The 53199-nt window shown below is 53.0% G+C and overlaps 2 protein-coding genes across 5 annotated transcripts; both read left to right on the top strand.

The window, feature by feature from the left end:
* The first annotated feature begins 2323 nt into the window (after positions 1-2323).
* RAPGEF3 (Rap guanine nucleotide exchange factor 3) lies at positions 2324-25026 on the top strand. 3 transcript variants are annotated; one of them, XM_033117232.1, is made up of 28 exons: positions 2324-2847; positions 3299-3511; positions 9449-9502; positions 9588-9694; positions 9894-10015; positions 10123-10336; positions 10957-11041; positions 11374-11434; positions 11546-11622; positions 11806-11952; positions 12485-12597; positions 12872-12960; positions 13261-13339; positions 13545-13695; positions 13771-13853; positions 14852-14891; positions 17564-17645; positions 17925-18071; positions 20013-20110; positions 20584-20709; positions 20797-20978; positions 21222-21312; positions 21453-21503; positions 22572-22659; positions 23032-23096; positions 23545-23599; positions 23721-23773; positions 24600-25026. In XM_033117232.1, exons 1-28 carry the CDS (start codon positions 2842-2844, stop codon positions 24615-24617), a joined length of 2697 nt encoding a protein of 898 aa, XP_032973123.1. In that variant the 5' UTR covers positions 2324-2841; the 3' UTR covers positions 24618-25026. The 3 variants fall into 3 exon arrangements, with proteins under 3 accessions (XP_032973123.1, XP_032973121.1, XP_032973122.1); XM_033117230.1 differs by having other exon boundaries at positions 2331-2847; positions 23702-23773; XM_033117231.1 differs by having other exon boundaries at positions 2333-2847; positions 10168-10336; positions 23702-23773.
* Positions 25027-35643: 10617 nt separating this feature from the next.
* On the top strand, positions 35644-51924 carry ENDOU (endonuclease, poly(U) specific). Of its 2 annotated transcripts, XM_033118665.1 has the most exons (11): positions 35677-35798; positions 39507-39851; positions 40065-40187; positions 42406-42477; positions 42997-43131; positions 43598-43769; positions 44155-44354; positions 47273-47386; positions 47997-48103; positions 48880-49022; positions 49681-51924. In XM_033118665.1, exons 2-11 carry the CDS (start codon positions 39833-39835, stop codon positions 49799-49801), a joined length of 1206 nt encoding a protein of 401 aa, XP_032974556.1. In that variant the 5' UTR covers positions 35677-35798; positions 39507-39832; the 3' UTR covers positions 49802-51924. The 2 variants fall into 2 exon arrangements, with proteins under 2 accessions (XP_032974555.1, XP_032974556.1); XM_033118664.1 differs by lacking the exon at positions 39507-39851 and having other exon boundaries at positions 35644-35798.
* Positions 51925-53199: the final 1275 nt, after the last annotated feature.

Here is a 53199-nt window from a genome sequence, read left to right as displayed (position 1 = left end):
ATTATTGTTTATCTGTCTAACACACCTACCAGGCATCTAATGACAGTCGGGGGGCGGGGGTGGGGTGGGGTGGAGGCTGCACCAGGACACGGCAGGATTGTCTCCAAGATGACTCATCACCTGGCTTGGACTGTCTTCCTCAGACACACTCTCCTAGTCCCCTGCCCCCTCCAGGCCTCAGCCTCAATCAAATATCTACTGAGCAGTCATTCCACTGCCTCGCCCCCACCTAGGAATCCCGAGGCCTAGAAACCTGCCCCATCATCTGCCTTGACAGGAGGCAGGGGGCTTTGCCTGTCAGTTACAAGAATGAGGCAAGTGGAAGGTACAACCCCGATGGTCTGCCCTGGCTACCAGGGAACAGGTAATCACCCCAGGCCATCTTCTCAGTCTCTCAGGAGAGAGAAATGAGAAAGAGATGTGAAAAAAGAAAGGCAAAGAAAGGGTAGTGTTAAGGGGAAACATAGATGGGGGGGAAGTAGGTATGGGACACTTTCATTTTCACAGATTTAAATGTCTTTCTTTAGATCCTTGCACCCACCCCTCAATTTCTCTTTCCTTAGCTTCCTCTCTTAGACATATAGTTCAGATTAGAAGAATGAATGTGATGTATACACGATACAGTATGGCATGCGGTTAAGTGCAGCCATGCAACCCGGGTTCAAGCTCCAGCTCCATCATTTACTAGCTGTTTGATCTGGGCAAGTTACTTAATACCTCTGAGACTCAGTTTCACTATCCGTAAAGTGGGAATAACAGTAGTACTACTTCATAGGCAGAGATTACATATACATGAAGCACTTGCAACTGTGCCAGGCACTTCCAGGCTACTGTGGCCCGCTGAGAGGTCTCTGGAAGCAGAAGTCCTGCCTCATTCCCCGGTTCCTTTTCCACCTGCCAAAAGTAGGGGCCAGTATGAACAGGAAATGGGGGACCCTACTGATAGTCTTTGGAAACTCTCCTGCAAGAGCTTCTAGACCAGGTTACTGGCCACAGCAACTTGAAACTTCCAACTCACTCCCCCACCCCACCCCACACTCCCCCTGAACACTCTTCCCCAAGCACACCTGTGACCCCAGCCAGTTATCCCTTCTTGCCAATATCCAAGCTGGTCTTTCTTCTTCCAGATTCCCAGAACTTGGGTGGGTGGGTTTGGGCTTGGGGCCAGATTCCTTCTCAGGTCCCTTGCCTTTTCTGGAGGGGCGTTTAAGACTCCACCATTGTTTCTTAAAGTGTGTACACAGCAGATAACTTGGGGGTGTTTATTTGAAATCTAGATTTTTACATTTCATACCACTAGGACTAACTCTGAATTTGGGGAAATGGAACTTGGATTTGATAAGCTCCTGGGAAAAATTTTTAAAAATACACATTAAAACTGAGATTTTCATCACAATTGAACCTCTCCCCAGCCCAGCTCCATGAAAATAATAGTCGGTGGAAGATGGGGGCTCGGCGTCCCCCACCAAGGGGATGGATTGTTAGAGATGTGTTTTCTCCAGTCCAGGGAGGCTCAGCAGCAAAGGGAAAGCGACAGACATGGGGCCAAAAGGGAACAAGTCCTAGAAAGCGGGGGGCGGGGCTTATGCCTCTTTTCAAAACCCTGGTTAACTTGCTGAGCAATTACCCGGCGCCGCGGGAGTCGCTGTCGCGGAGCCACTGTCTCTCCGCCCTCTCAGAGGCAGGAGTGGTGTGAAAAGGGCGGCGCTGGGCCACCTGCGCGGTGGTGGAAACTGAGGCCTGAGGAGGCGACAAGCTTTGGTACAGAGTCTACACCGGACTGCAGTCCCAGGGCTGCACCTCCACCCTCCAGGCAGCCAGGGGGAGCGCGGTGTGGGGCGTGGCCCCCTAAATCCCGCTCTTTCCTTGAAGCTCACCCACAGCTGTGGCCTCCATCCACCCCGGGACGCAGTCCTTCTTCAGCCTCAATTTCCCCAACCACGCCCCCCTGTGTGTGTGTGTGTGTGTGTGTGTGTGTGTGTGTGTAGGGCAGGGGGTAGGGGGATGGGATGTGTGTACGAGAGCGCAGCGGTGGGAGGCTGGGCAGTGGGATTCCCCACGGGAAAGCAGCCCAAACCCTCCCCCGGACTATTCGAGACCCTGAACCGAAACAAGAGGGAGACGCCCCCGGCCGGGAAGCGGCCCCAGCCCGGATTTCCCTCCCGGGTGGGGTCACAATGACTCACCCCCCTCCCCCTTCCCGCGTTTCCTTGTTTGCATTTCTCCTCCTGGCCACGTGGCGGCGGGTGCAGCCACTCACTGCCCCTACCCGGACACCCCGGTCCTGCAGCCCCGCCACACATCCCAGGGCTGCTCCTGGGCCCTGGATTTTCTCAGGGCTCCAGCTCGTGCCCGCTCTGTTTACTCTAGAGTCCCGACTCTACCCCTGCAAGTTCCCTGCCCTACGCGCTCCCGGACCGCGAACGCAGAGCGCCTCCTCTCCGCCCCCTCAGCGGGTCCGGGAAGGGGAAGGGGGCGGGCAGCTCAGGGGGTGTGACAGCTCCCGCTCGGACCAGTGCCAGCTGTAGCCTCGCTTCAGTGCCCCGTGCCAGCTGGCTCTTTCGTCTGGGACGGAGGCGAAGGATCGGGGCTCCTGGTCGCTGTTGGGGGGGACTCCCCCCCCCCCCAGCCCTCTGTCCACCCAAGAGGAGCCTCTCCGCCCAGCCCTGCTTCTGGCTGCTCTAACAGCCGGGCCAGCTAGGAATTGGCCTTGGTCACTGCGCTTGGGACTTAGAGCCCGCACCCCTCCAGGATCCCTTTATTGGAGCTGACCGGGGCTCGCTGGGGGTCCCCCCAGCCTTTTGCTAGAGCCTGAACGGCTAGGCGAGCTTGAGAAGGAACATGAAGGTGAGTAAGGGGGGCAGGGGCGAGGAGGGGCAGGAGAGGAAGCTGACACGGTGGGGAGTTTGGGTGAGAGAGAGAGGGTTGGTCGGGGTGAGGGAGGAGGGGAGAAAGGTTTGAGCTGAAGCTGCATTTCTGGGGGATCCAGAGAGTCCATAGCCTCAGACTGGGAGATGGTGGAGATCCTCGCAGGGACTTGGGCTGCGGGGTGGGACATAAGTCCAAAGAAGACCGGGAAGGAGGGCCCGATCTCTCGCCAGCTGGAGACCCCTAAGTGCGCCAGACCGGCAGGCCCCAGTGAAGGTCTTCCTGTCCCTCCCCCTGCTCCTGGCGGGGTTGCAGCACCTCCGCCAGACCAGTCCAGAGGACTCTGAGGAAGCGGTGCTGCCTGGGGTAGTTGTGCCCTGGTCCAGCTGCCCCAGCCCCATGGTTGTCCGCCTTCCTTCGCGCGTCACAGGTGGGCTGGCCAGGTGAGAACCGCTGGCAGGTGGGCCTGACTGTGGAAGACAGCCCAGCTCTGGAAGCACCACAGGTGGGAGGCCTTCCGGACGTGGTACCGGAGGGGACACTGCTCAACATGGTGCTGAGGAGGATGTACCGGCCCCGAAGCTGCTCCTACCAGCTGCTGCTTGAGCACCAGCGCCCCAGCCGCATCCAGGGGCTTCGCTGGGTGAGTGCCCATCGCTTGCCCAGGCCAAGGACCAGGGCTGGAGGGGGGCCTGGATTAGGAGTATGGGCATGCTGCTGGTGGCCCAGCTTGCTCTGGGGGTGTACTGCCTGGTGGACCTGGTGGACAATGGGTCAGGCAGCTTGGCTGCAGTGTGTGTGGGTGGCTCACACAGCTGCACTATGTGTCTGTGTGCATGTGGTGCCCAAGTGCCCCCATTCAGGCACTGGGGAAGAGGCAAGGGATTTGTCATTTATCCATCACCTCTGTGTGCCTTGAGTTAGGTGCTTGTGTGTTCTCCAGGGTGGTAGGAGGCATGCATGAAATACTGGGAGCCAGGTCAAGTGGGGGGTGAGATAAGCTTTGTTATTGTTCCCGATACATCACCGTGGCAACATTCTTATTTAACTGCATGGATTCTGCTTTTTGATCTTGGGGTGAGGTGGTCATGTGAACACTGCTTGGCATCTGGCTTTGCGGGGGGGCTCAGGGAAGGATTCTGGGAAGTTTGGAGAATCTAAGATGACCAGAGCACCCCTTGCCGGTGAAGAACACCTCTGGAGCTACAAGGATGAAGGAGAGAGCAGGAGAGGGGGGAAATGGTGGAGTGGGGTACAGGATAATGGTTGCAGGATCCAAATCAGCAGAGAAGCTTTCTCCAAGCACCCAGACTTACAGAGTGACTGCACCTGAGGTTCAGTGTGTGTCTTATGTGTGCCCATCTGTGTGTGTGTGGGCTACTCGGGTAAAGGGGTGGAGGGATGGAGGGAAAGCAGGACAGACTTGGGAGAGCTCACTCACGGAGTAGAATGACCACCACTGTCTGCCTCCTTCCTCCTACCTCTCCCAACCATCATTTATATTTACCAAAACATGAGGCTGAGAGAACTGAGCCCAGCCAACATGAGGGGGTCCTCCTAGCAATCAGAATTGAGAGGATAACCTAGGTGGCAGTCCCCCAACCCTTCCCTGCCAGAGTCTTCCTGATAAGAGGCCTTTTGGGCCTAGGTCATGCTCAAGATGAGGCTCTGGAGGGGGCAGGGGAGCCGGTCACTTCTGGGCTGTCCCCACCGTCACCCTCCAAATCATTGGCAGTAGCTACTGCTTGGAGCCAGTGGGCTGGAACACTCCCTCCCTCCTTCCCTGTCAGGCTATAATTACTTGTGCATTTCCTGTCCCCTTCCCAGCTTGTAGAGGCAAGGTGGGGAGTGGGGGGAAGGTCAGGTGCCAGGACAGTGAGGTCACTAGAGGATCCTCTGGGACCAAGTCTTGGGGGGGGGGTGATGGATGAGGCCGCCAGGCTGTCTCCTGACTCCCCAGACCTCCCAGAATGGAAGTGCTGGTGTGCTTGGGGAGGCCGGAAGGGTGGGGGTGAGGGTTGCTGGAGTGTAAATGGGGTCAAAGGCACAGAAACAAGGCCCCTCCCCTGCCAAGTAGGGGGGCAAGTGGAGATTAGTGATTAGAAGGAACTTAGATATTTAGGGCTAGGGGCAGGGCCCGCACCCTCTCCTAATGACCAGCTCTGGGGAGTGAGGGTGGGGTGGCTTCAGCCCATTGCTTCTGTGTTTAAGAGGTTCTGGGTACCTGTAAAGCTGTAGGCCTATGAAGAGCTCACATGAGGGACAAGTGCCAGGCCGGGAATATGCATAAGTAGGGTGAAGGGTGGATGTTGAGAGGGGGTGGAGCCCAGCGTCCTGGGAGGACAGTGCTGGGAGTTATGCAGGTCAAGCCTGCCTCTTAGAAAATCAAGGGGGAAACCCATCAACCTCCTGAGGCCTGAAGAGAGCACTTTCTGTTCCTACTGGACCAGGACAAGTGAAAATGAAAGCAGGTTACAGCAAGAGGGCCTGAGGTTAGATATAGGAAGGACTTACCAACTCTGGCAAAGGTGACACTGGAATGGGATGGAAGAACATCTCCTCTGGAAAACATGACGGGGAGAGGAGATTGCCTGGTGTCTGGGGGTGAACAGAGGGATCAATCTGTCTAGAGGTAGGGGCAAGATCAGGATGACATCTGGTGGGTCTCACGAACTCAGAGAAGCGTGGATGCTTCTCTTTGAGTGATTGTTTTGGGGGTGGTGTCTCTATGCTCTGACTCAGAAAACATGCTTTCATCTAACTTGTCCAAATAATGGTAGTAGCTAAGTTATCTAGTACTTATGTCCCAGGCACTATTATAAGAGCTTTACCTTTGTCCTATCGAATGCTCTCACAACAGCTCTGTGAGGCAGGTGTTAGTGTCATCATCTCATTGTAGAGATGAGAAAACAGAGGCACAGAGAGGCTAAGTGACAGGTCCAGGGTTACGTAGCTGTTAAGTAAGGGACAAAGCTGGACTTTGGTCCCGGGTAATCTGGCTGCAGAGTCCAAGCCCATGGATACTTTCTCATGCTGTACATTGTAACACTGACACCCCAAAGCATCACCCCACCCCTGCATCCTTCCCTGTCCCACCATGCACAGCACATTCTGGGCCTGAGACCCTAACCATGGGCTAAAGGAACTGGTCTGACAGGTCCCCACGCGGCTGCCTGGCTCTGTGCCTACCTGCCAGTGGGGCTCTGACACTCAGTGACGGGGAGGGAGGGTGCGGCAGGCCATGGCACCGGTGCCAGGGGAGCTAGCTAGCACCTTCTCTTCCAACTTGAGTCCTTCCTGTCCAGGCATGAGAGGAGAAAGTGGGTGAGGGCCTCCAGCCCGACCCGTCCCAGCTACTTCTTTCCCACTGAGAACCCCTTAACGGACACTCAGGGTCATCAGATCAGGGACAGGGTCAGCCAAGGAACATTTCTTTAACATTTACAAAGCAGTTACAACAAGCCAGGCACTTGCTAGTATTAACTCATTTGATCTTCCTAATAACTCTATGGGTCGGTACTGTTATCACCACCCCATTTTACAGGTGAGGAATCTGAAGCACAGAGACGTTGATAAGTGGCCCAAGGTCACACAACCAACTGGTAATGGGAGAACAAGGATTTAAACCCAGGCCTCCAGCTCCAGAGCCCACACACTTGGCCACTGGCCCTGAATAGTACCCCAACCCTGATCCTAGGGGGTTCCTAGTACACAGGACGGGGTAGGGGCCCAGAGGGGCTATGATAATAAACCTATCGAACTTCGTTTAACCCAGTGTTTTCCAAGCTGACTTGCCCATGCCGCATTCCTGAGGGCAGGATACCTCTATCATCTCAGCTTCCATGGCACAGTGAGGGAGACATGAGGTACGTGTCATGGAGATGGCCGGGCAGAGTGGCTAAGAATGTGGGCTTTCGAATCAGACGGGCATGGAGTGAATCCTGGTGCTCTTACTTACCGCCTCTCAGGGCAGGTTATTTAACCTCTGAACCTCCTCTCCACTGCGAAATAGGAGACAAACACCGACTTACAGGGTCAGCCTTGGTAGCAGTTATTTGGTAGGATCTTCCATTTCTAGCAGTGTGTGACTTTGGGTAAGTGGCTTTATCTCTGGCACCTGCTTTCCTTGGCACAATGAGAGGGCTGCCTTCATGTCCCTTCGCTCTGACGGGCCAGAGCCCCCAGCCTCTGAGCCTCGTGCCCATCCCCTGGGGCAGGACAGGAAATGGTTTAAGCGAGGCCTGTGGATTTGGGAGCTGGGTTGTGACCGGCCTGGCCACATGACCTGGCACCTCCCCTCCTGATGTGCCCTCCAGGGTCAGAATAATACCAGGAAGGGAGCGTGTGCTGGAGCCGGGGTTGTGGGCACCAGTGGGAGTTGGGGCAGCGACTGGGGCCACCTGGGCATTTTCACATGAACAACAACAAGTCATTAGCACTCGGCACTGTTTGTTCCAACTCAGGGGGCTGGCTGGGTAGCATTCCTGCCCTTCCTCCTTCCTCGGCTCCTCCTCCATCTCCTCCTCGTTTCCTGTTGCTAAGTCTCCAGGGCTCTGTGTCTGGCACTGGGCTGGGCCCCATGACCCGGGCAGGGATACCCTGGGGACACCTAGTGACTTCCGCCCAATGCTGGGCCAGGAGCCTATACTTGCCAGACCTCAGGCCTTTGCCTGGTACATGGTAGAAGATGCCAGGACCAGGGAGGGGGTTCTGGCCCCATGCCTGGTTGTCCCCAGTTTCCCAGCCGGATCCTTTTCAGGGACCTGAGTGCAGATGGGAAAGCAGGAGAGAGAGTGCTGGCGAGAAGAAGGGAGCAGGGAGAGGAAAAGGGGCAGGTGTGGCGGATGGAATGAGACCAAGGATATGAGCACTTCTGGTAGGAGCTCGAGTTCATCCATGGCCATCTGCATGTCCCAAGTACGTGTGACTGAGTTACGTGGGGGTTACCCGAGTTACCTCAAGTTTTGTTTCCTCGGAAAACGAAGAGGACAGATAATACCTACCCCGTCCAGTTCACATCTGATCCTATTTAATATAATATAGGATCAGAGGGAATCACAGAGACGGTCGTGCTTCGTAAACTGCGAAGTCCACAGCCTTGGGTAGGGGCTCTTAGAGGGTAGGGCATCCTGTCAGGGGTGTCCGCAAATTCCAGTTCTCGGGTGGCAGGAAAAGAAGGGTTGGTAGGGGCTTCATGGCCGACAGGCTGGGGAGTCCTGGATGGCTCAATTGATACCAAGGGCAGGAAACATTGCTAACCCATGTTTCCACATAAACCCTGTCTTCTGGAGTCCGTCCTGTGTGCCACCAAGCCTTACTCATTCTTACAGTATTATGAGCTAGCAGCAGCATTTCAGAGAGGAAAGGGGCCTTCCAGCAAGCAGCCGCCCTTTGTTTCACAGATGAGTAATAATAGGTAACATGTACACACAACTATATGCTAGGCAGGGCTTTGAACATTCAATGTATATTAACTCACGTAATCCTTCCAAAAGCCTGAATTGGTACTCTTGAGTGTTTTACAGATTTTATAGACAAGGAAGCTGAGACAGGAAGAGATTAAATCACATATTTGGGGTCACACGGCTAGTATAATAAATGGAGGAGCAGAGATCTGAATCCAGGAGTCTGGCTCCAAGGTTTCTGTTAATACCAGGCTGCATTGAGGCTCACACAGGGCAGGAGGCTTGCCCACGGCCCTGTGGCTGGGGACAGACCCTGGCCCAGGAGCAGGAGTTCCAGCCACTCACTTCCTGACCTTTCTTGTCTCATTTCCTCATGCTCTTCCAGGTGGTTTACCTGGGCCCTGGGTAAACAGTAGGAGGAGCTGGGGGTTCTCAACTGTGGGGATGCAATGCTTGCGTCTGGAAGGAAGACAGAGGTCTGGTGGTAGGGCAGCAGGGTGGGGTAGAGGTGACGCTGGGTACACGGGGTGCTCAGTGAGCATTTGTTTACAGTTGTCCCCCCTTATCCATGGGGGATATTTTCTAAGACCCTCAGTGGATGCCTGAAACCGTGGGTAGTTCTGAACCCTATATACATGCATACTATATTTTTTCCTATACATACATACATACATACATACGTATATACATACCTTTTGACTTAAAGGAAGCACTTGTGGCTTCTCTTTGGCATATCTGAATCGCCAGCATCACTATTCTTGTGCTTTGGGGCCATTATTAAGTAAAATAAGGGTTATGTGCACACGAACTCTGGGATAGTGGATCTGTCAACTGAGATGCCTAGTAAGTGACTAATGGCTCGGTAGCGTATAAGCATATACAGCATGGATACTGGACAAAAGGATGACTCATGTCCCAGGATTTCAGCGCAAGATTTCATCACAGTACTCAGAGTGGCGCGCAATTTAAAACTTAGGAATTGTTCATTTCCGGAATTTTCCTTGTAATATTTTCAGATAAGGGAGGTACTACTGTATTTGGTGAATGAATAACTAAATGGATGTATCTGGAGTCGGGAAGTGGGCGAGGGGTAGGAGTGATGAGGGAGGGGTGGGGACCGGGAGCTGGATTGGAAGGCCTAGCACTGACGCGTAGTCTCTCCCCACTGTCCTCAGACGCCACTCACCAACAGCGAGGAGTCCCTGGATTTCAGTGTGAGCCTGGAGCAGGTACACGCCCGAGGGTGGAGCTGGGGCAGGGGGCAGCATGGCCAGGGCTCAGGGCCTGAGCCAGCTGTGCCGCTCCCCCTCCTAGGCATCCACGGAGCGGGTGCTCAGAGCTGGAAAGCAGCTGCATCGACATCTCCTGGCCGCCTGTCCAAACCTCATCCGAGACCGAAAGTACCACCTTAGGCTCTACCGGTGAGTGGAGGCCTTGCCTGTCTCCTCGCCCAGCCCCTCTGTCTTTCTTTTATTCGACTCCAGGCATCTGTGCCTGGCCTTGCTTCTATCTTACTGGAGCTGGGCCTAGGAAGGTGCCTTTCAGACGGAGAGTTCTTCCCTTTCCTCTCTCCCCTCCTGCCATTTGACTCTCCTTCTTTTTCTCTGTTCCCTCCTATAGGCAGTGCTGCTCTGGCCGAGAACTGGTGGATGCAATCTTGGGCCTGGGGCTTGGGGTCCATTCCCGGAGCCAAGCCGTGGGAATCTGCCAGGTGCTGCTAGATGAAGTTGCCCTCTGCCATGGTGAGCCTGAGCCCAGGGCGGGGCACCCAGGGCTGGGCAGTCTTGGGGAGCAGGCATCTGGGGGTGAGGAAGGGTGGGCATCACAGTGGAGCCTCATACCCACACAGCCTCAATTTCCTCTCCCCCGCCATGCCTGGGCCTCTGCCCCCCAGTGAAACACGACTGGACCTTCCAGGACCGAGATACGCAATTCTACCGCTTCCCTGGGTCGGAGCCAGAGCTTGCGGGAGTCCATGAGCTGGAGGAGGAATTGGTGGAGGCCATGGCTCTGCTCTCCCAGCGGGGGCCCGATGCCCTGCTCACGGTGGCACTTCGAAAGCCGTGAGTCAGCACCCTGTACCCTGCAACCCCAGGTCCCACATGGCTCCCAGAATCCATAGCTTCTCAGTTTCTTCTCCAAGGGGATCCCTTACTTCATGTTGAGGGAAAGGACCCTGGCTGGACCAGAGGCCTGAGCTCTGGTCTGCATTCTGCCACGGAATTGCTGTGTGATCTGAGCCCACCTTCCCACCACTGAACCTGTTTCTTCCTCTGTGACTGAGGGTGTGGGGCGCACGGCCTTTAAGACCCTTCCCACTCTGAAGGGCAGCAATGGCTGAAAGAAGGTGGGGCAGCAGGCAGATCTGGGTTCAAATTCCGGTTCCACTGGCTACTAGCGGAGTGACCTTGGAACTCTCCGTGCCAGCTTCCTCTTCTGTGAAAGGAGGATAGCATGCCCACGTCATGGGGTTGTTGTGAGGGCGGGCTGAAACGATGCGTGGGAAGCGCTTAGTCCCGTCTGGCACATAGTGTGCACTTGGGAAAGGCTGGCCTGTTAATGATTACAGTCCTTGCTGAGGCACCAGCTGACCCCAGGCCTGTGCTTGATGGGTGAAGTGGACCCTGTCCCTGGCCTCGGGCCCATAATTCATCCTTTGCTTCCTGGTCCTCCCGTGCCGCAGCCCGGGGCAGCGCACAGACGAGGAGCTCGACCTCATCTTTGAGGAGCTGCTGCACATCAAGGCTGTGGCCCACCTCTCCAACTCGGTCAGTCCACAGACCCCCCCGCTGCCCCTTTCCCCAGAAGCCTCCTCTTCCTGTGACTGTTCTGAGGAGTCCCCAGCTGCGGGGCCACAAGGCACTCCCCTCTCCTTCCAGCTATGGCTTGGAAATTTCCATCTAATTTCCTGCCCCCAGCATACTTGTCAGAAAATCCTCCTGTCTCTCTTAGCCCTTTACCTCCCGTTGAATCCCAGGCCACTTGACCCAGCCACATCTCTGCCCCTGGGCACTCATGTCTTTGGGCCCTACCTCCTCACCCTTCACCTGGCCCTCTGCCCCTGGACTTGACCACGGACCCTCCTCTCCCTGCCCTGCAGGTGAAGCGGGAGTTAGCGGCAGTGCTGCTCTTTGAACCACACAGCAAAGCGGGGACTGTGTGTAAGTCAGACATTTGACAGGAAGCCTGGCACCAGGGGCGTGGACATGGGTGGGGGGCACAGAGAAGCAGTGGTAGGTGCTGAGGACAGGTCTGATCTGTGCTTCTCTCAGTGTTCAGCCAGGGGGATAAGGGCACCTCGTGGTACATTATCTGGAAGGGATCTGTCAACGTGGTGACTCACGGCAAGGTGAGTTCTCCCTTCTTCCCCAGCCCCCGGGTTGTACCTGCTTCCCGGTCCGTGCCCTCGTACCTTTGTGGACCTGAGGCTGCTGATCTCCCAGGTCTTCCCCCGCCTTGGTGCTCTCCCCACTGTGCTTCTGTTTCATGAGGGCTGGGGAGGGGGTGAGCTATGACTGAGGCCTGGATACAGGGGCTGGTGACCACACTGCACGAGGGCGATGACTTTGGACAGCTAGCTCTGGTGAACGATGCACCCCGGGCGGCCACCATCATCCTGCGAGAAGACAACTGTCATTTTCTCCGTGTGGACAAACAGGACTTCAACCGTATCATTAAGGTGCCATTGCTGGGGGTGGGGAGGGCAGGGGACATGGCAAGGACACTTCTTTGGAGAAGTGGTGTGAGGCAAGAGGAGGGACCAGGGAGAGCCAGTGATGAGCGGGAAGAGAGAGGAGATGGAGAAGCTCAGAGGTGATGGCTGGAGGTGGGAGCATAGCCTGGGGTGTGTGAGGAGGTCCATACGGGCTAAGGAGGTTCAGTGAGCTCCGTGAACCGCAGCTCGGTGTGGGAGACCAGGGGGTGGGGCTACAGAGGGGTAAGAGCCTAGGGTGCAAGGGGGCAATGGAATGAAGACTGGGCTCCGTGGAGGGAAGCCAGGGAGGGATGGGTTGGAAGAGGGGCTCAGGCTTCGTGATGGGCAGGGGTGGGCGTAGAGGCCGATCCAAGCTGTGGGCATTGAGTGGGGTGGGAGAAGGGCTGAGGGTCCTTGTGGGCTCAGGATCTGGAAAGGGGGAGGTGGAGGGAGAGACCCTAGAATGGGGAAAGGAGTTGTGGTGTGTGCTGAGCACCAAGTGTGGCTTGTTCTCCAGGATGTGGAAGCAAAGACCATGAGGCTGGAGGAACATGGCAAAGTGGTGTTGGTGCTGGAGAGAACCTCTCAGGGCGCTGGCCCTTCTCGCCCCCCCACCCCAGGCAGGAACCGGTAACACACCCGCCATGCTCCCTCTCTACCTTCTCTCCTTCCATTTCCCAGGCTTTATTGCCTTCCCCCGCATCATACCCCTGCCCGCTGACCTCCTGGAGGTGGGGAAGCATCCAGGGATTAAGATGTACCCCCTGAGCCAGCCTCCCCTCTACCGTAAGGTGGGGCAGGGCTGGCAAATAGGGAAGGGTGATATGATTGATTATTGATGTCTGCACTGGCTATGGGAGGGGGCAGTAGGGGCACAAGTGCATGGCTTGGCCATCTCTGCTAGGTATACGGTGATGTCTGGCACCCCAGAGAAGATCCTAGAACTGCTGTTGGAGGCCATGAGGCCTGATTCCAGTGCTCATGACCCAACAGGTAGGGGCAGGAGACACCCTGCCTGCTCTCTGAGTCATTGGGTGGTCAAGCGCAGCCTGGGAGAGGGCCAGACACCTGCATCTGACCTCACTGGGTGCTGGATTGGTCTGTGGGGCCAGTCGGCAGGAAGTCCTCATTCCTATGCTATTGGCTTGGGTGGGGAGCACAGTCATGGGGGCTGGGCCTTGCTGGTACCTTGCCCGTGGTGGGATTAGGGGATGGACGCCCCAGCTGTGCCTACCTGTGCTCAGTGGACTTGACTTCTGAAGCCCCGCCTGTCGCCACATCCCTGCCCTACAGAGACATTCCTCAGCGACTTCCTCCTGACCCACAGTGTCTTCATGCCCAGCGCCCAGCTCTGTGCTGCCCTCCTGCACCAATATCCTTCCAGCCTCAGGATAACTAGGGTGGTGTGCAGAGCGGGGAGAAGGAATTGTCATAGCGTGGCTGTGTCAAACCCTCCAAAGTACCAACCTCATGCCAGGCCCAACTGGTCAGCGGGCCCTGGGTATCCTGCCCCTCCTTTGCCCAGGGTGTGGTGGGTAGCCCTGTTGGACGTTGTGGTTCCCTTGACTGGTGCCCACCTTCCACGTGGAGCCCGCGGGAGGCAGCGAGCAGGAGCACAGCACCTACATCTGCAACAAGAGGCAGCAGATCCTGCGGCTGGTCAGCCAGTGGGTGGCTCTGTATGGCCCCATGCTCCACACGGACCCGGTGGCCACCAGCTTTCTCCAGGTACCTGGGAGTGGGGCAGGGCTGGACTGGGCTGCCTGGGTGGACAGCATCTCAGTGCATCTTGGCTCCTCCTAGAAACTCTCAGACCTGGTGAGCAGGGATGCCCGGCTCAGCAACCTGCTACGGGAGCAGTGGCCGGAGAGGCGGCGCCACCACAGGTGATGCTTTGGCTTTTAGTTAATGTGTCATATGTGGGACTGGCAGTGCCGCAGGCAGTGGACTCAGGCACGCGGCTTTATTATTTATTTTCATTTTTTTTCTCATTAGTTTCAGGTGTACAAAACAATGTAATAGTTAGACATTTATCATTTATATCCCTCACACAGTGATAACCACCCTCCCCCCATCTAGTACCCCTCTGACATCACATACAGCCATTACATTTCCACAGACACGTGGCTTTAAATCCAGGCTGCACCACTTATGGTCGTGCCGCCCTTCATGTTACCGGCACCCGCCTCAGGGCTTTGGGCTGTTGTCTGTAAAGTGGGAGAGAACCTGCCTCATTGCGTGGACGGGATGAGTTACTGCATCTTCCGAGCACAGACAGTGCCCTGTGCACCGTGCATGTCATGCGAGTGTTGGCTGTGGTGGCTTATTTGTCCAGTCCTGCTTGTTTCAATGGACTTCTCACCAGCCACCTTGCTGTTCACCCTCATGTCATGCGCTCAGCCATTCTCACACATCACACAGTCATTTGTGTGTCATTCTCCTATCCCAGGTGCACCTGCTGTTCTCACTTCCTCCATTCTGCACATGTTTACTCCCCAGCCACATTGGTGCCAGTTCCTGCTGGCCCCGCCTGGTAAATTTCCTAGTCTACCTTCCTCCTCCCAGACATTCTCATGGGGGAAGCTGAGGTCCAGGGAGAGCTCATCTGGACCAGCACCTGCTCCATCTGACACCCAAGTCCATTTCCTCCTACAACTCCTTTTTTCTTCCCCTGCTGGGAAAATCACAGAATCCAGGGTCCCAGTTTCAGCACCAGTGTTGCCCCTCTCTGAGTGATGTTCACGAAATCTGCAAAACTCTGAGCCTCTAGTGAGGGTGGATGGGATCCAGAGCACTGGACGCCTCCCTGCTCCTGACCCTGTGACGTCCTGCCCACAGGGGTCTCAGGCCTCCAGTCTCACCTCCCTTCTCTTTTTCTTCACAGGTTGGAAAATGGCTGTGGGAATACATCTCCTCAGATGAAGGTGTCTGCTCTGAATTGGCTCTGTTCACATCTGTCAGCCCTGGCTTTCTCCCTCTGCCCTATCTGAGGGGCTCTGCGTGGGAAGGTTCCCCACGCACAGACACACCTGTGGCTCTGAGATGGGTGTTCACATGGGCTCATGTGGCGCTGGGGCCAGGTCCTGTGGGGACACAGAGGTCTAAGGTCACCCCTCCGCATTCACCCCCAAGGGGCTTCTAATGTTTGAGAGGTAATTTATGTTCACATTTAAAGCCAGGCAGTAGTTCCCACCTGGGAGGTGAGGCATGGTGCCTGAAGGCAGCCAGGGAGGCTCAGACATTTCTGCCAGAGGAAGGCAGGCCCCTCCTGGGAGTCAGAGGTGGCCAGTGCCATTCCTGGCAGGAGCCCCAGGAGAGCAAAGGGGAATTTGAAGAGGTGAGGAGCTGAGATTTGGTTGAGGAATGGTGGGAGTAAGAACTGGAAAGGTAGGTTGGGGCTGGTTGTGGGAAGTGCTGCATGGGGAATAAAATCCAAATGCCTCACCTGGGCAGCTCCCTGTGTCCGGCTGCCTCTCCCACCTCATCCTGTCCCCTCCTCCCTGATGGAGACACTCACGGCCTTCTTCTATAGATGAAGCTTGTTCCCTCCTCAGGGCCTGCAACTTTCTTTCTCTGACTCTTTGCATACCTGGATCCTTATTGTTCTGATCTCAGACAAAATGTTGCGTTCCCATCTCTATATAGAGCACTCCCCCCCGGCCCCACCACACACACGCTGGCCACTGCCCTCCAAGGTGTCCACTATGATTTTCTTCAAAGCATTATCACCATGTGGAATTGTTTTATTTAACTCGTTGCTTATTGGCTGTTAGTATCTGTCACACCCCTCTAGACTGCCGGCTTTAGAGGGGCCTTGACCTCTGTTTCCCAGGGCTCACAGCGCTGCCTGGCCTATGGCTGACGCTCAGGAACTAGCATGGAATGGCCCTCATGTGCCAGCACTGTGCTAGGAGCCGACGATGTAGGAATTGCCTCGCAGAGACACCCCTGGCCTCGAGAGGCTTATAGTCAAGCGAGGGACATTGCTGCTGAACAAGCTCATGCTGTCTAAGGGCTAAAACAGGGATCTCTGAAAGCAGGGAAGGGAAGGGCTGACTCAGGGTCAGGGTCGGGGAATGCATCCTGGGCAGTGACTGCTGGGTGTGAAGGTGGAGGGAGAGGAGGACTGCAGGCAGGCATGAAAGGGGGAGGCGCCCACCCATTAAGAGCCGTGGAGGAGGGAGTGCCAGAGGGAGTGCCAGGGGAGTCTGGCGAGGTGGGCAGGGGCCAGAGCAGACAGGGCCCTGTGGGCCACGGTGAGGGGTTTGCTCCTTGTCCTCAGAGCAGGGGAGCCATTGAAGGCGTTTGAGCCAGGGATCGACAAGATCGAATTTGTGTCTTGCATAGGTCAGCTAAGAAGGCTGTGCTTAGCCACCAGACAGGGATGGCCTTGCAGCCGTGTTCGGAGGCTTCATCTGCCTCTGCTCAGGCAGATTGGAGGAGGAAGGAGGGAGGCCCCTGAGGAGTGAGGATGTAGGAGAATGGTTGAGTAGATTGAAGTAGATTAGGTACGAGGAGATGTGGGCAGGTGAAACTGGAGGGTTGGCCTGGGCTGGGGAGGGAGTCGCAAGGAGACCCTTTGTAAAGAACAGTCCCAGGACACCGTGACAAGCTGTGGGAAGCAGGGGAGGCAGGAGCCTTGAGCCCAGGAGAGTGGCCAGGAGGAGTGGTCTGGGAGACAGAATGAGGGGATCTGAGGGCTGTGCTGAGCTTGGGGTGATGGAGCCCAAATGCAGAAGGATCCAGAAGGCATTGAAGACCAGCACATGGAAGGGAGTTCAGCGCTTATGGTCAGGTTTGAGAGTCTTCCATGTGCAGGAGGTACGAGAAGCTATGAGGAACCCTGAAGAGAGCTCTGAGATTTGGAAATCTAACGAAGAACCATGAACTGAGGTCTGAACCTGATCTGCCACATTCAGAGCTGGGAGGAGGAGAGTCACAGCGGAGTTGGAAAGGACAGTCAGGGAAGGCCTGTTAGAGAGGCCTTCACCCCATCAGCCCATTGTGGTTGGGACCCACAGAGGAAGGGTTGTGGGATCTGACAGGGCACTTGAGAAAGTTGAGAGTCACAGAGGGAGGGAGGAGCAGATTAGGATTGCAGCTGTGCCATTTAATAGATGTGTTGCCTTGGGCATGTTACTTAACCTCTCTGAGCCTCATTTATCTCATCTACAAAATGGGAATAATAATAGCAATGTTTTTGTCAAAGGGCTATTACAAATATTTAGATACTTAGAACAAGCATGTACCTAGCCTAGCATATAGTAAATAGCAAACTAGCATATGGTAGCCGAGGGAGGAAAAGGAAAATAAAACCAGGGTCAACAGCTGAGGTGTGTTCATATTAGAACAGCTCTGGGCCTATTTGGAAGAGGGGGTGACACACACATAGAGGGTCCCATACTCGTTCTTAGCCCTGCTCTGTCTCTTCTGAAGCCTCAGTCACCGGTGCCTTACCTGGCTCAGGTTCATGCAGCAAGCACAGCCAGCCGGTGGTGCGCATGCTGTGTGGGTCCCATGCTCCCGGTGACAAAGACGCGCCCCACCCTGCCATGCTCTCCTCTATCCTCTGGGCCTTACTTTCTCTTTCTCTCAGGCCCGGAACATGCCTGTTTGGCTCCCTGGCCAGGACGAGGCCCTCCCCAGCAGCAACTGTGCCATCCGAGTTGGGGACAAAGGTTGGTCTGAGCCAGCCAGGGCATAGCCTGCACTCTGTTGTTACCACCCTTGACTGCGCTGTGCCTGGCTGAGGATAGCACGCTGCACTCCTTGGGGCCTCAGTGCCAGGCCTGCCAGCCCCGTCTCGGCTCAGAGCCTCCCACTTGCTCTGCAGGCTGCCCACCTTCAGCGCCCTTGCCCATCCTTGGGACCTTTCGCACTGCTTGCTGCCCTCTTCCTCCTGGGGTAGGGAGACCAAGCAGCCTCTTCCCTCAGCTCCGCTCCGTCTTCCCCTCCAGTCCCCTATGACATCTGCCGGCCAGACCACTCAGTGCTGACCCTGCAGCTACCTGTGACAGCCTCAGTGAGAGAGGTGATGGCAGCATTGGCCCAGGAGGATGGCTGGACCAAGGGGCAGGTGCTCGTGAAGGTCAACTCTGCGGGCGGTGAGTTGTGTTTCTGGGTAGGGTGGCCCCAAGAGAGAAGGCCCCTCAGAGCCAGGCCCGGATCCCCTAAATGAGGATCATGACCATCTCTATAATCTCCATCAATGTGAATGATGCCTAAGGTTTATGGGAGGTTGATAACGCCTCTTCAAAGTGCTTTATAGGTAGTGATTCACAGCATGAACTCTGGGGCCTGCTGCCTGCCTTTGACCGCAGCCCTTTAGCCCACATCTGTATGTCCTTGGGCAGGAGACTTCATCTCCCCCTGCTCTGTTTCTTCATCTGCGAAATGGGGATGATAAGAGTACCTGCCTCATAGAGGAATGTGAGGACTAAGTGAGCTCATCGATAGAAGTGTTTAGAATGGTGTCTGGCACATAGCACTCCGGAGGTATTAGCTGCTGCTATTATTATCACGCTTACATACTCATTTGCTCCTAATAACAATCATATGAGATAGGTACTTTTATCCTATTTTCAGACAAGGAAACCAAAGCGCAATGGGATTAACAATTTTCCCAAGCTCCCACAGTGAGAGTGTAGCTTGCCTTGAATCAGAGTAGTCTTCATTCATTTGGTCAGTCAGCAAACATAGTTGAGGGTTAGCTACGGGCCAGTAATGTGTTAGGAGCTAAAGGTGCCATGGCAGGTAACATAGAGCAGCTTGGTGGTTAAGAACATAGATTGTGTGGACTCCCAGTCCTGGGTTGGAATCCGAGATCCACTCATAACCAGCTGTGCAATCCTGGGCAAGTTGTTTAACCTCTCTGCACCTCCGTTTCCTTGTCTGTCAAATGAGCCCTATAACCGAACCTATCACACAGGACCGCTGTGACTATTAAATGAGGTGCTGTGTGTAAAGCACTTAACATGGCACCTGGTACGAAGTCAGTGTGCAGGACGTGGCAGCAGGAGGCTTATTTAGACCTGCCTTTGGAGAAGTTGGAACATTAAAAACCCCTGTTGTCCATGAAGGATGCAGCCCAAGTCTGACAGATGGAGCCCAGGGTAGACTGGAACTAGGGGCATCCAGAGAATAGTAGCAAGGAGTGGAGGCAGAAAAGCAAAGCCTTCTTCCTTCAGGAAGTGGGGAGGATGAGGTTACCTGTGCCTATGTGTGCTCTAGGAAGCACTGCCCTCTGGTGGCCACCTGGAGAGTTGCGGTTGCCCCAAACCAGTATTTATTGAGGCCCTACTATGTGCCCTGCGCTGTTTTGGGCACTGATCCCTAAATTGTTTTGATTGACACCCTTGTTAGTAACCGATATTTTATTTCAAATCCCTTGCTTTGTCTGTATTTGAATATAAGTCATATACATAATTTCCTACCCTAATGTTATGTAATTTTTATAAAACTGCACACCAAATAGAGATGCAAAACAGATGAGAAAAATAAACATAAGTAGGAGAGCTAATATTTTTTCCTAGACACATGGATGGTCTTGTGTACCTTACTTTGGAGGCTACTGGTCTAGGGACTGGGGACTCACACATGGCTAAAAACACGGTCCTAGTCCACAGGAGCTGATGAAAATCAACACCGAGACTTCTGTAAGGCATTTCCCAATTTTCATACAGCTTCTATATGTGTCATATACTTATAGCCACTATGGATATAAATTATTTCATTTGACCATGCATAGTCAGGGCAAGCCTTGTCGTCTCCATTTGACAACGAGGACATTGAGCTCAGGGGCTTCCCACCTTGCCCCAGGTCCTCCTGTCACTAAGCTTTCCCTTTCATCCTCCTTGGGTGTGCTTCCCTGGGTGTAGATGTGTGGGCATGTGCACCTGTGCATTTAGAGCACCTGCCCAGGAGTCTAACCCTGACACTGGGAGAGGGACCTCCCAGCCTCCCAGACAGGGCCTCCACCCTGCCTTGGGCTGCTCCCTGGCCTCTCTCCCTGTCCCTGCCTAGCACAGCCTCTGCTCTCCTTGCAGATGCCATTGGCCTGCAGCCAGATGCCCGTGGTGTGGCCACATCCCTGGGGCTCAACGAGCGGCTCTTTGTTGTCAACCCACAGGAAGTGCATGAGCTGGTAGGAACAGGCAGGGTGCCAGGGCCCAGGGAGCATCTGTGTTTTGGGGGTGGTAGGGGGGGTGCTGAGGGAAGGTCATAGAGAGGAGGGGTGGGCCTGGCTCTGGCTGCTTCTGCACCTTAAGGGGGAAGAAAAAGGGGTGGGCTTCAGCTGGTGGGGGATGCCAGAGAATGGGGAAGGGGGAGAGCCAGTTGGGAGTTCTTAAGGGGAAAGAGGAAGATTGCCCTCATTAGGGGTTCTCCAGGGGACAGGAGCCCTACCAGGTGGGGTCCTAGCACTGGGGAGCCGTCAGGAAGACGCTTCCTTAGGAAGCCCCATCCTTCAGAGGCCCCTCCGCTCCCTGCAGCACCCCTGCCCAACTCCCAACACACTTCTGATCATGAGCACAGAGTCTGCCCCAAACTCTTTCCTCCCACCTGGTTCCTTTCCCCTGGATTCCTTGGACACCCCCCTGAGTCCTCTCCCACCTGCAGACTCCACACCCTGAGCAGCTGGGGCCCACTGTGGGCTCTGCTGACGGGCTGGACTTGGTGAGCGCTAAGGACCTGGCAGGCCAGCTGACGGACCACGACTGGAACCTCTTCAACAGTATCCACCAGGTGCAGGGAGCAGAGCCGAGGGGAGGAGAGCAGGCGGCGGGGCACCCCGCCTGACACACACTGATCTCTCGTTCTTCCCCCACCCAGGTAGAGCTGATCCACTATGTGCTGGGCCCCCAGCACCTGCGGGACGTCACCACCGCCAACCTGGAGCGCTTCATGCGCCGCTTCAACGAGTTACAGTACTGGGTGGCCACGGAGCTGTGTCTCTGCCCCGTGCCCGGTCTGCGGGCCCAGCTGCTCAGGAAGTTCATTAAGCTGGCAGCTCAGTGAGTGTCCGTGGGGGCTCATGGGATGTGTGACAGAGTCCTGAGGCCACTTTTTCTTAACCCCCTGTATATTGCCAAATCTGCTAACCCCTTGCTTCCCTGAGTCCTCTGGAGCCTCTGCCTCGCTATCCCATCCATGCCGCTCCACTGCCTGCAGAGGCCCCAAGCCTGGCTCTTGTCTGGATGTGGGTCTCTCTGGGTGTGGCTATTTCCCCTGAGGGTCTCTGGGTCTTCTGCTCACAGCCTCAAGGAACAGAAGAACCTTAATTCCTTCTTCGCTGTCATGTTTGGCCTCAGCAATTCGGCTATCAGCCGCCTGGCCCATACCTGGGAGGTAGGTGTGACCTGGAGAAGGAAGCCATGGCCTCCTCATCCCAGACCTGAGGTCAGGCCCCATGCCCTTCCTGGGAGTCCTGCTGAGGATGGGGTTCCCATCCGAGAGCAGTGACGGCTCTATTTGCCTCTCTTTCTCAGCGGCTGCCCCACAAAGTCCGGAAGCTGTACTCGGCCCTGGAGAGGCTGCTGGTGAGTGGTGGGCCTCAGCTTCTCCCTCCAGAAACCGATTCTTGGCCCCTCTGCCTGTGTTTGGTCATTCCCAGGATTCCCAATCCTGGGCCAGGGCCTGGTTCCTTCAGGCCTGTGAGGATTGGGTGTTTAGTACTGCGGTGGGGCTGCGGAGTGTTACATCCCTCAGTAGGTGTAGGTATGATGTGTGTGTGGGGGGAGCGTTTGCTGTGGCTGTGAGGTCCTGTGTGACGACCAGGACAGGGCACATGTGGTGTCTGGCCTGGGGTCTAAGGTTTCAAGGGAGCATCAGGGGGACACTGGTCTCCAGCTGACCTGCCTCAGGACTCGGGAAACAGGTCCCGGCCGCACCCATCCTGTGCTGGGGCCTGTCAGTGGCCTCTCAGGAGACTTGAGAAGCCTGTGGGCCAGATAAGGTCAAAAGATGAAGAAAGAGTTGAGGAGCTGAACCTTAGACCCCAGGACTTTGGTTGGGAGGGGGCGGGAGGAGGGGTTGACAGTGTCCAGGAGAGAACCGACACAGAGATGCTTTTATCAGTGTGACTCTGGGAGCTCTTAAGAAATAAAATTTGGGGTGGCCGGTTAGCTCACTTGGTTAGAGCATGGTGCTAGTAACACCAAGATTGCCAGTTCGATCCCCACATGGGCCACTGTGAGCAGCGCCCTCCATAAAAAATAAATAAAGAAAGAAATTTTAAAAAATCAAGAAATAAAATTCACCTCATGTGACTCAAGAGGGTCAAAGGAATTTACGAGTGAGAGAGAGAGAGAGAGAGAGAGAGAGAGAGAGAGAGAGAGAGAGAGAGGAAACCTCAGGGCCTCTGGACTAATTTAATGACCATGAAGTTTCCTTGGGGGCTAATCAGAAGCCAAGAAGCCACATGCACACGTGACCTTTCCACCTGCTGCAGAGCCTGCCTTGGTGAGATCTGGGGTTGAGAAGCTGAGCTCCCAGGGGATGGACTTATGGCCCTCCCTGTGGGGTGGAGCATTTGGCTATGTTTTAGTATGTAATGGGTTATGGTATGGGGGACCCTCCCTTCCTTACTGTGGCTTCTTCCCTTCCAGGACCCCTCATGGAACCACCGAGTGTATCGATTGGCCCTCACCAAGCTCTCCCCACCTGTCATCCCCTTCATGCCCCTTCTTCTCAAAGGTAATAGGACCAGTGCTTACCTTGCGGCCTCCATCCCATCCGTACCAGTACCTGTCTGTATGTCTACCTAGGCCTCTCTGAGAGATTCCAACGTGCTGACACCTTGGGGAGCACAAAGATGAATTAGGAGTCCACAGACTAGAAGCAGACTTAGGACATGCAAACTGATATTCGTGACTTTAGATGGCCTATGATATGAGGCCTAAGAGATTCATGGAAATTGCTCTAGGAGGTCAGAGGGGAGCCAGAGAAAGACGGTAGTGTTAGGGTGGGATAGGCCTGAGGCTTCCCATTATTGGCCCTTCACCTTTCCTGAGCTGCAGGAAGGGGAAGGAATTTGGGGAGCTTTGAGCAAAACCCATCTCTTTGCAGACATGACCTTCATCCATGAGGGAAACCACACCCTGGTGGAGAATCTCATCAACTTTGAGAAGATGGTGAGTGCAAGAAGAAGAGTCATCTGCCAGTGGAGTGGGTTGGGAGATGTGACAATGGCCTTGGAAGGGGGCGAGGGGTGGAGACAGTCTAAAGTTATTAGTGATAGAAATGGGAATTCTTATTTTAACATAGCCCCTGCCTTACCCCATTGCATACTTTCAGGCCAGCTCTCCTCAGGGGGGTGACAGCCTTAACTATGTCACCCTTCTATGAGAGCCCCTCCCAGGCCTCTTCCGCTAAGCCCTTCCGGGCCTCTGTTCTTTCCATTACCAGGTCCCTGCTGGGCTTCTGCATGTGCTGGGGCAAAGCAGACATGACCCCACCTCTTACAATCTCCTAGTCTCTAGGAGCACCCTGCTCAAAGGGAGCTCAGGTTCCCAGCTGCCCCATTGGCCAGGCCAGGCTTCTGCCCTCAGGCCTGGTCTCACGTCCTTGCCTTGTCCGCAGAGAATGATGGCCAGAGCCGTGCGGATGCTACACCACTGCCGAAGCCACAGCAACGGTGAGAGGACTGGTCCCTTTGGGTAGGAGCCCTCCAACAATGTCTCCTTCGTTGCTGCTGCTTAGCCCTCTCTCCCTGACTCCCTGCTCTCCCCCCACCCAGTGCCTCTCTCACCACTCAGAAGCCGAGTTTCCCACCTCCACGAAGACAGCCAGGCATCAAGGATTTCCACATGTAAGTGGGGCAGGGTGGGTGCTGATGAGTTAGCCATGTCTGGCATGTACAGGCACTTGCATATGTGATGCTGATAACTTGGGAACAGCTCTGTGAGGTAAGTGGAATGTTAACCCAATTTAAAGATGCATAAACAGGCTTGAGCGTTGAAATAACTTGCAGAAATAACTAGTTAGCAATAGAGTTGCAAGCCAGGCAGTCTTACTCCAGACCTGCATTTTTTAAATTGGCCCTCAGTTGCATGAAATGGAATTAATCATAATCCACAGTTCATACCACACTTTCATCATTGGCCCTTTATTTTATTGCAGCGCGTGTTTATTCTGATAATATAATGAACGTCTCTGAACCCAATACAACTATGAGCACGTTGACAATGACATACTTCCCTCCTGTCCCCTTGCCTCACCACCCGTAGGAACCACTGTGCTGAATTTTGAATTACTTATTTTCTTGTTTTTTAAAAATAGCTTTATCGTATGTATACACCCATATACACACGTATATCTGTAAAATGCCTCATATGATGTATGTATAATCACGAGAAACTATTCTTTAGTTGTAGTTGGTTTTGAACTTAGTGAAAGGGGTATTGTGCTGTATGTCTTCTTGGTGACCTGCTTTTCTCCGAGCCTGTGCTCTGAGCCACGTGCTCTTCTGCCCAGCGGTCAGTGGGAGGCGGGGCATCAGTCTTCAGGACGCAGCAGGGCAGGGTGGGCGGCAGAGGGCAAGAAGGCTGATTTGCTCCTTGGAGGGGGAAGGGATGGACTCTACAAAGTGGCGTCTGTGCGCTCCCTGACTGCTCTGCCCCCCCACCCCCCACCAGGCTCGGAGCAGTCCCTGAGCACCCGGAGTCCAGCCAGCACCTGGGCTTATGTCCAGCAGCTGAAGGTCATCGACAACCAGCGGGAACTGTCCCGCCTTTCCCGGGAGCTGGAGCCATGAGGAGGGGGCTGAAGCTGGAGCAGGCGCTTCCTGCTGGGGAAGTCAGGCCGTGCCTGGGCCAAGGGGCCCACGGGCTGGCCACAGCCGGGCAGGGCTCTCCACGGAGTGGACTCGAGGCCCTGGAGTGGGCAGCGTGGAGGCAGCCATCCCCTGTGATGATTGGCCACTAAGGAGGACCTTGAAGTGGAATGAGCCGGGGCCCAAGGCCAAGGAATGGGGGACAGAGAGGCCCTGGAGTGGGTGGGAGAGCGGAGCCGGCGCTGGGACTCTGTTCAATAGAGAGCTCTCCATACCAGGCTTTTTCCAGATTTTGTGTCTTATGGCTTTGTTGTCCAGCCATCTCCTGGCCCCTGTGGTTTGTTTTCACAGTGGACTGAGAGAGTGGCCACATGTGTGTGGCATGTGTGTGTCAGGGGAGGGCCGGTTGTAGAGGAGGCAGGAGAGGGAGGGGGCGGTTCTGCTTTTCTGTCCAGAGCATGTAAGAGAAACACATGGGCGTGGTCAGGCGTGTTTGTGCGGGAGTGGTGGTCCCCGAGGAGCCCTGTTGTTGCCGTGCATTAACAGAGATGCCTGTGTTCTGTGGCCAGTCCGGTGGGGGTGTGGCAGGGAAGCCTCGGCGCTGAGGAGAAGGTGCCGTGCCCTGGAGGGGACTCAGAGAGGCCGACGCAGCAGCTCCCCTGCCCATGCGTGGTCGCTGGGACCCAGGCAAGCTGCTGTCCAAATCTAAGCCCCCTGGCCACAGAACCTGCTGGAGCCCGGAGCCCCTGTCACTGGCTGACCAGCATAGCCCTCTGCTCTTCACGGTGGTCTGAGAGGACAGGTACAGCCCAGCTGCAAGTAACTCCGTCCACACCGTGTCCCGCTCCACTTCCTATCCCTCGGCTTGGAGCACATCACGGCCTGTCTGGAGGAGCGCATGCAGAACTGCGGCCTCCGGGAGGTGGCCAGTGACAGAGAGGATGCTGAGGCAGAGGCTTCCCAGGGGAGTCTATCCCTTGCCGAGGCCTAACAGGCTCTCAGGAAGTCAGGATTTCTTGTCAGTGATGAGAATGGTCCTGGTAGGCTCTGTCGGCTTTAAGTCCTCTCTTCAGCGCATCCCATGGGAACCAGCTGCTACAACGACCCTTCCCACCGAGGAGCACACCTGAGGACGCTCTAGGCAGGGCCTCCCTCCTCTCTGCTCCCTGTGGCACTGAGCCTGGCAGGGGAAGGCCCACTGTCTGGCCCCCAGAGGGACCTCTCGGCTTTGACGATGACCCCGGAGTAGGTATTGAGCAGGAGGGCGCAGGGTGTATGGAGGAAGTGGGCCCTGCAGAGGGACGCGTGCCAGGGCTCAGGCAGGACACACCACTGCCTCCCTTTACCCTCCACTGCCAGATCTCCCTTCACCCTCCACTGCCAGATCTCTCATCTCCATGCTCATGGACACACATGCAAACTGCTTCCAGAAAGCTTCAGAACGCTTAGCAGAAGCAGCACCACTGGGATTAAACATCAGGTTTCTAAGTGAATCTCTGCCTTCATCTCTCCATCTGTAAGATGGGTGTGATGATCTCAGTCCAGTTCTTAGTGACAAACCAGTCAAACCGCAGCTCTGCCTCCACAGCCGAGGTGACAACCATGGGCTGTCAGAGTGGCACCATCACCTCCAGTGAAGTCGGGTGGAGCCTACACCCCAGGGAGAGCCTGGGGTGGAGCAGGTGGCAGGGGTAACCAAGCCAGTTCCCTTGCCTGTGGGCAGAGATGGAGGACCACTGGGCACAGAAACTTCCAGAGCTGAGCAATCATGACAGGAGGCCTCAGCCTTGGTAAGTCCGGACTCACAGGAGCTTTCTTCTCTTATAAACCGATTGTCAGGGTTTCGGCAAGACCAGCCAGCTGGCTGTGGTCCTTTGCGACCCTTTCAGACTCGAGGGCAAGACCAGCCCTGCAACGATGGAAGATGTGCTAGCACGGTAGGGGCTCGTGTCCCCATCAGAATTTCTCCTTTTTTTCCTCTGTGGTCACATCTATGTCCCGATGGAACTTTGGCAACTTTTGAATCTCCCTTCAGCCTTGGAGTGCCCTGCAACGTCCCAGCTGCTTCAGTATCGGGCGGGACACCTTGTGAGCCTGCGGGGAAAGGCCTTGCCAGGAGAACGGGGCCCAGAACAGCGGAGGACACACTGGGAGCCAGAGGCCCCGCTGACCGGGCCCCTCACCACAGAGGAGGGAAAGCTGCCGGGTCACAGTCACTCGCTCTGAGGGCTGTGTCACCTTCTGTCTCCCTGAGTGCCCAGGCATAGGGTGGCTGTGGTAGCATCTTGTGTCCTAGCAGCCCAGGCTTGTGTGTACGGAGCTCCTAGTTTGTGTCTCAGCTTCAGGAGAGCTGTGATGAGAGGAGGAATCCACACGACTGGTGAAAGAAGGAAGTGTGAGATCGAGCCTTTAAAAAAACCGTTTACCTAAAAGGAGATAAAGCAGAGAGGGAATGTGTTTGTCCTCTGGGGAAGAACAGAATGGAGGGGGTAATTCCTCCCAAACACACACACGCACACACACACTCCTTCTCCTCACTTACACCCTTGTCCTTAGCTTCCCTGGGCAGGCCTGGGGCAGGCTGGGGGCTGGGCCAGGACTCTAATTGTGGGGTGCACACCAGGGAGGGGCATGTTTCCAGCAGGCTGAGCAGGACCTAGTGAAGGAGTAGGGCAGGCTGGGGAGCCCCAACTCTGGCTGTTCAACTTGTCTCCCTGGGAGCCAGCTCTCCCCTCTCTCTCCAGTCCCATCTAAGCAGGACAGACTAGAGGTGGTGATCCACCTCCCTCCACCCCGTCACATTCCACTTGGAGACAGAGCTGGGGGAGGGAGGAGGATGTGGACCTGCTTTCACACTCCTGGGGCCGTTTGCTTTCCCAACAGCCCTGGGCCTCTGGCTGCCAAAGATCAATCTTCTTAACATTGCTGTTACTCCCAGTACTTACCATGCTATTGGATTCGAATTGTTTTCATCCTTTCTAGCACACTTTCACTTCTATTATCTTATTTTTTACCCCAATGATAGGGCAGGTATTTTTATCCCTGTTTACAGTCAAAGAGACTGAGGCATAGAAAGATTTGCCTAAGGTTACGTCACTGGTTAATCACAGGGTGGACTGATGAGGCAGCTGGATGTCTTTCAGCCATGCCTGTGCCATGGGCCTTGCTCATCTATGACCTTTCCTTGTGCCCCTGACACTCCAGATGCAATCTCCCCGAACCCCAACATTTCATAGACCCAGGCATGTAAGTTCCTCCCTCCCTTCCACCCCCTTCCCTTCATTTTGGAATACTTACTATGGGTTCGGTAGGGGCTCTGTGAACAAGACAGGTAGTCCTGGCCCCTCATGGAGCAGACCACCCACCTAGGCAGATGGATGCAGAAGAAAGCCATCGAAAGGGACTAGGTGCCACAGAGGGCAAGTCCAGAGAGCGGTAGGTGCCTTGGGCTGCAGGGTCTCCCTGCTCACGGCTGCTTTTCAGGCCCATGGCTACTCCCATGTTGGAATGGAGGTTCACAGCTCTAGTCATTACGTCTCTCAGAGCCCTGCACACCAGCCCACAAGGCTCAGCCTTCCAGACTTGGGGGTGCTCTGAGCTCCCCACTGGTACAAGCTGCCAGAGTGTCCGAGTATCAGGTTATAGGGGCTGGTGGCCGGGGCAAAATCTCTGACCTGGCAGTTGTTCTTGATCCCTCCCTTCCTTCCGTGGATATATAGGCCAGAACATAAAAGCATTTCCAAAATGTGTCCTTATACCCTGCCCACACACAAAGCTCTGGGCTTCTCACTCATCTGCCAGGGCCATGGGATTGAACTAAGTATGTGTCCACTCAGGTCTGTGCAGCTGCCGCAGCCAACCAGGCATCCTTCTCCTGGACTCTTCAAGACCTGAGCCTCGCCCTCCTGCTGCCCAGCCTGATAGGGCATCTGAAGGCAAGGGGCTTACTTCTCAGGAGATGGGTGGCAGCTGTTCCTCCCAGTAATGATGATGACACTGGTCACTGTGAGAAGCTGTGCTTTGAGAGCTTGGAGTGTGACTCAGCTATGCTTCGAGAGCGTCTTCTCTCCCACACCTGGGGCCTTCCTGAGGCAGGTGGCCTTGATGGGGCCAGAGGCGGCGGCTGCTGCTGACGGTAGCTAGAACACTGAGGCAGGAGAATGGGCCCAGTAACCCTCAGAAGAAGGAAGAAAGCTGGGCTCAGAGTTCAGGTCCACTGTTTTGTACAAGAAGGCTTGAGAGTCTGGTGGCTTGGTGTGTTTAGACTGACAAGTGTGAATCCTGGACCAAGGACCTGGATACTTAGGGCCTTGCCGGACTCCCTGCCATGCTCTTGGCTTTTGGGAAGCTCTCAGGGCCGCAGTGTTCTGGCTGGGGTGTGAGCTGTGGGCAGCCAGAGCTGTTTCCAGGTTGCTGAGTGGAGGAGAGTGCAGGCTTTCCTGGCACTCTGGGAATCTAGCCAGCAGAGGGGTGGAGAGAGGGTGACATTTTGCTGGGTCCATGGCAGCAGGACCTTTTAAGCTTATTGTGCCTTCCAGAAAAGTGCCCCATAAACCAGAGCTTGAGGTGGCACAGGTGGGTGTCAGAGTGGTCCTCTTACAGTGAGTAGTGTGTGGGAGTAGAGAGGCCTCGGTCTTGGCCGCGTGGCTTTAGGCAAATCCCTTTCTCTCCCTGGGCCTCAATTTCCTTACCTATAAATGAAGATTTGGACTAGAAACGTTTGGGGAAGTGTTCTTGCAGTTAGCATCTGTGACTTAGGCAGCTCAAGGTGTCAAAGGAGGTGAGGGGGCACAGAGCCTTCTGAGCATCTTCCCAGCAGTGACCTCCAGCCAGACTGCCCTCGGGGGGGAAGGCCAGCTGCAGTTTTACTAGAAGGGTTTGCCGAGACTTCCCTGCCCCTAAATATTGCCTCCTGTAGCCTGTCCGAGTGAGTCCTGCTTGGCTGTAGAAGGCCCCTGTTGTGTAGATATGTATATAACTCGAGAAGATTCTACTGGTCAGGATTCTAATGGTCACTTTAAGGGGGAGCGAAGGAAAGGAAGAGCCCTGAGGCAACGGCATGAGGGGAGTCGTCATGATATGGGGTCAGGGCAAGGTCCAGGGTCTTCCTTAGGGCATATTGCAGGGTCCTGGGGAGCACAGGGCCCCCCGGAGACAGAGAATTAGAGGGAGTGGTGGGTGGCTAGCTCCACCCATTCAGCCTGCAGAGGCAATCTATGTGCTGGAGGGAGAGCCTGCAGGTCCAGACTGCACTCGGTGGGCCCCCGGAGGGAGCCCCCCTTCTCTCTCTCTCGGTTCTCGGCTCTGCACCAGGCAGCTGTCGGTAATCTCATCAAACAGAACACGTGGCCCGGGAGGTCAGAGCCATGGGTCTGCGCCCCATTGATGCTTTTGGCTTTCCTCAGAGCAAAGCCCTGTTCCCCAGGCTGCAGCTGCACCCCCAGAAAATAGGTGGTCACCTTTGGCAACCAAACCAAGTGAGCTAGACAGTGTAACGCATTAAAGAGTCATCCCCGAGACTTGAAATTCTCAAAACACATATTTTTTAAATGTACATGTCATTTTTGGAATTTTTTCTTTTTAAAAACCACCCGATGAAGAGGTTTGAGAAGGTGCCGCTTTCTCATGGTTTGTGTCTCTGTTTTAAATGTCATTTTTTTCAGGGAGTACTTCCCTAACCATCCTATCTAAATGAGGTCTTCTGTGGCCCTATTTTTTTTTTTTTTTTTAAACACAGACTTAACTTGGTCTTGTTACATGCCAGGCACTGTTTTAAGAGCTCTGAAGGTACAAACGCATCCGATCCTTACAAGAGCCCTGTAAGGTACTCTTACTTGCTCTGTTTTAAGTGACAGGGAAGCTGAGGCCTAACGAGGGTAGGAACTTGCGCAGGCTTGTACAGCTGGTGAGTGGCAGAGCTGGGATTTGAGCCCAGGCAGTCTGGCTTTGGAACCAGCAGTCTCAGAGCTGTGTTCGGCCACCCCAGTCTTAGCTTTCCGTGTTCTTGGCCCATCATCTCCCCCTTCCCTTCGGATGCTGTGCCCCTCACGCTTGCATCCACTTTGCTTGGCACAGTCCAGTGAAGGGACGACTGAATGAGAAAGGGGGAAGTCGCCCATAATCCAACTACCCTAGCACAACAATTACGATAATTTGGGCAGATTGTATACCTTCAGACGATGGGTCAGAAATGACTCCTGCCAGTCCTGTCATCGTCTTTGTGGGGACAGAACAGCGGCTGTGCCCACACACCTGGGGCGAGTGGCCAGGGAGTTGCCTCATGCCGGTGCTGACTCCTGATTGGCCTCTGCTTGGCACTCTGTCTTGATCTTGCCCTTATTCACACCCTCCCTGTCTCTCTGAGCCTCCTTATTGCTGTCTGCCTGTCTCACCCACTTCTCTTTGTTGTCATCTGTGCCTCCAGGCCCTCTCCAAAGCCACTGGGGTCTGAGGACATGAAATGGACATTTTATTTTCTAATCACTGTTGGGCAGTGTAAAACAAACATGAGCACAGCTGGCAAAACATGCAGGCAGGTAGTCACTTTGAGATTCTAAAAAGCAAGATAAAGTTGAGTTATCAGTTACTCTCTGGATGTGGAAGCTGCTGGAATCCCAAGGGTGGCTGCCCCTTGCAGGGGTGGTGCCAAGGGGTCGCTTGGGGGTTTAGGTCCCCCCAGGTTTCCGTTAGTCCCAAATCAACATGTAATATAGCTAAGCATGGTGTGTTTGCTCTGAAAACACACCTGCATGATGAATCCCTAGACCCCATGCCATCTACTGCCCTTGAGCCTCCCCGCCCCCATGAACAAACTCTGGAGCCTCCAGATCTCATAGAGGGATCCACCTGCTGTCTCTGTTTTGCTCATCATCTTCCATCGAGCCTTTATAACAAGTGGGGCTGGAAGGCTCAGTTTGCTCATTCATTCATTCATCCATTCATTCATTCCTAGTCCCAGGCACACGTTGACAGTTGTCTAACACACTTTGGGTGACAATACAAAGCAGTAGAGGAGACCCATGAGGCAGGGTATCAGGGAATTTCAGAGGTGAGCGGAAGAAACACCTGTATGGATGAAAAGTTAGGTGGCAGTGCAGGGGTTAACTGACAGCACATTGGCATCTAACATCTATCAGAGGTGGCTGTGATGTGTCAAAGGCACACACGGGACAAACGTCAAGAGCTGAGTGGTAGGCAGGCAAGAGCCTGTGGGCTGGAGGGAGGAAGTGAGGCATTGTGGAAGGGTGGATTTGCCCTGGGGCTAGAGGATGAGTAGGAGACAGACAGCTGGCCAGTGGCGGGGAGGGCACTCCAGGCAGAGGACTGGCATGGGGCTTGGCCAGCAGAACCAGAAGCACAGCTTGGGACTGTGTGATGAATGGCCCAGGCCGCATGTCTGAACAATGTGCCCAAGGCAGACCGTGAGTGTGATGCTGAACGTCAGGGCTGCCCACACACTTAAAAAGAAACGCCTGGAAGCCCACATGCGGTACACAGCACACCAACCAGTGTGGGGGGAAATCATACATGGAGCCATTGTCAGTCTCATTCCATAAGAGGACACTACAGACTGAGGTAGTTCACAAGTGGTCAGGTGCAGGCCACTGTCCTGGGCCTCTGGCCTGGGGCACTTGCAGGCCACAGAGGGATGGAGGCTGGAGAGCCAGCATCTTCAGGTGCTACGGTCCCCGTGGGAGGTGATGTCAGGCCTTGCCTGGGCTGGGCCAGCTGCAGGGTCCTTCCAGTCCCTTGTTCTGTGCTGAAGTGACTCGGTCTTGTTCTCACAGAGGATAGGGTGGTACAATAGGCTGGTGTCCCCTGTGTCAGTCTCTCCCATAGCCCGGTGGTCCTGACAGACCCCTGGCCACTTTTGCAGCCAGAGACGAGTGGGATCTCCTTCAAACAGTGGCCCGATGTTGGGGCTTTGCTGTCCTCTGTTTCATCAGAAACCAGTCAGTTTCAAGAACAGATTTCCAGGCCATTCTGAACGCTGCCAGTTCAGTAACAGCGTAGACCAAGCATAGAGTGAGTACCCAGTAAATGTGTGCTGGTGGAATTCCATTCCCCACACCACTGGCAGCTGGCTGCCTCCTGGACTCTTGCCCCGGCAGCTCCACCCTCTTCCCCCGCCTCCGAGCCTCTACAGAGGCCACCACTGCACCCTCTCCCCACTTTCTTACATGGCGGAGACATCTCTATTGGTGTTCTCATCGTGGGTGGCATCCACCCTTGTGCACGTCTCACCTCCTTCTCCCCACCCCAGGTGTCCAGGAACCCCCACTGGGACTCTCAACTTGCTGGCTAGTCCCCATGGTGGCTCCTTGGGAAGAGCTTTCAATTAAGATGGAAAGCGGATGTGAGGACGTAATTGGGGGAGAACTTAGGAGGACAAGCAGCAGAGTTTTCTGTCCAGACCAGGCCAGCTGGGAAGAGAAGGTTGTCTGAAATACAATATAAGAGGGCTCTCTCTATATACATATTCGTATATACATATATGTGCATCTAAGTTTATCTATGAGGCATCCTTGCATGAATATCCAGGTGTATGCTCATATGTTGGCTGAGTGGATTTTTTCCTACTGTTCTACTTCCATCCACGTCAGCCTGTCTTGGGTTGCAAAGTCGTGGGGTTTGGGAATAATATGTGGGAATAATATCTGGGAAGCGGGGATGAGCAGCCCTGAGAGGGTGGGATCCTTCCCTTAGCACCACAAGTATTCAAGAGGAGGCAGAACAACTACTTAGGATTGTTTAGGGCATTGTAACATCATATGGGAAGTGGAAATATGAGGTCCCTTTGATTCTGATGCATCTGATTCCGGACCACTTTGCATAGTAACCCAGACATAATGAAGTAGATACTGCCATAGTTTGAGGTGTGATGTTTGGGGGCAATGTGGCATTGGTGCTCGCCAGGATGGCCTCTGGTCAGAGGGACTTGACTGCATAACTTAATAACTGTGTGCTCCTGGGCACATTTCCCACGCTTTCTGTGCCTCAGTGTCCTCATCTGTAAAATGAGGATGACAGTAGTACCTGTTAAGGGTCGTAGGGAGGAGGAAAGAGAGAGCACACAGGAAGCTCTTCGTGTGTGACATGCGGTAAGTGCTCCATCAGTGTTGGTCGTGGTTGTGAAGTTGACATTGTAGTTCTTGGTGGAGGACCCAGTCTGAAACACCTGGGTCCTCAGATGACCCATCTGACTCTATGGGGTCAGTCCAACTGTCTCCCCAGTTTCCAGCCTTGCTCCTGACGTAAAACTCCCCTAATGGAGGGAAGCTCTCCGACCCTCGAAACTCCATTCCGTAGTCAGTTCAGTTGGACATCAGAGCAATGCTGGCTAGAACCCACTCCCCCTCTACTAACTTCAGCCTCATCCAAGGGCCACACAGCTGGTGCCTTGGAAGGGACAGACCATCAGACCCCAAATTCTCAGATGTGGTGTCATTGCTTCCTGGCCCAGTGACATTCTCCTTTATCCCCTAAACTAACTGGAGTCCGAGCTATATTCACATGCTACAATCCAGGAAGGATGAGAAGTCTGGCAGGCCGCTCAGCAGCCTGCTTTCGGGTTGTGCAAATGAAACTTATGCAAACAAAGCAGCCATTGAGGCTCCTACTCCCTTTAACCAGGCTTCCTTTCTGAGAACGGGGCCAGGCTTACTCTTCGTTGTGCTTCTGAGATGAGTTCCTTACAAGGTGGCTTTCCCAGGCTGTCCTCTCCGTCCTGGGGAGCCCACATCCGGTCTCATCTCCACAAACTAAGGGGTGGGAGGGTTCTTCACCGCGACTGCTCAAATTGGGACATGGGCAGGAAGCCTCAAAATTAAAGCCTGAGAAGTTGGAAGAGATTGTCAGATCCAACCCCATCCTTTCAAAGATGAGAAAACTGAAGACGAGAGAGAAGAAGAAAGGTCCGCTATGAAACTACACTGGCTGAGGAGGCCGTGCACCGACTCCTCTACACCCCGAAATAAATCATATAAAGTGGTCTCAACTGTTTGTCGGTTTTGCCTTTTTAAGAGAGTTTTCTTTTTTGAGAGGGCTGAGAATCTCCGTGCAGTGCTCTTTTACTTACTGGTAGCAGATTTAATTTAACCTTTATTAGGAGGGGAAAGCTTGGCAGCCCCAAGTTGCTACACCTCTGTTCTCGGACTTGGGAAGAAAGGAGCCCTGAGAAGCCGCAGCTCTCTTGGGGGAGGCTCTTTGGGGAAGAGGCATGTGAGCCGGGGATGAAGAGAGTGGGGCCTGGGCTTCTAGGAGAGGAAGGGTGGGCCCTTTAAGAGGCCTTTGGCCCTTCCCCAGCCCCGTACACCTGGAACTCGTGGGAGCCTGAAACATGTAAGAACTGAGAGACTCATTTGCATGATATTCCTCGGATGATTTAGTTTAATGTGTGGCTTGCTGGTAATAAGAACAGTCCTTGTTTGTGACCCATGCCTCCTATAGCTCTCCTTCCGCTGCCCCCAATGCTTTTTTGAGCATTTACCGTTTGTTGAACTTGTAACGATCATCTTACTATGTTCCTCATGCTACGTACCAGGAGTTCAGAGAGGAAGCCAGCCTGTAGCCCCTTCCCTGTAGGAAGGTCCGGCCTGCAGTTGCAGGCAGGTGGGTGGTTGTTAGGGTATCACCCATGGGTGCCCCTAACTTGGACAGAGAACCCCTCCGAACGAGGCCCATCTTTCTGTGCCTGCTTACATGACCTATTTCCTAGCTACAAATGGCTAGCATTACCTGTTCTAAACATCTGGCTTTACCTGCCTGCTTAGTCACCTTCCCTCTGGCTTCAAACAGCTGGAGGACCCGCCCCCCAGTCCACTTCCATCTGGGCTTCCTCCCTCCCATTTTTTTTTCTGGAAGGATCTGGAGGTACCAGATCCACAAGTTCTGATGTCTTTAAAAGGATCAGCTTGGGAAATAAGGCTCATTTGAGAGCTGCGGCATTCACCTTGACGCTAGTGAAAGTCCAACAGCCAATCCTGTTTTGGCTTCCCACTGGGTACCATGAAGGCCTGTGTCCCCCTGGTAGTGGCCGTGCTCTGCGGCCTGGCCTGCGCTGGTAAGTCACTGTTTTGTGGGGATCACAGGGGCCCTGCATGAAGAAGCAGGTATCGGGGGAACTTGGTGGAGGGAGAGGGTAATGGGATAAGGGAGGGTCAGCTCTGCTCTGAATTCATGGAGCAACTCAGATCTGTCCCCCGTCCAAGGTGGGAGTGGCCTCTGGAGTGGAGTGGTCTGTGTGAAGGGAGTTGCAGGGCTGGTGGACTAATGTCATGGAAACCCCTTCTTGATAACTTGGAAGAGCAACCCCAAACATCCCTTAGTCCAATCTGCTTTTTGATCTCATTGAAGATTTGTTTGTCAGGGCCATTGTGTCATATAAAGCTGGGGCTGTGCTTTGCTGGGTTTGAGTGGCCTGGCTTCCCTTGGTTACTCCCTCCACTGCCTGGGGTGGGACCTGTGTGTGTGGGTAAAGCCTTAGGAGATGAGTAGGCTCAGAGGAAACTGGAAAGAAGAGCCCCTGACCAGGAGGTGGGTCCCGTGCTATGGGGGGCTGTACAAGTGGTCAGAGGAATTGGTCTTTGTCCCAGTGTTAGAGGGACTAAAGCATAGACAAGGGTCCTGGCCCACAGCTACTAGCGGTACAGGGGATGGAATGGGACCAGCAGAGGAACGGGAACACTTTCCTGTTTAGTAGCTGTGCAAAATGCTGATGCTGTTATGTTAATCGGTGGTTATGCTTGAGTAAAACTGAGTGCCAAGGGAGGGGGCTGAGCTGCAGGTGTGGGGAGAATTCTCCTCTGCCCAGAGGACAAAGAATCAGAGCTTGATGCCCATCCCACCCAACCCAGGTGGCTCTGATATAGGACTGTTGCAAAGACTAAATATGATAATGTATAAGAGAAACCATATATGGGGCGAGATATCAATGAATTGGGGCATTGATTAGGATTATAAATATTCCTGGGAGAAACTTACTCTTGGAGTCATTTTCAGTAGGTTGTGAATAAGAAGATCCCTGACGGGATTCCTAAATGGAAAAGCTTTCAAGAGGAAAGCTGTTCCCAGGCCCCCCAACACTGGATGGGATGCTGTACCTCTATTTTGGCACATCCTGCAGAGCAGCCGGGAAATCAGTTCTGTCTGGGCCCTGGGTGGCGGAGCGCCAGTGGGAGCGTGAGGGGGGCATGAGAACGTCTAGCTGAATGTGGAGTGGCATCCAGGTGGGACAACCCAGTCTCAGGACAGGAGAGCAACTGGAGACTTTTGGTCCCTGGGCAAGGCGGGGAGGGGGGCGCGGGGTGAGGATCCCCAAGGGCAGAGGCAACAGTGGCTTCAGAAGTGCAGGTGGAGCCCTGGTCCCTGCGTGTGGTGATCTGATGAGTTGTGGCATTCATGGAGCAGAAGGGTCAAATGGGTGATGGCTTCTTTCCTAAGGTCGGAGGAAAGAGCCTCTGTTCTTGTCTGTCCTGTTCCAACATTCCAGAACTTTGATGCAAGAATAGAAATCACATGGGAGAGTCATCGCCGGCCCCAGGTCCTTGGTTGTTTCAAGTGCACTGAGTCAGGAAGCTGGAAAAGCATCCTCTTGGTTGACTAGGTCTCCATGGAAAAAGCATCTAGGAGCGTTTGTGTGAACAGTAGGCATGAGGTGGGGCACTGGTGTGAGTAGTCGGGGTGACTAGGCGCCTGCGTGTCCCCAGAACAGCACGGTGAGGTGCCTACGAGGAAAAGTCCCGCCCACCCCTCCCCTCCCCCTCAGATCCCAAGGTTGTCTTAAAGCCCATCAAGTTTACAGGGAAGTGGGAAGGATCGCTGGACCGGGCTTCTTACTGGGTTCAAAGTTCTTGAACAAAGATGAAAAGGTCCACTCAGCTCTGGCCAGTGGGGGGTATTCTCCTGAGCGCTGCAGAGCTGACTATTCACATACAGCCCATCTCAACTGGTGTCAGCTGCTGGAATGGAATGAATTCTTTCTTTGGACTCTGCTGATCTAGTCCATTAAAATGTTGCCCTGGTTTGTCTGAATTCTCTCCCTTTCCATTCTGGGTGTACTGCCAGACTGACTGGGCAGGCAGCTGACAGCGCCCTCCTCCCAGGCTGAAAATTTCTCCTTAGATCTTTGCATTCAGGTTCCAAGGAAGCATCATTTAAGATTCAAGAGGAGTTCTCCTGGGCCCGAAGGGACAAGGGAACTTGGGCTTGGTCTCTTTTAGGGACAATGGACTGGATCAGAGGCCTGCCTTCCTGGCCACATTGGAGGCCCCGTACAGTATGTGAAGTTGCCTCGGGACGTGGGTTAACCTTGACCTGACACCTCTTTAATGTAAAGAAAACAGACCTATAGCGATGATGTCAGCTAGGATACTGTCAGCAACACAAATGCGTTGACACCCCAGCCCAAGGGATGGCCCAGCTGAAACCCAGGGAGGGAGTCAGCTACATTAAATATGTCGGCAGGGAGGGAAGAGTGCTCCTGCCAGTCTGAATTATGTGCCACCTTGAAGAGGGGCATGGAATATTGCCACTGTTTATTTATCTAATTTATACGGTGCTACTCTATATCATACATGGTACTAAATGCTTTACAAATATTAACTCATTTGATTCTTATAAATATGCTATGAGACAGGCTCCGTTATTATCACACTTTTACAGACAAGGAAATTGAGGCACAGGTCAAATAACTTGTCCAAGATTACATAGCTAGAAGGCAGCAGAACCAGAATTCTAGGCCCAAGCAGTTTGGTGCCAGAGTCCAGTTTCTTGATTTCTCTGCTCTGCCACCCTCATTAGCAGATTATGAACCCTAATCCCAGGATCCAAACTGGTAACTAAACCCATATGCCTAATATTCCCCTCTGCCCCAATCCAGGCTAAATTGAGATACTATGAAATCACCATCAGACCCAAATCCCAAATCTAATCTATGGCAAAACTGAGCTAATTTCTCCTCTGCTAATCTTGACACATTTGGCACCCCTCAATGTGGTGTTAAACCTACCCCCATTCCTTATCCAGACATCGATACACAATTGTTCCTTTCTCAATACATTTAACTCCAGCCCAAATCTTAACTGTAGCTCTTAATCTAAACCTAACTAACCCCAGCCCTGGCCCAAATTAGGTTTCAGTTTCCTCATTCACACAAATTCCGATGCTAACAGCAATTCTGACTCTGATCTTGACATTCTCCGTAACCCACAGCCTGACCCGAAACCCAGCACTCTCTAAATCCAAACCTCAGGAACCTCAAATGGAAACAAAGCCTCTGTTATCACCCTTAAAGCCTCGCGTGGAAGGAAGGGCTCCCACAGCCAGCTGTGGCCCTAGCTGGTAACCTCTACTGTCTTTGCTGTGGTGGTCATGGTGGGGCTTGTTTTTTTAGGAGTGGTAGTGGGTTTGTACCGTTTCTTTCAAAATTTCTTGTCGTATGCTCCTTGTGACCAAAAGCTTGTTTCTGCAAGGCATTTGGCTGAAGCAAGGGATGTGGTCTGTGGTTACATAACAGAGCTTATTCCAGATGCCGGTTCTCACCCACACCCGCCTCATTCCCCACCCTGAGCATCAAATGCATTCCAAACACTCGAAGAAAGAGAGAGATATGACACAGGGGTAGTGGTGTGCCGAGGAGACCAGAGGAAGGGGAGGGTAGAACAAAGAAGCAGGAGACTTAAACGGGACAGGGCGAAAGGAAGGGGATGGACTTAGAGGGGACAGGGCAAGTGGGATCTTTGGAGCCCCAGTGACATGCCTTCATCCACAGGACAGGTGAGGAGTGGCCTCCAGGCCACGCCCAGCCCACAGACCTGTCTTTGATCTGCCTGAATCTTTTAAAAAAAGTTGGAACACTTCACATAAAAATTAAAGCTTCTCTTGAAAAACTGGAGTTTCTATCAACACGGAGCCTACACGCAAACATGGCAGCGATTGGCTGGAGCTGATACGTAGTGGCTGTCACTTTCAGGCAGAGCACTACTCTCAAGTTTGTCACCGTCCCCACCTCTTCCGAATGTCTTCCTGCTTCTTTACCCGTTTATGTCACAGATCTAGCCCCGGCAGGCATTTGAGTTTGTGGTCCTGGTTCATATTATGAGCCCTGCAATATTTGGTGGGTGGTGGGTGGTGGGTGGTAGACAGGGGGCAGTGGGAGGTTCATGTCGTGCAGGGGAGGCTGTGGCTGTACTTCTCCCTTGAAGACAGCCATGAGCCTCTCTGCCAGGTGGAGCCCCTGCCCTTGCCTGTGAACCCTCCTGCAGGGGGTGCCTAGATGAGGAGAATAGCATTCCCACAGAGCTGAACTGGTGACCTTGACTGCCCATAGGAGAAACGGGGTCATGTGCATCTCGCTGCCACGAGAAGTTTAACCGGGACGCTGCCTGCCAGTGTGACCACCGGTGTGCCTCGCACTCGGACTGCTGTGAAGACTATGAGCACCTGTGTACAGGTGAGACTCCTAGGGGGTGAAGGGTCTGGAAGGCACAGCGGCCTGGGCCATGTCCGTGCCCAGCCTGCCTGAGGGGCCGCTGGTGTGGGTGTCCAGCGGTCACCAGAGCAGGGTTCAGGACCCATGACGGGGCTCAAAGAGCCTGGGACGAGGGCACTGAGCGGCACTGCAGGGCTCAGGGATTTGGCCACTACTTGTCTCAGATATTCTAGGATGTCCCCAATGTAAAACCCTAACTTAAAATAAAATAGATGCCATTTACCTCAATTATCTATCTGATAATAATATCTTGAAAATATAAGTAATTCCAAAAAAAAAAAACCAAAAATATTATTTTGGCATGTATTACGTTACCAATTGTTATTCAACACTTTAAATCACAAAAGTATGAAAATGGCAGTGACCTTTGCCAATTTGCATGCCACGAGGAAGACGGCATGGCATCACAGTGACCGTCACAATCCACACCACTGTTCCTGTTGTGAGTAGGCTGAGAGGCTGCAGCACCTCCAACCTGTCTTGCCCAGTACAGCAATTAAATGACACATGCACTGCTCTCAAGAGCCAATCATTCTTCTGCTGCTTTAATGGCACAGTTTTAAATGAGTCATCTTTAAAACTCATTTAAAATAATCCCCTTCTTTGTATGCTACCAATGTTTTAGACTTCCAGGACAAATGATCTTCTGTTTTGTGATACAAAGAGTTGCTTAGATCACCATCAAACCATGTGTTCTGATTCCCAGTTTGGAAAACATGGTCACTGAAGCCATGGCCAGGTAATGGCAAGACCACTGCGTATGGTTGTGCAGGTTGTGCGCTGTACAAGGGTACCTGGCTGAGAAGGCAAATTGGACCAGAATTGAATCTCTATCCTTCTTGCTAAGCCATGTGCCTTGGTACCAATCTGTGTCTGTTGAGACTCTTGAAAAGTGCCTTTTCCTAATTTACTCAAAGGTGGTTATCTGCCGACTCAGTCATGTGCCTACAGAGCTGCTTCAATCAATTTATATGGGAACAGCACATATATGTATATACTAGCAGAAGTTCTGCTGATCAGGCTCAGGCAGGGAGAAGCAGGCTCGGAGCTCACCGGCAGATTCAGAGCCGACCCCTTTTCTGCGGCCTCTGTGCCCCATAGAGCAGACACACGAAGGCCTGTTCACCTTGGACCCTCAGGCTGGCACTTCCAGCTAGAGACAACTCTCAGCTTAGAAGCCCTTTCATCTCTAACGCTCTGATTTGCAACTCAAAATATTATAAATGGTGGCTGAGACTCTAGATCAGCTCACAAAAGTCTATTAGCATAAAACGCGGCTGAGTTAGGAACCCTGTCAGCATTTAGAACACAGCCTGGCACAGGGTAAGTGATCTGAAGATATTTTTTTGCCTGACTCACGGTTCTGATGATAGTAACATACGGATCCCCCGTGAAATCCCTAATAGATTCTGAATCACTTTGTAATACCATTGTTTCTTTGGGGGAAATTATTCCCCTGTGTGATGAGAGAGGAGCTCTGAGTCCCCAGGAACATTCCTTCTCTCCCTCCCCACCCCCACCACACCCTTCTCAGCCCCGAGTGGAGACTGCAGTCACTAAGCTTGCAGGCAGATGGAATGGAGCAACAATAGGAATGTGCTTTTCTAAACACGCCCTCCCCCCACACACAGCCTTTGTGGCCATTGTCAAGTGTTGCAAAGAAAGAAGGGAAGCTGGTCTCTCAGGAAACAGTTCTTATTCCTGGACGGCCTGGGAGGAGTTCACCCTTGACTCCGACTGGAAGTTAGTTTAGATGTTCCTAAGTGAGGGTCTTGTCATTTGGAGAGTGTCAAGCCTACCCATCTACCAACTTCCATGAAAGAAAAGTCACAACCAAAACCTGAGTGTTCAATCCAGGAGGGACCACCTCCTGCCGTCCTCTCCCCTTTTTACACATGAGCACACCGAGTACCAGAACAATAAAGTGGAAAGGAGGGTTGTCACCTGGGGAGATTCTTTTCACTTTTTATAAGTTTTCAGTGATCTGTCCCCTTCTAGTATCTTCCATTATCAGTTTTTCTCCTCCTTCACTTGGTATTTGTTCATTGTACCCTAGCTCTTGTTTTATATTTTCTTCCACTGTATATGCTTGTCCCTGAGGCTTGGAGAACTGAGAACCAGAGATAAAGGGGAGGGAACCCTAAGGGATGGTTGATGACTTTACTTCTCTGCCCTTCAGCTGATGAGGACCCCGAAGAGCCAGAGCCATTCCTGGAGCTGGAGGAAGAGATGGAGGCGGCCCCAGCTAGCAGTGAGTCTGCCTCCCCAAAGGGGGCCTTCAGGATAAAGGAGGAGGGACATGAGAGGGCGGTAAGGGAGGGGCAGCCATACCAGAGGCAACAGGCCCAGACCTAAGCCAGACAGACCCCAAATCCAGTACGTGGAGGTAGTAAGAGGGGCTCGGAGGACTCTTTGGGCTTGGGTGGCTGCAAGCCTGGGGACCTCAGCAGCCTGGGGAGTTTGACAGGAAAGAGACTCTGAGGCCTGCAGAGAGGCCAGAGGGGGAAGTGGAAGAGATCTTATTTTTAGAGTGGGAAGATTATAAAAACAACAGGCCAGAGAGCAGAGTTCAGAATCAGAAAGGACTTCCTGGCTGTGAAGGGTGTGCACCAATGAAGCTTGTTTGTTTTCCTTCCCTGGAGATCTTTACCAGACAAGTAAGGAGAGCAAGGCTGAGAAGGGAACTAGCCATGACAGAGCGACCTCTAGAGGTCGGCCCAACACCCCTCCCCCGCTTCCCCACTGCCCCACCTTCTCCCTGTTCTTTCAGACTTGTACTCAGCACCCAACTCCTGCCGGGGCCGCTGCCAGGAAGCCTTTGACAAGCACCATCCGTGCCATTGCAATGTCCGCTGCCCAGAGTTTGGGAACTGCTGCAAGGATTTCGAGAGCCAGTGTGGCCAAGGTCAGTCTCCTGCTCCCTCTAGGAACAGAGGGACTCTCTAGAGCGATACTTCTCCAAGTGGGGCTCCTGGGCAGGCAGCATCAGCATCATCTAGGAATTTATTAGAAATGAAAACGCTGGGGCTTCACTCTGGACCTACTGAATCCAAAACTCTGGGGGTGGGGCCCACCCATGTGTTTTAACAAACCCTCCAGGTGATTCTGATGCACGCCAAAGTTTGAGAACCTTCATAGAGGAAGGAGGGAGCGTGGACATTCTGTGGACACACTGTGGGCAAGGCCATGTGCTGATTTTAACGATCCTTTAGGCCCAAGGCCCCTGTCCTCTGGCCACTGGGCTGCCTGATCGCAGCCCCTCTCCCTCGCTGCCAGCTTCTGGCAGGTGCCCAGAAGGGGATGCACTCAGATAGTAGCCTCCCCCGGCCTCCCTCTGGCTCTGAGACACCCCTCCCTCCAATTTCTCCCAGAGGGCTTCTCCCACAGCAGTGACGCCATAACCAAGGAGGAGCTGCAGGGCATCTCTGAGAAGATCTACACGGTGGATGCCAACAAAGCCCAGAAGGAAGATATCATTCTCAACAGTCAAAACCACATCTCACCCTCTGAGACCAGAGACCAAGTGGACCACTGCCCGGAGCCGTGAGTTCCCTTCATGCCTCTTACTGCAAAGTCTCTCCCCCGAGTTTGCTTTTTTTTGATGCCTCAGCTCTTTTCTCCTCCAGGCAGGCAGGATCAAAGGGAGAGGAAAAAAAAATATGTCTCCAGAGACAAAGCCGTCTTGAGGGACTGTAGGCATCCTGTCAGGAGGGTTTATGTGATTGGCCAGGCTGAGAACACAGCAAACCTTCCAAGAGCTAAAGTGTAAGAAAAGAGCGACCTCAGGCATGGCCTTCAAGCGTATCTGAAGTTCCTACTCTGCTCCTGAACCCAACCTGCGCAGGCCTGTCCCGGCCGGTCTGACCGTTCCTGGAAGGGTTTCTATTCCATCTCAGGCCTCTCACTGGGCCTCCTTCCGTCTCTTCAGGCTGTTCACGTATGTCAATGAGAAGCTGTTTTCCAAGCCGACCTATGCAGCCTTCATCAACCTCCTCAACAACTACCAGCGGGCAACGGGTCGTGGGGAGCACTTCAATGCCCAGCAGCTGGCTGAGCAGGACACCTTCCTCAGAGAGGTCATGAGGACGGCAGTCATGAAGGAGCTCTATGGCTTCCTCCATCACCAGCGTGAGTGAGCCCTCCCCAGGTCCCACGAGGCAGTGCTGAGGGCTCAGGTCTGTGCACAGGAGAACGAGGCATCTCTGGGGGCTTCACGGGGGGGAGGTTAAAAGCGCAGGTCGGGACTATGTGGAGCCTGGTATACATTTGGAAGGGGACAGGGAGGGGGCCAGAGAGGAGCCCAGAGAGATCAGGGACCCAAACAGGAACCGGGTCCTCTGGAAGTCACCCCATCTTTTGATTTACTCTCAGTTGCCTTGTTTATCCCCCCAATCCCTGGAGCAGTCTCAGGGTTCTCTGCAGGGGTGGGAGCCTCCCCACTCCATACAGGGCACTGGTCAGCCACCTCAGCTGATCCCAAAGTCAGCACCGCTTTCTAGGCTTGCAGAGTTCCCCATTCTGCTCCCTCCTCCTCCAGAGAGGAGGTCAGCCCACGCCATGATTTTGCTGGGAAAATAGCAACAGAAAGTCAACAAAGGTTCAGAGGGGGAAGTTCTGCGGGGAAGGGTTCTGGTTGGAGTGGCTACAGACAGAGATACATTTGAATCAGACCAAAAAAGGTTGGGGCTGCGGGAATTCTTGGCCTGCGTTGTGTTTGTCAGTGTCCTCCAGATTCCTTTCCTGAAGTCCAGGCAGCTGGGCTTTGCCTCAGGGGCGGCTCCCGTTCTGTCCAGGTCTTTCCTCCCCGGCTGTGGGATGGCCTCTGCTCGGCCCTGCGACGTTCCATCCACAGGAGAGTTAGTAAGTGCTCTGTTTTTAGGTAAAGCCAGGGACACACAAGTAATCCCTATGAAGAGGACGCAGTCCTGCACTGCCTCCTGGTGTTCTCTTTGTAGGAAGCACAAGAGAATCTTGGAGGTCAAGACTGAGACCTTCAACTTTTCCAATGAGAGAAATGGAGGCCCAGATACGCTAGGTACCTTGTCAGAGGCCACAGAGGAAGTTGTAAGCAGAGCCAGGCTGGGACCCGGGGTTCCAATACCGAGGCCAGGCTGTTCCATTATTCACCTTGTTTTCAGCCTTCTCCCTGTCCCTGCCCCACTTGTCCTTAAAGATATAGCTCACATCCCACTGCATTTAGGAAGCTGCACTTGCCTCGGCTCACAACTGGCTTTCCACATCTCTTCAGAGGTCAAGGGTTTGGGGTATGGCCCAAAATAAACTTGGGCCAGAGAGACTTGGTTTGACTCCAGGCTCCCGCCACTTGCTAGTGGTGTGACCTTGGGCAAGTTATCTTACCTGTCTGAGTCTTACCTGTGAAATAGGGTCTTGGAGGATTAATGCATGTAAAGCACCCAGTGGAAAAAGCCTGGCACCAAGTTAAGTGGTAGCCATTCAGACTGTGAAACCATTCTTGGTTATTTTGTGTATGTTTAGTCTTGTTTTCCAACTGTATTTTAAGTCCTTGAAAGGGAATGTCTGCTATCTCTTTTGTATCCTCCACACACAATTCTGGGCGTCAACAGTCAATATTTGATGGCTCCCTAACTTAGATCCGCAGCCCGGATCCTTCCCTTGGGTGCCGACTGCCTTTTTGACATCTCCACCTGCCTATCTAACTGGCACCACTTAGATCTTAGTGTAAAGAGAACTCAGGGTTCCTGCCACTTCCTCCGTTTTCCCCCGTCACGTAAGTGACACCATAATTTATCTAGTTGCTCAGGTCATGTGCAGAAGTACAGGAGTTATATTTGATTCTTCTCTTTGCCTTATTGCTCCCCACTCCCATTTTCTCCACCAGTGACATCTATCACTTCCACCTTCAAAGTCTATCCCTGATCTGCCTGCTTTTCACCCGTCTTCCATGGCTGCCACCTCAGTCTAAGCCACCATCACCTGTGACCTGGACAAAGCATTAGCCTCAAAACTGGTGTCTTTGCTGTTCATATGTCCCATGGACCTTTTTACACAACCAGAGTGATCCTTTAAAAACAAAGCTCCTAGCAGGGAGGGCCACGTCCACTCCCTAGCACACAATTTCCCTTCAGTGGCTCTCCCACCACCAAGAAGCTATAGAATCATTAAGAGATTGGTCTCTGGAGCTAGATTCTGTGGGCTCGAGTGCTGTCTTTACTCTTATTTACTGTGTCGTCTTGCATGAGTTATATAATCTTTGTTTGCCTCAGTTTCCTCATCTCTAAACTGGGGATAATTGGTACCAACCTGATGTGAAGATTCAATGAGAGGATTGAAAGCACTTAGAACAGTGCCAGGCACACAGCCCACGCTCAGTAAATCTAAAACAGTTTTGTTATTATTAGTGTTCGACTGGCAGGCAACCCTCTAGCCATGGCTTCTGTGTTCTGTCCACTGCCTACCTCTCCGAACCCCTCTCCTCCTGCTCCCCGCTCCCGCTCACTCTGCTGCAGCCACATGGATTTTCTTTCACTTCTCTGAACACCAAGCTCAAGTCATTCTGCACTTGCAAGGAGCCTCTGCACTTGCTGTTCCCTCTACGTGGAAGACTCTTTGCTCCAGATCTTTGCAAGGCCAGCTGCTTATCCTGCAGGTCTCTGGGTAGTGCGACCTTCTCAGGGAGGCCTTTCTGATCCTCCTTTCTAGAAAAGCCCCCTACCCCCATCCCCATCTTCAGTCATCATGGGATAATCGGCTTTATTTTCTTCCTAGCACTTATCTGAACTCATATTGTTTAGTTACTGTTTTATTTGTTTGTCTCCTCCACTGGAATGTAAACTATAAAGACAGGGGGATCTCGTCCCTCTGATTCCCTGATGAATCCTCAGCCTTTAGCTCTGGGGCTGGCACAAAGCAGGTGCCCCAGAGATAACTGTTGAATGAACAACTGAATCTATTTGTTGGTAGAACCCATATGTCTCTTGACGTGCTGGAGTGGGTGGCCCTTCCTTGCTTTCCAGGATCTAGCCTTGCTTCCCACTCTCCTAAGTGCTCTGTGTTCCTCCCCCCAGACCGCTACAGCTCAGAACAAGAGTTCCTCAACGACTTGAAGAACATGTGGTTTGGGCTCTATTCAAGAGGCAGTGAAGAGGGGGACTCAAGTGGCTTTGAACACGTCTTCTCAGGTGGGACCACTGTCCTTGGAAAGAAAGAGTTGGAGGGATGAAGAGAGATGGCTTCCCTCAGGAGCAGGGCAGCGTGGGCATTGATGAGTCCGCGGCCACACCAGTCAGCAGGGAGGGCCACGTCCACTCCCGGGCCAGGAGGGAGGGGTCTGAGGAACAGTCTCTCTGGAGTATTTAAGGGAGAAAGAAGACCAGATACTGGGGCTCCCAACGGGCACACGTAGGAAGGGAGACCTGTTTGGGGCCATGGCTGTTTGAGGACCTCTGGATGGTCAGCTGCTTCCCAAGAGGACCTTGGTCTCTCTCCCCACTGCCCGACCCCATAAGCCTCCCACCAAGTCTGGCTTGCCTCTGGACAAATGGATGAGAGGAGTATCTCAGATTGGTCACCAGGAAGAGGAATTATCCCAAGGCCTTGAGCTGAAAGTGTGTGGGGGGGCTGAAGTGAAAGTTAGGGATGCAAGGGACTCTGGGAAGTCCAGGCAAGGGGCTGAGCAGGCGGGCAATCTAGGAGTCAGAGACTTGAGGAAGGGTGACAGCCCTGACACGGAAAGGGGAAAGGAGCTGGAGGGTAGGCCCAGATCACCCACCGTGCACTCTTTATTTGTAGGTGAAGTCAAAAAAGGCAAGGTCACTGGCTTCCATAACTGGATCCGCTTCTACATGCAAGAGAAGGAGGGCCTGGTTGACTATTACAGTTACATCTACGACGGGCCTGTGAGTACTGAATGCTGACCCCAGGGGCTGGAAACACCGTGTTAGTACCCAGACTTCCTGCCCTTATTCTGCATTCTGAACAGTCAGGCTTGTCTCTCACCCTGACCCTCATGGCAGCCTAGTGGGGATTGTGAATATGACTTCCCCAGCTGCTGGACAGCGGGTTTAGCCAGCCAGGACACTGGGATTCCCTTCCAAACCGTGAAGGCTTCACTACGGTAGGGGAAGGAGGCAGAGGGTATCATCTCTGGATGGGAGGACGGGGGCAGGGGAGGATTCTCGGAGGAGAGAATGAAAGACGTGCAGTTACCTCCTGCCTGAATTTCCTTAGAATGTGGTGTCAGCTGGAAGTTTCAGTCTGGCTAATCTGAGTTAAACTCCTTATATTTAAAAAAAAACAACAAAAAACAAAACCTTTGCTGCCTGGTATCAGGAAATAATTTGGGGACAATAAATGGTCCTTCTCTCCAATATGTGGGAGCCACAGGGGACAGTTTTGTCCCTGTTCCCCAGGTATCAGTCATATGGATGCTAACTAACTCTGGCCTCCCTGGGAGGTCTGCACTGGCAGCCCCAGACAGACGGTCTGAGTGGGGTTTATGCATCATAGCAGGGCAGACTGTTTATTCTGTTGATTTAAAGAATCCAGCCTCCCTGGAAAGCTCACACAGACCCCTAATGGGCCCTTAACAAATCCTGCTCTCTGCTGCCATTCTCCCCCTCCCCCAATCTGCCTCCACTCTGTGGCCTTCACCAGATACCCTTTCTGTCCCCAGTGGGAGTCTTACCCCGACGTGTTAGCCATGCAGTTCAACTGGGACGGCTACTATAAGGAAGTGGGCTCAGCTTTCATTGGCAGCAGCCCTGAGTTTGAGTTTGCGCTCTACTCCCTGTGCTATATTGCCAGGCCAGGCAAAAGGTAAGCACTGGGCCAGCCAGGCCTGGGAGCGGGCTGGGGCCACAGGCTATCCTCAGCCAAGACCATTGGGAGACCTGGATTCTGCCACTCGGTGGCTCGGACGGCATGGACAAATCACTGTTCCGGGCCTGTTTCCTCACTTGGGAAATGAAGCAGTTAGATTAGATTGATGGCTACGAAACTTCATCTTAGTAGCAGAACCTTAATACATGAAACACTGAGAAATGGAGTTGCCCAAGCACTCCAAGCTTCTCTAATTGACCCCCGGGGCTGCTTGGGGGAACCCAGAGAGTACAGTTGAAACCACTGGGCTTCATGTTCTCTCACATTTAAGGACTCTGGGTCCTGCTACTTTTGAAACTCTAAGTGGACATTTAATTCCTGGGGGTTCAGCTCTGTGATTTGGGATTTTAGAATAATACTGTTCTGGGAAAGATGAGGAGCAGCGTTCTTTAAGTAGAAAATAAGACACACATTTTGAAAGGGCTGCCTGGACGTGGGGAGCTGGAGGCAGGGCTGACGCAAGCTGTGGCAGCTCTCTCAGAGGCCTTTTAAGACGGGGTGGAGCCCTTCTGCGTGGGTTGTGCTTGATTCTTCCCACCTAGGGACCGAAGGCAAGTGAAGCAGGTCCTCATGATTTGATGATCTTTCCCCACAGGTGCCAGTTAAGCCTGGGTGGACATCCCTTGGCCATTCAGACCTATACCTGGGACAAGTCCACCTACGGAAATGGCAAGAAGTACATCGCCACAGCCTACGTGGTGTCTTCTACCCAATAGCGCTTCAAGCCTGAAAGGGGCATGAGGGCACTGAGAGCTTTTGCAGGACTGAGGTGCTATCTGCTCTGGGCTGGAGGGGGGATGGAGGAGACTGGGAGGGATTCCCAAATCCAGAAATGTCCATACGGGAAAGAGAGAAAAGATACAAATTAGAAAAATGCAGAGAAACAGTCAACTCTTTGTCCTCCAGCCTTTTGGAAACAGCATTCAGACAGAGGAGGTGGGACCCTCCATAGCTCTTTGCTCTGCTGGCAGCTGAAACTGTGAACAAGTCCTTGACCACTCCAGGTCTCATGTTTCCTTTTAGTGTAAAGGGAAAGGATTTGCACCCTATCCTGTTCTGGGGGTTGGTGAGAGGGCAAACCTGATTGATATCATTACTGTGAAGGTGTTATCAATTGTTCTTAGGAAGAACGGCTGATAGAAATTCGAGATTACTACAATGGCTGTTATTGTACACAGCTCTGCAAACTGTGATTCAGCCCTGTGTTGGGGCCTCAAAGAAATCAGGTCATGGAAATCAAGCATGGTGTATTCCAGCATTGGAGCCTCTCAAAACAGGGTCTGGGAGAACTTCAATGCTGGACAGAGAGGGTCATGGGTTGGCGTAGTGAGTGGGCTGGGGAGGAGTCGACTTCTCCTGGCCTCAGGGTTTTCGGTAATTTAGTAACTGCAGCAAGAATCTTCCTACTTACTGGCATTTAGTGCAGTCCCAGAGCTGTATTTTGGTCCCAAATAATGTATGAAAGAGTTCCCTCGTAGGAGACAGCTTCTGCATCAGAAGAAAGGAGCCTGTAGCTTGGTGTCATTGGTATAATTGTTTTAAGACTTATCCGGCAGCCATAATTTGCATAAACTCTAGAATGGAAGACCAGGGAGACTGGGTTTCAATCTCAGTTATGCATCTCCCCCAATCCCACTGGGAACCAGTTGCTGTCCCGCAGAGCCAGGCTTGAACTATAGTCTAGAGGTGAGGATCTCCAATTAAAGGCATTTAAGAAAATTTGAAATATGTCTCTTCTTTGTAATTGGCCCCTTTCAACTGTCTAGCTCCCTTCCTTTTCCCTGGAGCGGGGAGTGGGAGAGGTGGGGGTCTGGGAGTGATGCTTCTGGCTTTAGTGTCTCTTCAGGATGTCTTGGAGAATGTGGTATCTCGGTGAGGTCCCTGAAGACTCACCAAGTCTCTCTAGCCAAGATGGGGAGAGACTTCTTCCTGGTGGACTTGTAATACAAAGAGTGGAAGGAGTGTATTTCTGCCTTTTGGTTCCACATGTAAGGAGCTTGGAAGTCACCACTCCATCCTAACAACTGAATGGACGGAAAAACCAATAATTCTTCTTGGATCCATAGGAGAAGGGAGGACACAGGCAAACCACAGCCCTCAAGGTTGGAAAGACAGGCGAATATAGAGAGAGACAGTTTATTGGAACAGAGACTCTGGAGAAGACACCAGTGTTGGAGCAGGAACAGCTGGACTATAATTGATAAATTGCTGGAGGCTCAGGGTAGGTGGCGCTGAGAGTTAATTCCAGGTGGACCCAGTCATATGAGCCCCCACAATATGGTGAGATTTACCTCCAGGAGTCCGACTAGGTTTCCATACTAAATATCTGAGAAAAATCCCCTCACACTTCTGGCACAGCCAGGAGAAAAGAACCCATTTAAAAATACATCCTTCCTAACAAAGCCTGTCCTGAGGGGAAACTAATTCACTAGAGTCTGACTTGCTGGGGTAATATCAGAGCCTAACTGATGCGGAGAAGGAAAATACCCAACTCCAGCCTACTGTAGCCATCTGTCCCATGTCAGGGGGAAGAAAAAAACCTGAGAAAAACCTGTGAAGTTCACAGTCCAGAAGAATAGGCTCACTAACAGCCTGAGGCCTTTTAGCGATGGGACTATATAAAGTTTCTCCTCCCCCACACCTCACCACCACACTACTAAAAGCCTATTTATAGCACTTCCTTTGACTGGTATGTCATGTTTGGCCATCAAGAAAAAATTATAAAGTATACCTAAAGACAAAAAACACAATTTGAAGAGACAGAGCAAATATCAGAACCAGACATGGCAGGGATATTGGAATTATCAGATTTTTTTAGGGTGGCGAAAATACTCTGTCTGATATAAATGTAGCTATATATATGGTCATTGTCCAAACCCCTTGCACGACACCAAGGATGAACCCTTACTTAATCTATGGCCTCTGGGTGACTCTGATGTGTCAATGTAGGGTCATCCCTGGTAAAAAAAACACACGTGCCTTCTGCTGAGTGGTGTTGATTGTAGGGGAGGGCTATGCGTGTGTGGGGGGCACGGGTATATGGGAAATCTCTGTACCTTCCTCTTAATTGTACTGGAAACCTAAAACTATTCTGAAAAAATAAAGTCTTAAGAAAAAGAGTGGAAGGACATTGCACACAGACAATGAAGAGGTAAATGGAGACCGATGGTCCCCAGTCCCCATAACCAGGCCCCTTGACCACGTACACGGGAACATAAGGACACCTCTGGGTGCAGCTTCTGTGGTTGCAGTGGCTGACGGCAGAGGTGGTGCTACGGAGATCTACACAGGGGCTTCTCACCTGCAAACAGCCCATTCACGTTACATGCTAGAAGAATGCCATGTAGGAAGGAATATCTCAGGTAAGTTACAAAGCGCAGATGGATGAAACAGGGCCTCATCCTGCCCTGCTCAGGGGAGTTCGGTCAAACGAGCGAGACAGGGGGTCAGCAGAACATGATGGTCACAGGAGCTGGCTCTGACGTCAGACTGACCAGGTTCTGTTACTTGCTGGTTGTATGGCAAATTTCTCATTTAGATCAGTTTCCTCATCAGTAACATAGGGACTTAACCATTGTTGTGAGATAAGGAATGTAAAATAACATGCTTGTTTCTTATAATAATTCTTACTTGTCTCACTTATTATGCAGATTTCATTTTGCACTAGGAGAGGCAGTTTCCCATCCTTGCTATCAACCTTCGTCTACTGGTGCACAGTACATGTCTTCAGATAGACCTCTTCAGATGTCTTCTAAGCAGTCAAGTTGGAGACAAAGAGATAGAGATACCACATATTCCAGGGTCTGGGCCTTAAGCTTTGCAGGTGGGAGCAGCAGGAAACATTTGTTAAACTCTTACCGTGTCCCAAGCTGTGCTAAGTATGTGCCTTTTACATACATTTTCTCACTCGAGTAGGTATTTTTATCTTCACCATTTTAATTATACCTAAACTGAGATTTAGATTAAGCCTCAGTTTACAGACTGAATTCAGATTAATTCTAAGTAGCAGAATCAGGATTACAAAGTTCAACCCTTTCCCTCAGGCTATTCAACCCTTTTCCTGGATTTCTAGCAATATTGACTCATTTATTTATTCATTTATTATTTTTTTCAA

The sequence above is a fragment of the Rhinolophus ferrumequinum genome, chromosome 10 (genome assembly GCF_004115265.2).
Source record: "Rhinolophus ferrumequinum isolate MPI-CBG mRhiFer1 chromosome 10, mRhiFer1_v1.p, whole genome shotgun sequence".
Lineage (NCBI taxonomy): Eukaryota > Metazoa > Chordata > Mammalia > Chiroptera > Rhinolophidae > Rhinolophus > Rhinolophus ferrumequinum.
The sequence above is the reverse complement of the archived record's forward strand: the minus strand, read 5'-3'. Positions and strand labels throughout refer to the sequence as shown.

Coding starts and splice junctions, on each gene's coding strand:
- RAPGEF3 (XM_033117230.1), top strand. Junction 13,696..13,770: donor TGGCCACCAGCTTTCTCCAG/GTACCTGGGAGT, acceptor GGCTCCTCCTAG/AAACTCTCAGACCTGGTGAG. Junction 13,854..14,851: donor GAGAGGCGGCGCCACCACAG/GTGATGCTTTGG, acceptor TTTTCTTCACAG/GTTGGAAAATGGCTGTGGGA.
- ENDOU (XM_033118664.1), top strand. CDS start 35,744: ATGAAGGCCTGTGTCCCCCTGGTAGTGGCCGTGCTCTGCGGCCTGGCC. Junction 35,799..40,064: donor CTGCGGCCTGGCCTGCGCTG/GTAAGTCACTGT, acceptor GACTGCCCATAG/GAGAAACGGGGTCATGTGCA. Junction 43,770..44,154: donor GTGGACCACTGCCCGGAGCC/GTGAGTTCCCTT, acceptor CCGTCTCTTCAG/GCTGTTCACGTATGTCAATG.